Source organism: Neolamprologus multifasciatus, chromosome 3 (genome assembly GCF_963576455.1).
Source record: "Neolamprologus multifasciatus chromosome 3, fNeoMul1.2, whole genome shotgun sequence".
Taxonomy (NCBI): Eukaryota; Metazoa; Chordata; class Actinopteri; order Cichliformes; family Cichlidae; genus Neolamprologus; species Neolamprologus multifasciatus.
Genome location: NC_140441.1, coordinates 15,721,808 through 15,782,755, shown reverse-complemented (window position 1 = coordinate 15,782,755; position 60,948 = coordinate 15,721,808). Strand labels below are relative to the sequence as shown.

General features: G+C 42.5%; 2 protein-coding genes and 1 long non-coding RNA gene across 3 annotated transcripts; 2 read left to right on the top strand and 1 right to left on the bottom strand.

Moving 5' to 3' along the window:
• The first annotated feature begins 5,797 nt into the window (after positions 1-5,797).
• Positions 5,798-8,233, top strand: LOC146521790 (uncharacterized). Its single transcript, XR_014870366.1, has 2 exons — positions 5,798-6,316; positions 7,031-8,233. It is a non-coding gene; the product is annotated as an uncharacterized LOC146521790 (long non-coding RNA).
• A 1,929-nt stretch (positions 8,234-10,162) lies between these two features.
• On the bottom strand, positions 10,163-39,458 carry adgra3 (adhesion G protein-coupled receptor A3). Its single transcript, XM_085138581.1, has 19 exons — positions 38,428-39,458; positions 30,602-30,673; positions 23,992-24,063; positions 17,904-17,975; positions 17,744-17,815; positions 17,472-17,632; positions 16,758-16,971; positions 16,494-16,658; positions 16,029-16,230; positions 15,780-15,929; positions 15,507-15,665; positions 15,250-15,417; positions 14,870-15,077; positions 14,551-14,759; positions 14,303-14,427; positions 14,087-14,210; positions 13,439-13,584; positions 12,639-12,734; positions 10,163-11,977 (listed from the first exon to the last, which is right to left on the bottom strand). The coding sequence occupies exons 1-19, from the start codon at positions 38,871-38,873 to the stop codon at positions 10,498-10,500; spliced, it is 4,341 nt and encodes a 1,446-aa protein (XP_084994707.1). The 5' UTR covers positions 38,874-39,458; the 3' UTR covers positions 10,163-10,497.
• An 894-nt stretch (positions 39,459-40,352) lies between these two features.
• On the top strand, positions 40,353-49,410 carry gba3 (glucosidase, beta, acid 3). The gene is made up of 5 exons (XM_085138626.1): positions 40,353-40,963; positions 42,076-42,300; positions 42,409-43,211; positions 43,903-44,026; positions 44,719-49,410. The coding sequence occupies exons 1-5, from the start codon at positions 40,909-40,911 to the stop codon at positions 44,919-44,921; spliced, it is 1,410 nt and encodes a 469-aa protein (XP_084994752.1). The 5' UTR covers positions 40,353-40,908; the 3' UTR covers positions 44,922-49,410.
• The last annotated feature ends 11,538 nt before the right edge of the window (positions 49,411-60,948 follow it).

The following is a 60,948-nucleotide window of genomic DNA, read 5'->3' as shown; positions in this document are numbered from 1 at the left end:
CACAACGAGGTGACTGTTGTTTTGATGTGGTATTATATAAATAAATTGAATTAAATTCGAAAAGGTGAACTTAAAACAAGGATGCATGTACCATTTTTAGAATACCCCCCCGCCTTCCTTGGTACCACATTTAAAAACAGATCTGAAAATTCCCTTGGGTCTGGGTAACACTTTGAACAAATACAGTCTGAGGCTGCTTATTTGCTGTTACGTCATAACATTGTCCTCTTTCACAGAGCCAGGTCCATAAATAAAGGGATTTCCAGTTTTGGATAGAGGGACTTGGCTGACCTCAGTTTCATCTAACATATTTTGAATCTTCTGGAATGCTGTCTGCAAGCCAGGCCTTATCACCCAACACATCCCTGACCTCTTCTGGATTAACAAGCGCGAGTCCCTGCAGCCAACAAGTTTAACAAATCCTACCCCAGAAGAGTGGCTGAGGCATCAACGCCTGTGGTTTTGCAGTGGTATTCAGTCCCATTTGGGTATATTATTGTGGTGTCCACATACCATTTCTTTGAGACAGCTCTTTAGGAATGCACTTTGCCATAATCCACAGTTGTATTCTGAATTTATGGCGCCTCTTCTACAGTGTGGTTTGTTTGGCACGCCATAGGCTACATTAAACTTTTACATTGTGGTCCAGTGACCACGAGGGGTCTTTAACAGTGTTTTAATCATAAATCTCTTCACTTTCCCAACTTGCCACAAACAGTTTAGACAGTTATAACTCTGCTGAAGCCAAAACACTTTGGGATGCTGCCTGATTAAAAAAAACAACAACAAAAAAAACAAACAGGGTCTGTAGATAAATGCGCCCACCCGCACGCGCACACCGAGCACTTGACGGGAATCACATACACTCACACACAGTCACAAACAAAACCACAGTGCAGACAACATATCAGTTTTTAGACAGACGACTATGTCCAGAAAGAAATAAAGTGGAGATTTTCCACACGTACTGTAACCACACAATGAAACGGCCCCACTACAGCTGACAGTAAAGCCCACAGTGAAAGATAAGCCAGGCTGCTTCTTAGCAAGTCAAGTCAGCTGTCAGCTTTTTTGAAGATTAGAACATTTTTAACAACGCTGCGCATCTGTTTCATGGCAGCTAAAACTGAGCAATTCCAAGTGAGTTTTTGTTTTGTTTTGCTAAACACACTCTCAGTTCAGTTAAACACAACTGACAGCGTCAGACAAATCACCAAACAGGAGGCCATTTGCTCAGCAGGTATCATGGGAAATTGCTGACATTTCTCACAACAAGAGCTTCATCCTTAAATGACTTTGATGCCTCTGTTGGATAATGTAACTTTAAACCTTGGCATATCAGATATTTTTAGACATATTTATTTCAGGCATATACATGAAACACATTCAGATGATGCGTATGCACCTGGTGCTCAGTTGGTCCACATACTTGATGTGAATTTCAGCAGATTTATTCTTCTTAAACTTCCAGCTTCCTGAGTGATTCATCCAGGCATAGCCTATTGTTCATCAAGGTGAAAGGTGCACACTCGACTGCAGTTTTCTTTTTTATGCCCTGTGAGCATTTTTCTATCCAAAACATTTAATCATGACTCTCAAAAACACTTTGACATACAGCCCAGCCTGCCTCACTTCAACAAATACTTTTAATAAAAGCTGAAACACAGTGTGACAACAACATGTGCATAGAGTAATTATGACAGAAAATTGACTAATAACACAGCCTTGTTAGACAGCTCAGTAGTGTTTCATAGCATTAACAGTGTGATGGCTGCACTTACAGCCACACAGTGGTAATACCCACCATGTTAGTGTAGAGGCTTACAAGTAACATCGCATTCACATTTGTCTTTCTTTAAATATAGGAATTAGTTTACAGGACAATAAATAACTGGTTTTTGTTTAGAGTTAATTCACATATCCACATAACACTGTATTCTAAAATAAGTGCGCACATTTTAGTTTACACTGTTATATATGATTAATCTTTTGTTTTCTGAGTTACCTTAGTTGCAGCTGTTCCAGTCCCTTGATTAAGGAGCCAAGAGGTGGAAAAGGGGCGGAGCAAGTTTTAAAGGAACACTACAAATTGGTTCATGCCATAACTCGGGACCATGGGGGGAATTGGAGTTCATTATGTTAGGTTTAGTTAGGTTTTGTGTGTTTTACCCCTCTCCTGTTTTTGTGGGCTGATCAGCCACTATTTAAGTTTCCCCTTTGTCTCGTTAAGTTAGGTCAGTTTGTTTGAGTTATCAGTACTGTTGTCAAATTTGAGTAGAGTTTGGTTATTTTGACCTCTTTTATGGGCCCAAGATTTTGATTCTTTTTTGCATGATTTAACCAATTATGTTTTTTGGGTTAAATAAAAAATCATTTTTTTGGACTTTAACCTGTGCCTAAGTTTCCTTCACTGCTCGGTCCATCACAAACAGTTTGGCTTATAAATGTAACTTTTTATTTGAAACATTGATTTTTCAAATGTTACACAGGCTCACTTTGGCCAGTGTGTCCTGAAAAGTTAAGATGATTGCAGGACCTCTGCAAAAGTCTGATTTCTTTGTGTTTTGCAAGGAAAATGGGAAATGTGTGCAGCTATTTATTAAAACACGTGAAAACATCAATGGTAATACAGCGTATAAGACAAAAACAGGCGTTGTACTGTTCTAACCAGCTTTAGTGTTCATCATAGTTTAGCTGTCTTGCTCCAGGCCTCTTAAAGGATATTCCAAAGCTCTTCTTTGGATGTTGATGTTATTTTTTTGTTCTGATAATTTGAACAAAAAATGTCAAATTTGCAGTCAACACTACATCAGACATGTTGCCACTGATTTTCAGTCCAGTTCTTGTGCAATTTAACCACCTTTTTTCTATGTTTCACTTCTTTAGTTAAAGCTTGTCAGCCAATTATACTATCTTTGATGAGGCTTCACTAAAGAGGAGATGGATCAGCTGAAGATCCACATGTATCTCTTAGGTCCTTTGTCAGCTCTTTTTTTCTATTTCTTAAAGACATGACTGTCAGATATGGTCCATCTGCTTTAGTTAGTCATTTTTAGACCTGTCACTTCTTTTGCACTCCACTTTTCCAGTTTCCTCAAACTTTTTAAGAACACACTGCACACCGTACCATCATATGCAGTGTTTTAAAATTGGCTCTTTGCTAAGTTTTCCATTATATGTAAACACAACAGTGATTCATCCAAAGAGTTAGATGCCTGTTTTATGCTTGAGTGATTCATAGGCTAGTTTTAAGTCGCTTAACAAACAAACAAACGAAAAACATTCATCTGAAAATGATCAGCAACAAGGACTGGACTCCTTGCACAGCCTACACAAAACTAAGTTAGAAGCCTTTGTCTTGTCTATGGTAGATAGATTTGCTAGCTTAGCTTGCCCTAGCATCAATGAAAATGGGATCAGATGGCTGCCCTGCCTCTTTTTTTATCATTTAAATTTTTATAAAATTTTCAATTTATAAAGGTACCTGAAAAAAAACAAAAACACAAAATACAGAATCTGTCCTGCCTCTTTTTAAATGTTCAAAAATGTTGGTGCTTGAAACTCTAAAAAGTTAAAAAAAAAAAAATGTTTCAAAGGAAAACTAATTGCAATAATGGCTTTGACTTACTTTTAAATACATTCTTTTCTTTTAAGCTGACTAAGATGTAGCTACTTACTGCTTCAAAAATTGTTTCCAAAAACATATATAGAGATGACACATGTATACCAATAGCTAACCTTTTGATTCCTCAAATGCACACAACAGGGAGGGTTACTCTCTCCAACTGTCACCATGAACAATGACTGAAACTTTTTTTTTTTAGGTGGCTATAAATAACAGAGCACCTGGACAGAAAGAGGAAGCCAAATCTGTATAGACAGACCGGCACATATAGATGGATGGCAATATGAGGGCATTAATGAGAGCACAGGTCTGCCAACACATGGGATGTGAGCTCTGCAGATGGCTTGATGTCATTATTATATGGCAGTGTAAGAGGTTACGTTGCTGTGACTTTGGTGGATGGTGGGGCACAGGGTAGAGTGAATGAGAGCTTTAAAATTATAGCAAGAACAAGATCAACTGAAAACTTTGATTTTACTTACTTGTGGGCGATCAATATCTCAGCAATCGAAATACAAAGAAGGAATGACCATTTACACTGTCTTGGAGTTCTCTCTCTCTCACACACACACACAGAGACACACACACACAGGTATAACTGATTTAATGATCAAGCGAGCAGCACAGCCTTCCTCTTCTCATGCCGCCCCCTGTGAGATGAAAAAAAAAGTGAGCATCTATTTCTGTCCTCATCTCTAATGGTGCTCAAAGTTTAATCAAGATATATTTGGGTTTCCACAAGGCCTCTGCGCTGTATTTAATGAGACTGTGCCGATATTAGAATTCCAGCACTTCAATTCATCAAAGCATTTACAAAGTTTACATCGCATTTTTCATCGCAGCCGTTCCAATGCTATGAAAACAACCTTTGGTTAAGGCTGAAATTTATGGCGGCTCTACAACAAAAGGGCGGAGAAGTTTATCATGAAAACTGAAGCTGATTGTAGGGTGATTTTACAAATGAGACACGGAGCCGCAATTTCTAAACCCATAACGGGCAGATTGTGTTATTTAACCAGGGCTTCTGCCAATAAGACCTATGGAAGGCTCAATGAGTTTGAATGAATTAAGGCAGAAAGGTGAAGCATTAATCTTACGCTGACCCATGACTGAATGTCACGGAGGCAATAGCAGAACCCATTATGCTACCAAAAACGATATGACAGGAAGTAATAAGATTCCACCTTTTTTGCTGGGATTTTTTCCCCTCTGAGAAGTTATGGACTGTCAAATATGAGCTACAACTTGAAGGGCATGGTTTGATCAGAGGCTAAAAAAAGAAAAAGAAAAATCTCCTAGAATGAAAACTTTTCAAACAGGAAGTCTGGTTTGTGTCCCAGCAGCTGAGCAACAAATGAATACAAGCTAAGCTGCCTTTGACATTAAAGCATCAGCACTACAACCATTAAATGGAAAGGTCAAAGTGCACGTTAACCCACAGTCCATCGAGTGTTTACCTCCTGAACTTACTAACTAAAGACAAACATACTAAACACCATCCAGGCTTCCCATCGTCTTTAATACTTTGCATTTGCCTTCAATTGTAATTCTTTTAAAACAGTTACATAATGTGGATCGGCAAGTTTTTCCTATTTTGGATTCAGTTTCCATAAAAAAAACTATTTAACTTTATCAGCATGAAAATCAAGTTTGAAAAATGCAAATTTGGTACAGGGGAAGATGTGGGTAAGCCATTCTGAAGAAAATGAGGCGGAAAATACATCATTTTCTCATTGAATAAGATATCAATTAAAATAATGCAAAAGTATGAAAAGCATGAAGGACGGCTGTCGTTTTCAGCCTGAACTTGCATTTATCTTAAAACTGTGCTAGAATGTTGGGAAACATGTTTGTAAGAGCCCTGACATACAGTAGGGCTTCAACAGGGTTCATAATGCTTTTGCTAATGATCTGTTACATAGACAGTGGAGAAAATTAGGTCAGAGCGTGTAATAGTAATTTCAGGCTGTTCTTAACACTCACTGGGTTTTAGGCAGCCTTTTAGACTTGTGCTAAACTAATGTCAGCTCAACATGGACTTCCTTACACAAGGTTGACTCACTTCCTTATGGAAGTAGGCAAGCCTAACAAGCACCAAGTATTGTTTTTGAATTACCCTCTTCTTCCTCTTACATCCACTTCTTCATTCTGTCACTCTGTTTGCTATTTGGTCCTTTAACTAAGTAAAAAGTAGAGGTGGCAAGTTATGAAGTAGTTGTACTTAGTTACTGTACTAGAATTTTCATGTATCTGTACGTTACTTGAGTAGTTATTTTTTTTGGACAACTTGTTACTTTTACTCCCTACATTTTAACACAAATATCTGTACTTTCTACTCCTCACGTTTTCAAAACGAGCCAATTACTTGAGGTTTAAAAGTATCTTTATAGTGTTTATACTCAGCCATAAGTTGTAGTTGACCGTCTAGCAGCTAGACTAGCAGCTGCTAGCAGTAGCTCTAGCTAGCTAGACTCTAGCTAGAGCTACTGAAGAGGAGCGAGCATTTTTGAGTGGCAGGTAATATAAAATGCAACATTTGTATTAGCTCAACAGTCGGTCGCACAGTGTGTCTGCTAGCTAAAGGTACAGCAACTGTATTTCTCAGGGACAGAAAACAGTGCAGAGTAATTTCAGAGATAGACAAAGATGTAAAAAGACAGACAGGACAGGAGAAGAGAGGTACATTTAAAGGTAAGGACTGCTCAGGGGCATTTGATAACTTTAGATTTTAACATTGTATTTAATGTTGTCATTTTTAATTACTAACTGGATCTGTGTATGATTTGTTTTGATAAATTGTGTATTTGCATATTGGGAAATGCCCTTAAGATTTTTGGACAGCCACACATTAAATCAGACATCTTTCTACGTAGTATTTAACTAACAAATAAAAACAAATATCTATGTCAATATATGTTTTGTTTGAGGAAGCCAGGCGAGGGGGAGCCAACTGGAAAAAAATGAGAGGGGTTCTTAAAGAGACAGGAGGGCTTGTTTCAGAGAGAGGTTCACCTCAGGTTACCTGGGGCGTTACAAAGCGGACTCCTGTGATAAAAACATGGAGCTGGATATTAGCATAATAGGTCCCCTTTAAACATAACCTTAACATTGATGCGTGTTTACCTCATTTGCAAATATTTAAAGTGTCTCCTTTAGCTCGCCAGAATATACAAACCGCCAATTATCGGTGCAGACAGATGCTTAAAGGTGACAGCGATCGTGACAAACTCTGGATGCTAATTAATTCTTTAATCTATATGTCAGGTTTCTATTGGGTAACGAGAATATTGCAGGTTAAGAAGAAAAAAAGCAGAAAGCGGATCCTCTGGCCAGCCAGATCCACGTAATTACAATCAGCACAGTCAGATGGCTTCATGTACTAGAAAGTATCAATCTTCATTGCAGTGGCAAGCTTCCACAACAGAGCCAGATGCTTCCTCCAGGCACCATGAGCAGCAACTGGAAAATGTAAACAACACATCACTTGTCTGATGTTGGTCGTTCCTGGGCCTCCCGGTAAGGAATTGTGCTCGGATACGCTCTACAGAGCACGCTAAGTGGAAACGGGGTGGAGAGATCCTGCCATGTCTGAAAATAAAGCGTTCAGCTGTAATTGATGCTTTTGGTGTCTGAATGTAATTCTCTCATCGCTGATTTATTATTTTGGAGATGGGTGATCTAACCCCAAGACTCCCGAATGAGATTAAGAAAAGGCCTAAATGACTTAATTTGTTTTATCTTAATTTATTATCGATTTCTGCCCAAGGTGTCCCAGTGATCTTAAAGCCAAGATACTATCAGTTTATTTGCCTTGATGAGCTTTTCCCCCCCACGCAGCACCAACACCCTCCGATTGTCATTCCCCGCCACGCCGACTGCCTCAAATGAACTTTATAACAGATGGCAGCGCTGAAGAACCTTTGCGATTATTTGAAGATCAGTCTTTCATGCCTCCGGGGAATCAGCGAGCCTGCCACTAATCAGGGCCTAACTGCTCTCTACATAATTCAAAAGTCTTATTATAATTTGTCACATCCAAGATGGCCAGGCAATATATCTTTGCCCGAGTGAAATATGTGTTTTATTAATATGCCATTAATGAAAAATTGGAGTTATTGAAGCTGCAGTCTCTCTCGGTGTCTCCTGTGAATGGGGTGATCTGTAGACGGCGATTACTGATCGGTTCCTACATGTGAAAAATTGCTGGCATAGTTTTACGTCTGACCTTCCAACATTTTATGTTGGTTAGTTAATGGCAGGCTGTGAAGATGTGAATATATCACGTGGAACAAGTTATTGTGTCATTTAGTCTGATATCTTAAACTCTAAGAGTTTTCCCCAAGGGAAACAAGACAGGCTGAAGTCTGTGAAGGTTCTCAGTCATCCAGGTCATCGTAGTCAAAGGAGCTTGCAAAGAAAAGCGTCTGGACTTCTTTAAGTTACTTGAAGACGTTTCACCTCTCATCCGAGAGGCTTCTTCAGTTCTAAGGTCAAATGGTGGAGAGTCCCAGATATAAACCTGGTGGGAGTGTCCCCCCACAGAGGGACAAAAGGACCCCCTGATGATCCTCTAATCGCCTGAGCCAAGGTGTGGAACTGGGTGTGGGTCCCAATCAGCCAGAGTTTCGGGTGAGTTCATTGTGAAACCTGGCCCCACCTTATCATGCGAATTCCTGAGGTCAGATGGCCCAGGGTGTGAGTGGGCGTTAAGGCGTCTGGGAAGGGATCTCAAAACTGGATTATAGATGGCAGAGAGTTGGTGTCGTAAACCACCGCCTCTGTTCAAAGATGGTCGCTCACAGTGGACATAGATGGCTTCTTTCACTCCTCTTTCAAACCATCTGTCCTCTCTGTCCAAAATGTGAACATTGGCATCCTCGAAAGAGTGTCCTTTATCCTTAAGATGCAGATGGACAGCTGAGTCTTGTCCTGTGGAGGTGGCTCTTCTGTGTTGTGCCATGCGCTTGTGAAGTGGCTGTTTGGTCTCTCCAATGTAGAGGTCTGGGCATTCCTCGCTGCACTGTACGGCATACACCACATTGTTAAGTCTGTGTTTTGGCGTTTTGTCTTTCAGGTGAACCAGTTTTTGTCTGAGTGTGTTGCTGGGTCTGAAATGCACCGGGATGTCATGCTTGGAGAAAACCCTCCTGAGTTTCTCTGATACACCGGCTACATAGGGGATGACAATGTTGTTGCGTCTGTCCTTCTTATCCTCCCTCGCTGGTGTCTGATCTTCTTTTCTGTGCTTTTCTGTGACAGGCTGAAAATCTTAAAAAGCAAAACGGAGTGCAGGAAGAATCATTAACATTATAATTCTCCACAGTTTACAGCATCTCGGTCTGTCCCCAGCTTCTATGCTGTCGCTTGTAGCGTTGCATCATCATTAGCTAGGTTATCGCACTGGATTTCCAACGACTCACTTTGTGCTGTCAGTGCATTTCAACCCTCTTAGTAGTCGACCAGTTGGGTCTTACATGCATCTAATTTCAGTCCCTACTGTTACAATGACCTGGTGCATTTCTGTCTTAGGAAGGAGACGTGTATTCTGGATCCTTTTAAAATTATATTAAAATGTAAAGTTTTGCATTAGAGCTGTCGCTACATTAAGTAAACTGTGGCTTGCTGGTTGTCTAATTTTACTACATATTCTCCTCCTGTTATTTATCTATTTAACATAAACTTAGAAGCACATTTAGCTCATGTTAACCCGGATTGAAGGTATCAGTGTATTTGATTACTTTAGGTTCCTAAAATTTGCTAAAATCACATCTCCACAAATCATTGGGTGATGTTAAATCGTCTACATCCATTCTGCTATAAACACAACACTGTGCATTCATGTGTTTCAGTGATGATTGAGTTTACCACCAAATATTCACTGGTGGTAAATGAAGTCATTATATACCTATGCTCTTACACAGCTAGGGAACTGAGCCAACATCAAGCTTGTTGCTGTTGACAGAACCACCAAGTCTACATCCTACATGGCATTCACCCAGCAAAAAGTCACAGCAATTCATCTCTGGAGTACTCAAGCAGTCAAATCACACTTTAAGTCTCTTACACGCTCTGCCTCAACAGCGATGTCAAGCAGCGAGTGGAACTCCAGTTCAGCTGTCAGCTGTGGAGGAGATGGAGAATGGAAAGCGCTGCAAGGAGAAGAAGACACTTCTCTCATTATCCTTTCTTCTCATGGCAGCTTCACTTGCCCTGAGAGTCAGCTGTCAATCACAGCCGGGCGCATTAAGACAGCGGGTGCCCCGAAAGTAAGGCGCACTCATCAAATCTGCCAGCAGGCAGCAAGAAAACACCCATAGAGCCCACAGCCACAGCCAGCTGCAATTAAAGTGCTGCACCACTGTAGAGAAAGGAACCCGAGGCCACCTGCAGGTCAGCGAAAAACCCAATTACCAGCATGTCATATATTGTCAGGGAGAGTAATTCCTGGAAACAAAACAGCTCTGACTCACCTTTGCAGTGGCTGCAGAGAGCAAAAGATGAGATCGTAGGTGCAAGTGCAAGAATCAAATCTCTAAATTAGATAAATGGAACTTTTGTTTTAATTATTGTTGGAACAAACTAGAAAACGGGGGGAAAAAGGCTCCAGGTTAACGGTACGCACAGGGCCACACAGCTCAGACCATGCGGTTTCATGTACAAAACTCTCAAAGTGGTGGATTAAAAGTTATAAAAATAGAACATTTACAGAAACATATATACAAAGTCAGTTCATTGGCCATAATTCGGCTACTATTTTCCAATTTTTTTCTTTTTTCAAGGAAAAAAAAAGTACAATCAAACAACTAAACCAGACATTCACAGCTTAAAGTTGTGAGCACATTATTATGCAGTCTTAAGCACAGAAACGGTTGCTACACAGTAGTTTCATGTTTCCACAAGCCGGTCTTTACTGCGGCTGCACTGTCCGTTTTAATTACAGCCGCTGCCTGTCCATTCTCTTTAAGCGTGCCGCCGTTGTGAGTGATAAGGTTCAGCCCATAAGACTTGTGGCTTTCCAGTCCCGTGCTGCCAGGCTGCTTTGCAGAAGCAGAGTCTCTACTTGAGCTCGACCCTGCCGCAGTAACCGACTGCTCAGTCTCTACGGTTACCACAGATCCTTTCCCCAGCGTGCTGCCGCCTCCTTTATCTGAGTAGCGGGAGCGCCGCGGCAGGCTGGCGCTGTCGCTGCTGTCCTGTTGCAGCTGGCTCTGATGCCGCTCCCTGTACGCCATGTAGGCCGCTCGTCTGCTGTTGCGAGCTGCCATGTCGTAGTGATGGTGTCTCCTGTGGGGGGCGCTCTGCACGCTGCCCTCCACGCTGGTAGGCACGTCGTAGGCGTACTCTCGCAGCACGGTGAGCCGACTCGCCCTGTGTGTGCGTGCTCTGTTTTTGTGATGCCTGCTTATGTGGCCGTTGGCGGTGGCGGCAACGGTGGCGGCGACGGTGGAGGCGACGGTGGTGGCTGGGTTGCTCGCGTTGTTCACGGGGTGGAACTGGACCTCGAGCGGTGACACGTGCATTTTGATTTCATTGTCTAGTGAATGCTCGGTCAGGCTGTTGTCCAAAATAGCAGCGCCATTGGCTGCCGCTGATGCTGATGCTGACTTGCACTGTGCAGCCTCCGCGTGGAGATTGGTCAGCTTGCTGCCGTGGGCGGAGTTGCGCATGCTCGGGGCGCTCTTGTTTGTATAGGAAGAGTCCGCGCTGCTGTGGCCGCACTTGGCTGACTCCCCATCTGCCTTGTTGTCAGATCCTGTCGTGGATATCATCGCCACGCCTGACTGAGGCAGAAGGGTCTCCTCCTGTGCGGAGTACGCTCGTCTCCCGGAGCAACAGACCTGGGACCAGTGGCGCCTCATATCTTGCCTATTGACGCAGTGATGAGCAGCCATGAAGGCCCCGAGCGCCAGCGCCGCCACCCCAAACAAGCAGGTGAAAGCTAAATCAAATGGGTGGTCCTGTGATACCGCCATGGCGCCGAACACCCACAGGGCTGCGTACAGCCCCAATGCCCCCGCTGCACCCATCAACTGCCCAGCGAAGGTGTGCTCGTTCTCCAGAGCCGACAGTGGCACAGTGTGGGGGGGAAACACTAATGAAGAGGACGCCTCATGTGGCTGAAGCTGGAGGGTGAGGGGGTGGCAGTGGCTGCCGGGAGCATCGGGCCCAACCTCAGTGTTGGCCGGAGCCAGATGCTGCTGCTCTTCGGTCGGCTCTTTGAGCTCGTACCGGCGCTCAGGGTGCCGGCGCAGCTGCAGCAGGATGCTGAGGAAGTACATGCAGTCCACGAAGATGATAAAAACTACCGGGCCATAAAATGCTCCGATGCTCGGCTCCCACGCCATCCAGCAACTAATGAAGACAGAGATAAGACGATTCAGACATCAGATGTGGCTTTTTTCCCCCAACTCTATATGAGCCTCAACGTTTAGCATTCATTTAAATTTACCGAACATGCTAATGGTAAAGTTTTCCTCATTAAAACAATACCTCATCTCCCCATCTTAATCTGTCACTGTGATTATTAACCCGAGAAACTCAAAATCACTCTGGAAAAAGTTTTGCGTCTCATTCTTACAGTTACTGTCCCATTACATTTAATAACACAGGCTGAATTTGTTTTGCTTGCAAGAAATTAATTAAGCTCCAAAGACTCCAAGACAGATACGGCTCCAGATTTCTCAATTAGTCAGCCACGCTACACAATCTAAACAGCTGCCACCATGGAGAGCGGGGCGGGGGAGCTCGCTGTAAACTGGCAGCAGTTTCTTGTTGCTTGGATGCGCATATCATTAAAAGGCATCTATAATCAGAACTGGAGGGAATAAACCTTCCCTCATAAAAATATTCCGAGCTAATGCAGTGCAGTCTGGCCTGGACAACTACAAAGCCAATTTCTCTTAAAGACAGAAGGTAGAAAAATATGTGAATCTGCTGACCAGATAAAATGGCACGGTGTTTCCATGAAATCAAACCAAGAGAGGGAAACTTTAATGACTAAAGTTCTACTTACTATGGCGCATTGATCTGGCTGCCGTAGTTTTTGATGTTTGCTGCAGCAGTGATCCCACAGACTATGATGGGTATCCCTCCTCCAATTAAGTAGAACCTTTTGGAGAAAGGAAAGAGAGGCAGTTCAGTTTCAGTCTTTGAATGATAAAATAGGCATGAAGGAAATAAAAGAGATCAGGTGATGCTTCGGGCTTCTACAGTGACACCGTGTGGTGGCAGCCTCACTAAAATGTGGCCACATGCAACAACAGAAATGGCATATACACATTTAAGGGAAGGTATGCCGAGTATATATACAGATACGTTTTATGACACAGCGTAGCGTGTCCTGCGCTGCATCTGTAATTTGTGTAAAAAACACACGACAGCTCGAGCTTGGTTCACATTACAAAAGCTGCCTGCTGCTACAGATTTATGCACAGGAAGAATCACACGCACACATCTCAACGGACATAATGCACAGTCTTGTTTATCTGAACAGTTAAAGAGCCTGAGTCTAGTTTATGTGGTATTTACAAGCATACGGATTTTGCTGTACTGCTATTAATTCAACTGTGCCCGTGCGATCCAGACATACTGCAAAGGAAGCAGGCACAAAATAAGTGACGCTCTGGTTCATTTCTTCACTTCCAGGATAATAAAAAGATACGCTAGTAAGCTAGAACTGGGTGAAACAAAAGCTCTGAAGCCCTTAGTAGAATTACTACATGTTCAGACGGTTGCACAAGGCTATCATTTGGAGGGTGTAGTTTAAAAAGGCACCACTTTTGCCACACATCTGCTGCGGTGAAAGAGTCAAACCTCAGCATTGGCCGCGGCGGTGGCGGCGGCTCGTCCAGCTCCTCGTAGCGTTTGGCCTTGCGCGTCACTTGCTTGTAAATGTTCCTTGCAGTCACGCCCACCCAGAGAGTGGTAGCGAGAGTGGAGTAGTGCAGCAAAATGCCCACCTAGGAGAGAATGGACCATTACAGTAGCAGCGAAATCAGTGAATGTCAGTATGACAAAATGTGCCTCTTCAGCTCTATTCTTTAATCGATAAAAGTAAGAGAACGGAGCACACTGTAGATATTTTTGTTTAGTGCATCTTCTGCTTAAGACATCATCATCACATTGAGATATTAACATTAGAAAATATCGTTTTACATCAAAGCACATTCAAAAAATCAACAAGGTCTTGCATCCAGATTGGTGCAATTTAAAAACAAAAAAGAAGAAAAAGTAGTGCGTCCCACTTCAGCACACCTTGAGGAGAGGTGCAGGGTTGCCTCAAGCCATGAAACAAGCTACAGTATCTTTCTATGCCACCCCACCCTCTGAGTTTCACAAGTGCAATGATTTTAGCCAAAGGCAACTTTTTCAACTTCTTATTCCTAGAAAACATTCAAAGTAGAAGCAAACGAGGCGGGGAGGCTGGGAGAGGCTCGGAGTGTGCGGGCGCTGTATACTCACTGCTTGACAGACGCTTGAGAATCGTGTCTGATTGATGCCACCTATAAAAACCCCACAGGTGAGGGAGATGTGGAAGCAGAGGTTGATCAACATGTGCCAAAACTTCCGGCTCACTCGGACAGACCTGCAGTCGCAGAAACAACAGATTGCAGAGCTATGAATGAGAAAAGGGGGCTTATGGGAAAGACGTTCAATACCACTGGCTTATTCTCTTACCTGTGATGGTAGATATAGCTTATAATAATGGTGGCCAGGCACAGGAGGAGTATGACAGTGGTGGCGTAGATAACCGGGTGCAGTGGCTTAATGCTTGGCGAGGAATATTCCATAGCGCTGAGATCCTGAAACAAGAATGAGATCATAAAGACATATACTAGAGGCCAGTGAGGTCATACTGTGCATCCTCACGGGATCTGATCGCCTCACAAACTCCCAAGTGAACATAAAGAGGCAGCCCAACCTACCATAAGCAGGCCATAGTTGCCCAGAGAGTTGCATGATATGGTTGTGAAATTGTCGTGATGGTCTAATATGCGGCAGCCGTCGCTCTGCCATCCTCCCTGACCTCCCGCCTGGCTCAAGTTCCAGCAGGCGGACACAGCATCTGAGCCGCGGGCAAACAGGCGCAGGGTGACATTAACGGGGGTCTTCAGGACGTGTGGAGTCATGCCATCTGATGCCAAGTACACAGTGGGGTAAAGCACAATGTGTCCTTGTTGATTAGAAGAGCTGACCTTTTGTCAGGTTAGGGTTCACCACTATGCCTGCAACATCACGACTCACCTATCTTGGCCATGATAACAGGTGTGGCTACACTTCTCCTCCGCCCTCCATCAGCAAGTTGGGAGGAGTTGCCAGTGGATGGAAAAAACTTGCCATTGTGGAAGCCAAGTAGGTGGAGCTTGTAGACCGTGTCCTCTGGCTGCCCAGGAGGTACAGCCTCAGTGAGGAGAGACTGGGGAAATTGCAGGGAAGCCTCCGCTGCAGTACTCTATAAAGACAAAAAACACAATGAAAGAACAACTTGTCATGTTAAACTACTCAAAAGACGCTGTTACGACTAAAATCTGATGAATTCAATTATAAACTCAGAAGCTGTCCACAGATAAAAGTTCCACCTAATGAAACTGCAAATTAGTTTTTTTTTCCTGGCAGGAGCTGACCTTGTAAAAGATGCTGGAAAACGAGCTGCTTGTGTTACATTTGAAGGTGAGCTGGCGGTCCTGGCCGAGGGGGCGCTCGGGGATGGCCCTCTGCAGTAACACGCAGGACATACCATTCCAGTCACTGACCTTGACAAAGTGGACGTCCAGTGCAATGTTAGGGGAGGTCTGGAAGGACAACAGAAAGAGTCAAATGCAGCTCTGCGTTACACATAATCTGTAGTGCAACATGTCTAAATGCTGTTGGTGCGGCTAACCAGGGGGAAGGCCTGAGGTGTAGCTGGGCGGTAAGCGGCAATCTTCTGGAGGCAGGCAATGATGCGGGAGCAGGCCATGGCTTCACGCTGAGCCATCGACAACACCCTCTCGTCGGCCAGCATCAGGTTACTGGCCATGCTGACCATCACCTGACCCAGCTAGGAGACAAAGAGACACAACAAGATTTCCAACTACATCCAACTCAGCAGTGCATACTCCAAGTTTTTAAAAGAGAAACAATTAAATGTGAACACATAAGCACATCCACTTACGTCTTTAAACTTCTCAACAAACTTCCCAAACTTCTCGATCATCTCAGCCACAAAGATGATATCCATCTTGTCTGAGAAGTTGGCAGCATCCTTCGTGTAGACAAACAGGCGTTGAGCTATAGTCACCACATTGCTCTCATTTAGAGGCATCTAGGAAAAACAAAACTGGGCGTGAATAGAGAGCTGTGGGCCACAGGTGTGAGGAAGCTCAAAACCATCAAATCACAGCCTGAATGACCAGATACAAACCTGGTTGATGACATTGAGGAATCTTGTGACATCCTTCTGAAACTGGCAGCGGGAATAATCCTCTTCTGCCCATTGGCCCTCGCGATCACAGTAACGCCAAGCCCGCTGCTCTTCACTGGAGCTGCCCGAGTACGTGCTTCCGCTCGATGGCAGTCGGTTGCAGGGCAGGTAGGCTCTGATCCCTGCTAAGGTGCGTGGCCACCTGGGAGGATTTAAATAAATTGCTGTTTATTTCCTCTTAGGGCTGTGTCATGTGAGCCAAAACAGGTCCAATCTGGTAACTGAAGGAGTAACGCCGTTTGGCCACAAGGGGGTGCTGCTTGCACAATAACGCAACTGCTCCAACACAGCAAGAATATCTATTACTTCACCTTTGGTATATTCTATCACACTGGATTTTTGAGTTTTAAGTGGTTTTAAGTTTAAAAATAAAAAAAAGAGGAAAAAAAAGGAATAAGTATCCACCTGAACTCTCCCTTGTTGTTGGAGACACGTTCAGGGACGCAGTACTTGGCTGAACTTTGCAGCACCACAATGTGGACCGTCCTGGTGGTGTTTCCCCTGCTTGTCCTGACCCGACACTCCCAGTTGCCCGTAAAACCAGGTTGGATGTTTGAGATGGTCAATGCACTGATGGAAACCATGAGAATATAATATATTTTATTTTAATTGGTCAAGGCTATATAAATTCCTATGAACTGCAGAATACATGAACACATATCTTCATACCTGGCAATCAGCGAGCAGTTCTGCACAATGCGCTTTTCAATGAAGATGCCTTGAGTGGCGTCCGGCTTGACCATGTGGCCCCTGTGGTACCACAGCACCTGCATGTCCTCTGCCACGAGGGAGGCCTGACACTGGAACGGCAGGCTGTCCCCCTGAAAGACGACCTGCCGCTGGGATGGGGTCAGCTGGAAGGAGGGCAGCTCGAGTGGAGCGTCTGAGGAAAACAAGCAGGTACTTCTCAAAATAAAAATGAAGTATCGCTCATTTTTCAGTTCTGTTTACTATACAAGTTAAAACTGCATCTTTAAATTCTCAGTACTTCAGTGCCATTTGTAATTCATGTCAGGCCAGCAGCTTCTGCTAAATCTACGCCATACATTTCATAATCCCTCACTGAGATGAGTGCCAAACCGATAAGACATGAGCAAGTACAAACAAAGGCAGCGCTGGCCTGGGCAGCCCTTGTCTTATCTCCCGTGTCATTGCACAAGCCCCTGTTACCCAAACACTAACCTCACTGATACCAAAACAGAGACGTTAAAGGGACAGCGCAGCATTCTGACTGTACAGTCGTCTGAGCTGCTGCTCAGTTATTTAGACATGTTTAAGACAGGACAAATGGCAGATCCGAGTCAGTGCCAATTAAAATGATACAGTTCTGTTGCAGGATGTTCAAGCAATTATATTTTAACGTGTGCGTGTGTGTCTCCGTACCGCATGTAAAGAGCTCCAGCCTGATGGAGGTAACTGACTGACCCTGTAGAGACTGTGGGTAGGAGCACTCTGTGTTCTTTACAGAGATTTTCCTGTCTTTGATCCAGCGCAACAGCCAGAGAAGGTTGCAGTCACACAGCAGGTAAGGTGTCTTGAAATCCCTGGAGATGGACAAAAACAACACCTGGGGTCAGTTTAGGTGATCGAGCGCCATCAAACAGACTGACAATGGCCACGTGCATGAAGTTTCTTTTCAAGCTGAGCATACTCACAGCGCCTTGAGAGACACCAAGCTGTCAAAGGTCCCCTGAGCCAATGAAGAGAACATGTTCCCTGTAAGGTTTCTGAGAGAAGAGAAAAAAAATAGGTTTTATTTGGGATGTACTATAAAGTCATGACTAGATTACATTCACAGCAGTGCAAATGACTTACAGTCGGATCAGACTGGATAGACCTTTAAAGATGTCGCTGTTAAGACAGCTGATGCTGTTGTTGGCCAGGTCTCTGCAGTGCACACAGAAGAAGAATGACATTTTATTTGTTTGACAGCTGAAAAAATAAACAAATCTAAGAGCCTTGTTGTTCTACCACGGTGACTCTTAACCAGGGGTACTCAGAGATTAGCTGTACTACTACGTTTAATGAAGTGAGACAGAAAAGTTAATTGGCACAAAACAGCAGACAAATTGACTACTTGAATCTCCTCCTCTGTCGTCTTTCAACATCAATGGTAACAATAACTGAGAAGCGGTAAGCTGAAAGTTGTCCGCATCCAGTTTAAATGAGTTTTACTAAAGTTACTTGAAAAGTATGCTAGGAAAAAAAAAAGGTTGGGGACCACTGGGCCAAAAGATCATCGAGTTGTCTTCATCTGAGCTGCAAATGTATTGGCACATAAATGAACACCTCGAGAAACGCTGCTGAGTTGCTGAGATAAAAACAGTAGGTTTAAAAGAAAAAAGCCAAGTTCAACAGAGGCAGGTTGAGACAGAGACCTCCAAATTCAGCCGACAGGCTTACAACTTCCAAGGTGATTTTAGATAATGTCTGTGTGGGCCCGCGGGGGGAACCTACACATCAAAGGCACAGCAACACTGTGGTAGGTGATTAATCACCCGTGATTAATGTCAAATGCAGGAAAAGTGTGTGTTTCACCCCTTGATGTGACCTGACATGATGTCTCTTGCAAACATCAGATGGAAGTGTCAGAGACTCTTTCAAAAAGGAAACTCGGAGACGGTTCGGGGGCTTAACGGGGAAAAGATGGAGGCTGCCTCTGTGAATTACACCGACTCTACCAACATTCAGAAATATTCACCGAAGGAAGGTCCAGGTCAGCTGGAGCCCGCCGCCTTCAGCAGATATAATCATCATCAAGGGATAATCCAAGAGTCATAAACATAAAGATGTTTATACAACCTCAATACTACTACAGCTAATAATAACAATAATAAAGATGCATTTTATTGCGTAAGTACTGAATATTTTCTGATGTCCACAGACCTCAATAAACTAAAATAATAAAAAGTAAATATGTCTGTGAAGGTTCTCAGTCATCCAGGTCATCGTAGTCTAAGGAGCTTGCAAAGAAAAGCGTCTGGACTTCTTTAAGTTACTTGAAGACGTTTCACCTCTCATCCGAGAAGCTTCTTCAGTTCTAAGGTCAAATGGTGGAGAGTCCCAGATATAAACCTAGTGGGAGTTTCCCCCCCCAGAGGGACAAAAGGACCCCCTGATGATCCTCTAATCGCCTGAGCCAAGGTGTGGAACTGGGTGTGGGTAAAAAGTAAAACGTTTCAGTGGATTAACTACTTCTTTCGTTAATACAGAAATCTAGTAACAGTAGTGCAACTAAGCACTGTTAGCATTCTGATTAAGCTGTGCTTCTGGCATCCTGTCAGAGGGAAACTGACTTAGTTGCCACATTGTGGCGTCTAACAAGATTTGTATTTACAAATACAGTTGTGTCTGGGACCAAGGCTAATGATGGAGGTGAGACCAAAACCTCTGAATTAATGCTGCAACCCAGAAACCCAAAACAATGAGGTAAAAGGCACTAAAATATAATACTGAGAAGAGGGGAATGGTATATCCTTATAATCTACTAGATGTAGACTGTAGGTCTTTGGTTCACTAATAACATTAATTTAAGCTTTTACCATTATCCAAAAACCTACTTCAAAACAAGAAAGCTAGGTGGCAATTTTTCAGTTTCCAGGGACACAGCATTGAATCAAACCCTTGTTATAGCTGTAACATATAAACCTCTGTGCGAGGAAACCAATTGTTGCAAGGTGGTAAGAAATGAAACAAGAGCCAGTGAGAAAAGGCAGATCGTTACCTCAGCTTGCCGCCAGCAAAACTATATGTTCGGGTGCTTGAGGAAGGTGATACTAACGCAAAAATGATACCTGAAAAACAGCTGGCAGGTATATCCTAGCATCCCGGAATTTATGTAATTATTGGTGTTGCGCCTTAAGGTGCCGGCTGTGGACTTTTACGGTGTGAGGTTATTAGCTTCACTTGGAAGTGAAGAAAAAGCCTCCTTTTGCGGGCCTGCCAAATTCCCGTGTCATGGGAAGGATATAGAAGTGATGCGGGCGTGCTTTCATCTCCGGTTATCGCCTGGATTCAACTGCTAAAGTTACAGCTACGCCAAGAGACTCGAGAATATTTGTTAAAATAGCTAAAAACCAAAAAAAAAAGTGTCACTTTGTTACTGCTTGAAGTCACATGCATGTCTTTTGGCCACAGGCATGCAGTAAATTAACAGCACAGAGGAGCGCTCCAGAGCAGCACATTCGAGGAGCTGAAGCAAAAATAGCCCGATGTGATAAGGTTCGAGTGGGAATCGTTCAGCTGTTGGGAGGAATGCCGAGTAAGGAGCGCTGAGCCTAAAGGAATCCATAGGGTCTGAGAATGCTGTAGTGTTGGGAGAAGTCTGCTTAAATGTTTTAGTGCGGGGAAATTGAGTGTGTGAACTGTGTAAAGTCAGGTAAGGGATATACTTATCTTGGCCCACGGGGTTGTAACCAGCAGCGCGGCCTAGACCCAAGCTCTCAGCGTGAATAAAGAAACCCAGCTGGGAGCAGCTGTCTACGTCTAGATCAGATGTTAGCTCTCTTGTAAGAGAGATCATTATTATACCCGTCTTAACATCTTTTTAAACTTGTCACTGGTGTGGGCTGAACACAAATTCAGTGGAGACTTGCGCCAGTTTTTACACATTCCGTCTTCTCATCGACACGAGCGCCGCATCGCCTGTCAAAACAGTTATATAACGTCTCTCTTTGATTTGGAGCGAACGTTCCTAAGCCCGAAAAACACACACACAACCGTAATGATGTTGTAATGATGCTGGAAGTCGTCTCAGTGTGCACTGAAGCTACGGTGAAGAGCTGTGGGCTTTGAAACAAGTGTTTCTGGAGCCTAATAAATGCTGAGTAATGAATGCTTTGGACCATTTTTAATGCAGGGTTTTGGAGCCCTGAAGTTGATCTGCGTGTGGTGTAAAACAGTGTAAATATTCTGGCACGAGTGAAAAGTGGGGACACTCTCAAGGAGTTAGGAAACTTGTTTCTCTTCTCTGCAGCACAATTTTTCCTTTAAGATGTGCAAATGTGAGCTTTTTATTGTGGCCTTCAACCTGCAGCCTTTGCTTTAAATGCTCCTGTCGCTGCTTTGTGACATGGCACGCAAGAGAAATGTGGCGTCCAAATGGCACATCTTGAAGTGAGGATGGGAAAACTCTAATTAGGCGATTGGGGAGGGGGCTAGAGTAAAGTCAAAGATAAGGGCTAAAGCATTACGTGCCAAGTTTCTGAGGCGTTTCATGACATTACAAACCCTGGCAAAACTTATGACATATGAATGAGACATAAAAACTGGCAAAGTCTGCAAATTAACTCCACTCCTATTTTCCACAAAAAATAAATAAATAAAAAATGTATATTAAAAAAGCCGAGTGAATGTGTCGCTTGTAATGCCAAGCCTTGATGTAGTGTTTACATTCCCAGAGTCCAGTACTACCTCATCGTCTCCTTTGCTCTTCTGTGCTCCCTCCCTTTCACAGCAGAGTGACTATTACCCTTTGAAATGAACTGAGACAGGCGGTGGGGCCAATTAAACTTTGCTACAAAGCCAAACTGTAAACTGGAGCACGTGTTTCCATGATGATCTCTGTGGCGATAAGAAAGGCCTTTAACAATATCTGTGTGTGTGTTAGATTTTAATATGCAGAGGACATATAGACAGGCACGTATCCATCAGAGAGTATGCATCGAGGAGGAGGGGAAACGGGGCCAATTCTGATCCGAGGAGCTGACTGCCTTCCTGTCTCGTTCTTATTGCTCTACAGCAGCAGCCAAGCTCAAGTTTGTGTTGGCAGGGACTGGGTGCTGTCGGATGATTCCAATTCATGCTGTGTTCTTGCTCTCGCTCTCATGCGCACACATCCACAAAAGGGAAACACACGGCGACGCGCTTACATTCGACGCCCTAAACAAGCACGCGGCACCCAGATGGATTTGAGAGCTACGTTTTCTGCATATCAGAGTTATCCTCCGTAGATATTCATCGACATCACACACCCATACGTGCTAAAAGACGTCTGAGTCTGCACGGTGTGTGCAGTGATCTCTGGCCAGACAAAACAACCCAGTAGCAATAAGCCCGATTTAGACGAGAACTTTTTTTTCCGTTAATTTGTTGTGAAGGCAGCCTAACAGGGTCATTCCCGGTAACATTTACATAACATTTCCAACACGGCACAAGTCTGAACTGCGTGCAGTGGCATTAACAACAAGGCAGGCACGAGATGATGACACACGTCTCCCGTGTTTGTGAATTCATCAGTTCACATCAAAACACTTTATTTTAAAGAACAAAAAGCTCAATCTGAGGACAGCAGCAGCTGACCACGTGTGGCAGCTCACCCCTCTGAGGTGAGGGAAGTACAAAATGTCATCTGCAGTTAGATCATAACTGATCTTCAAGAAGAAAAGAAAAGATAACCTGAAACTTCCTGCTGACTTTACCCAAAAATCAGGTTTTCAAAAAGCTTTTTTCACATGAAGTTACACATCTTTGCTGTTAAGTAACTCCCACATAGGCCGAAATTCAAAGTTCTTTGAAATACTATGTTTTACTGTTTAAGAAACTCAGAAAGACTTGTGCCAGTAGCTTCTTAACCATTATAGGTGCTAGAACAACTGCTCTTGAGAGAACAAATGCAGAGAGAAAGCACCAGAATTGGACTCTGACCAACTCCTAGTAAAAAATCTGTGGATTTCAAGCGATAACATTGTTTTTCAAATCACTAGGAGAAAATAGTTTAACCCTTTAAGACCTACCATAGAACCAAGTCCACCAGAGCTTATCTTTATATTTTTACATGTTGTAGTGCCATTTTTGGGAGCATTTCAAGTTGCTATACATCAATACAACCATTATAGCCCAAATTCTAATAATATGTCTGCATTAAGTGCATAGTAATTACATAAATTGCAAAAAAGTGCCATAAACTACAAAAAAAAAAATTGAAAATTGTTTTGTTTTTTTTAACATATATTTCTAGTTAGAGAAATTTAAGAGGCTTATCCCTCAAAACTGTAAATACAAAAAAGTTGCACAAAATAGTTTCCCACCACAGGAAATTTATTTTGAGTGTCTTCACGGTTTTATTTCTGAAATTCAGCAATTTTTATATACTGCAGGAAAAACGAAAATAAGTATTATAATGCAAATTTGAAAAAAAAAATAGCATATGCATCAAAATAAACTATTTCCAGCAGTGCAATTTGACTTCTAAGCATCCCAGAAACGACACAGAAAGTCATAAAGTCAAACATAACTTTTAAAAACACCAGTATAGGCTTACAAGGCCCTGATGGTAAAAAAAAAAAAAAAAGACATTTCCACGAAAATGACACCACTTCCGGTTTCGGGCAGGACATGGCGGATATGCGATAGTTTGCGCTGATGGACGTAGGAAGTGTTACGAACAGCTGATCGGATCGGCAAAGCGTGTTTCTGGAATATTATGTTTTTGTTGCTGCAAGTGCTTTTTATGCAATTTTTGCAAAGCTATATGTGGAAGGAAACTGTGACCTAGGACAAGCTGATGGCATAAGATGTAAGTACAACTCCTCCGGTTTCATATGCAAAAAAAATATTGCGCTAGCTTACGTGGTTGCAGAGCTACCGGGATTTAAAAATAGTTACGCAAAACGGCGCTTGCCCGCTCCGACCGGCTTTAAAGGGTTAAAATAACATGTGACCAACAAAACACAATTTCAATTAGTAGTTTAAGAGAAGACAAGCTGAACAAAATCTGTCTCCTAACAAGATTCTGTTCTCAACTGAAATATAACTAAGGCAATCCCTTTTACAAGAACACCTCGGCAATCCCTGAGGGCCTGAATGTGGGAATATGGAGTACACACACACACACACACACACACACACACACACACATAGAGAAACCACATTAAAGAGACAGCAGAGCTACAGCAATACTCACAGTCGCTTTAGTGCTGGCAAGCCAAGAAAAGCTCCTGGTTCAATATGACTGATCATGTTACTCCGCAGGTCCCTGTGGAAAAATGAAAAGATTTGAGCAGTGCAAACAGCAACAAGACAGCACAACTGCAACGGTGTTGCTAATCAATCATCCAAGTCTCCTTAATAAAACCGTTATAAGGTTACTGTTCTTTAGTTAAAGCGAGGAACACTGCTGATCAGAAAGAACATCTGCGAACACTCTCGGCTTGAAATAAAACATCGTTCTGTAAAATTTGTTGCTGCAAATTTTCTTGAAATAGCTTTGAGGCCGACTCCAACTGGTTACCTTAGTTACCGAAAAGGATTTGCATTTGGGCTTGTGAGATACCTCCAGATTTGTGCTCAGTAGTTTAAAATCTTTCCAGTTTTCTACTTTGAGAACAGTCAGTGCAACCACTAGACTCTGTTGCCATCATCTGAAATTAACATTTCATTGTGCAACATTCAGCACTCATAATAACATGGTTCCTGCTAGGAAAACTTTTTATGCATGCATTTTTGTTTAACCCACTGACAAGATCCCTTCTTCAAACTCAACACCCTTTGTCACCACATAGCTGTTGTCAAGGACAACCTGAGCCTCAAAGCTGCTCTCTTTCTCTTCACACACAAGCACACAAACCTCCCAAACCTGAGGTTCAAAGGCTCGCGGTCAGAGAATTCCTGCGGTGCTCACCTGTGCTGGCACTGCCAAGTCACTCATTACAGTCGAGGTTCAGGAGGCTTTCTAGTCGCCACCTGAACCCACACAAAAGGCCTCTGGGTAACTCTGCCTGTTTGATGTCAATGAACTGTCATCTGAAGGCGGGTATGTGGCCACAGATAAGTCAGAGACAGAAAAAAAAACAACAACACATACACACACAAAAAACTACTGCTTGTTAAAAACTTTTGATGTGCTGGCTTCTCTGTGAAGTTGTGTTGAGAGAAAAATGAGAAGGCAGGACAAAGAAATCAAAAATATCCTTGCAGAGCTGTTGCAGCCAGGAAGAGCCAGATTGGAGAGTGTACTGGGTGCATAAACAGGCGTGTTGAGTCTGGTAATTTGCTTGTTGCTGAAGCTAATTTATTTTTTGTGTAAACTTTGCTTAGATTTTCAGTGTTTACAGTTGGAGGACACAAACACAATCTGGCAACCTCAACTGGGTCCAAACGAAGCCAGAAAAGAACGTTTTCCCTCCATCTGGCTCAATGATCAAAACGCATAGCTGCCAAAAAGACTAATGTCAATCTCGGTGTTGAGTGCTTTTAACCACTCCCTACAGAGAATTACAGAATAATGTCTGCTGGAGGTCTGAGGTCTAGATCTGGTGGTGTAACCACTACTACTCATAGCAAAAAAAGAACACCATAGCTCTCTGTTATTCCAGTATGTGGAGTTAAAGAAAGAACAAGCTCATGATTAGCCAAATATAAATACACTTCTCATTCCACAGACATCCAACCACACATGTCCTGGTACCTTTTAAATCTATTTGCAAGACAAAAAACGCCAGATTTCTTCTTTTGTCGTGCTCAGAAAGAGCTGGCTGAATACTTCTAAGTGTTCTCCAGCACTGGTCTTGAACGGGCAACAAACTGAAGGGTGGATCTGCAGCTGCTGCCGATATTTCAGGGCACGTGTGTGCTGTCTTCCAAAGGTGTTACTCATATGCACGTTAAAACAAATTAAAAATGTGTCATGTAAATATAAGATTAATGAAAGCCTCTTTTCCAAGTTTGTTTTTGGCATGGTGGGTTATATATTGAATATGGAAGGTTTCTGGCATTAGACTCGCATTTCCACTGAAGAGAGAGAAGCTCGCGCTATTCAACCAACCACCAGCATCATTTTTAGAACATGATCGCTTTTGGGGTTCAATACCTGCCAATACTGAGCTGCATACTGCCATGTCGCTCACATTATTTATCACCGCACTCATTTCAGTGGGCTTCTGCACGGATGTGATACTATAAATACAAACTAGAATGATTCCCACTCTTCTCCTTACATTATGGAATATGGTTTAACAGTTTAACAGCAGCACTGGACTGACACTTTGGAGTGGCAGAGACACAAACATGTATGTCATATTTCCTGTTGTCAAAATGTTACAGAGGCATATTTGAAAGTGAGACTAGAGCAAAAATATCTATCACGATATACATTTGAAAATTTGCGATAACGATATAACTGACAATATAATTGACACTAGACAAAATACTTTACAACTCCTCAACTTTATTAGTGCAAAAAAAACCCCCATCAATTATTTTGCACTTACACAAGCAGGTTTTTAAGTGCATTAAATTTGTGTGCAGTGCAAATGCAAATCCTTGCTGACAGTTTAACCAAAAGGCATTTCCAGTGGAAACTGGCCGACATATCCTCAGCATAATCATGTATAATATCCACAAAACTTATAAAGAGGTTAAACACACGCAATATGGTAATATTATGTTGAAGCGCAGTACGTATCACTCGCCTCCGATAGCTGTAATGCTCCGACAATCCATCAAGCGGTGCGGCTTCGTAGCTTAGCAAAGTCGTACTAAAACATTTGACAGATTTTCGAGCGCCGTGTACATAAAATCGTTTCGAGGTCAGTAAACACAACCAGAATTCATACATAAGGCACACGGGATTATAAGGGGCACTGTCGATTTTCACAAAAATCAAAGGATTGATTTTAAGTGTGCCGTATCTCCCAAACAACACGGTAATAACGACGGCCCGCTAGCATGCTCTACCAAAAATAGTGCTTTGTTGTGTATCTGATGGACGAAAGCCAAACCAGTTCCACACCACTGAAGTTGTAGCATTTTTACAAACCAATTCTGGTTAATCCGTTTTATTCAACGATCCACTTTCGCTCTTCTCGTTCTGCGTAGCAGCCACGTGCGTATGTAAACAAAGGCACTGCGCATGCACGTTTTACCCATATTCTATCGCGATGTTTCATTTTCTTATCATTGCACAACATTACAGTGGTATTACCGTGAACGGTATGATATAGGGGAAGAAAGGTGATTTAGGGGACTCTGAATGTGGTGTGGCATTTTAGAAACTAATCTACTGGGATTTTTCCACACAGCCATCTGTAAGGTTTAGAATGGTCTGAAAAAGAAGGAAAATCTAGAAATTGGCAATTCTATTGATGGCAGAGGTTAGAGGAGAATGGCCCGACTGCTTTGAGCTGACAGAAGGGGTCTGCATAAGGACATCTTTGAACATCTTAAACTGGTTTCTTGATCATGACAGTGAGTTCATTGTACTTAAATGCAGTCACCAGATCTCAGTGCACCTTTGGGATGTGCTGGAATAGGAATTTTGCATTATTTGAACAAATCTGCAGCAACTCTTTGATCATCTATCATGTTGATATGGATCAAAGTCTCTGAGGAATGTTTCGAGAAACTTGTTGAATCTATACCACAGAGAATTAAGGCAGGTCACAAGGCAAATGCAAGGGGAATTATTGCACATCACATGGGTAACTTACAGTTCTATGAAGGCACCATTAATATACGACTTATGTTTTGAATCAAAACATGCTGCCATCCAATAATGTTAAACAGACTATATTTATATGTCTATCTACTTCTGTTGCCATCCAAAGATGCATTGACTATTCCAGCAAGACAGTGCCAAAATACACTGTGTATATTAGTGTGTTTGCATGCAACTGAAAAATATCAGCCATCAAAAACATGTACCATGTTATTAAGAAAGTACAAGGGAGAGTCTGAACTCAACCACAAATTGGAATTAGGCTTTTAAAACTACACAACCTGCATCTTCAGATCTTTATACTACTATTAAATGCCCAATTTGTAAAAATATTTGCAACTTTTTAGGATTTAGACACATGCTGAACTCAGCAATGCGTCATTTAAAATCTTATAACTTAACCTTTCATTTGTGTAATAATTTTTTCAATATTTTAAAATGTTACATAGTCTATGTATCCTACAGGTTAAGCAAATTAGAGCCGTATGAGCAGAATCCTCTTTTCTGAAGTCTATTAAGTAAAGGCTGTGTTCCAATACCCATTTATATCTACCTTTATATGAATGTGATGCTTGCTTGCAGAATACCATTGATGAATTCACAAACAGTTTTTCAGGAAACGCCACATACTAGCTCCATTTTCCCACAATAAGCATTCCCCCACAGCACTGGATTTAGAAAGGAATTAGCATGTGACGGTCGCCTAAGTTGGCTCCTATTTCTATGAGGGGAGATAATGGGGATTCTGTGTGGCTTATTTCCATGCAGAGACACCTTTGGCCCCAACAAAACACAGCGGTCTCCACAGTTACTTTGCAATCTCACGCAGAGTGCCTGAGAGGCATAATGGATTCTCTACCCCTCTCTGGCACTCACAGCCAGCTGCTGTCTCAGTCGTCACCACTGCATTAAGGCCGTCCAAATGAGGGAGAGTCCCTTTGTAAAGTGAAAAAAGAAGGGAAAAGAAAAGCCGTGAAGGCAGGAGGAAGGAGGGGTGCATGGCAAGATGGAGAGCCTCGGTGCATTCAGACAGATTTGTGCTGCATTTTTTTCCTGCTTTGAGAGTTTGAGGAAAAATGACTGCAACTTAAGGTAAGAGGTAAAGTATAGGACTATTTCAGAGCGGTGTAGCGTGTAGGAATGACACTGCTAACACCTTTGGCCTTGGCTTGCCCTTTTATAATGACAAAAGCAAGTAAGCCTTTTAGTGATCTCACCTTGCTGGCTGAGAGTGGACTGGAGGGGGTGGGGTCTGTGAGGAGCAATGAAAGCTCAGTTTTCAGGTAAACCCGCCTGTAGTTTCACAGCGCGACAGTCAGGCAGTACAGAGTTTACAACCAAGGCAACTGCAAGCTCACAGACAAAATACACAAGAGCCTTTAAGGCTTTCTTGGTAGAGAAAGATCAAAGATTTTTTAAAGCATTAAACATGCAGCCTCCCGTTTATCCTCGAGGCCTGAGCACTAAAACTAACAAGTGACCCAATTCAATAGTCCATAGAGACTTCGCCTGTGAATCTATAAAGAATCCAGATATATGAAAGTCCTATTAATATACTAGTCAACTCAAGAAACGTCATGCAGGACTGTTTTAAATAACAAATTAAAACTTCTTTTCCAAAAATCTGGTATCCTCTCCAAAAGAAAAAACAGAGTGCAGTGAATTTCCAGTTAGTCAAATCTCATATATAATTATAAATAATTACCTGAAACTAAATTCTGAAAGAAAAAAAAAAATGTTTTGATGCCAGCAATACATACTTAAAATGCACGTGCACAGGCAGCAGTCAGTATATAAAGTCATATTCAGAATTCTGTACACTAGTGTCAAGGTTGAAAATCTATTCTGAATTTGGCAGTTTAATATGTTTTGTACATGGGTAATTTTTTGGGGGGACAAATAAAGCATAAACAGATTTTCGTAACATTTATTTTGTGTAAGTATTTACTTGCTTTCACTTGACTCTGCTCTGATTAGCTGCTTGATGCGTTTGTGGCGTTCCAAATACATGTTTCAACAGGAGAGGACGGCTGGATGAAGGGCGTTGCTTTTCGTCTCTACTTTACTTTTAAAATTTTCATTCGTCGGCTGTCACAACTGCCAATGCTGATGCAGACAGATCAGCTGATAGCCAACATTGGCTGGTAACATCAGGTACCAGCCGACTGCTGTTCACAAACGCTGTCCATCTAATCTGACTGAGCTGAATGGGCAAGGATTTCAGTCTCTAGATGTGCAAAGCTGGTAGAGACATACCCTAAAAGACTGGCAGCTGTAATTGCAGCAAAAGGTGGTTCTACAAAGTATTGACTCAGGGTGCTGAATAATTACGCACACCCCACTTTGCAGTTATTTATTTGTAAAAAATGTTTGGAATCATGTATGACTTTCGTTCCACTTCTCACTTGTACACCACTTTGTGTTGGTCTTTCACGTGGAATTCCAATAAACTTGATTCATGTTTGTGGCTGTAATGTGACAAAATGTGGAAAAGTTCAAGGGGGCCGAATACTTTTGCAAGCCACTGTACCTTGAAATGCCTTAACACATCTATAAAACTTTCCTCTTTACAGATTTCAACGACCATCAATACTTCATTGCCGCGGTGTCTCTTTAACCATCCCAGAATACTCCAGCAGCTGTATGCAGAGTATATTGCCAGGCAGATAACAACCAACCCTAGAGGCTATGCCTATAATTAGGCCTCTCTATTACCATCTTTAGTCTTTCACTTTAGACAGATTTCCTGTTTTGAAGTTAGGTGTGCAAAACGTCACATTTTAGGCGACCCGGATGTTTTGCCGACACGATGCCAGTGTGTGTTTAGAGCCAAAACTTCACTTGGGAAGTGATGAATGGCTCCTGCTAATGCACTGTCGGATATAACATGAAATACTATCAGGGTTTTTTTTTAGCTTGAGACTAACATATGTGAAGAGCATTAGTGACGATTTATGTTTCTGCACAACCTAAGTATAAGGAAAAAAAATGCTTTCTTTCAATGTGCTATAAACAGAGCATTAATATTGACACATTAATGCTCTCCTAAATCACGGGCTGAGGAAGTAACGATACTCACAATTTTTCCAAAGCAAATAATCCAAAGAAGGATCCATTTCTGAGTTCTTGAATCTTGTTGTTGCTTAAAATTCTGCAGAGAGAGAAAAAAAATATGTGTGAACGCAAAGCAACAGATATTGACTCACACAAAAGACTGCATAATGATTTCCAGGCTGTTGAAATAAAAACATTTTACTGTGCAATGTCAGTAAAGCAGCCGCGCTGCCAAAACATCAGCGAGGAATGTGTGCTAATGAAATGCAAAGGTGGAATCAAAAGGATCGAGTGTCTTTTTCAAAAGCAAATGGATTCACCATGACAGAGTGCTACTTGTTGACAGATAACAATATTAACTCAACTTCTTTTTGCTCTAGACACGCTTAGCATCCAGTCACACCAGGTTGCTTTTTGCCAGGAAGAGAGCTGAAGAAAAGCAACTCCAACTTTAGCTGAGTGTTTCTTTCATGTCAAATTGGCAGTGTCTGGTAGCCAAAGTGGGATTAGGAGTAAGCTGACTTGACTTTATAGGTAAATGTATCGCAATCTGATCAGCAGCCACGATGACTCATTGGTGGCATTCTCGCCTCAAAGCTGTCACACAATTAGACAGTGCGGGGAGACGTCCTTATGAGAAAAAATCCCTGTTTATAGAAGGAACACCCAAATATTCATCTCATATTTACAGCTAACACTGTATTAAAAGCAATGCGGTTAGAGTTAACAGTGGTCCAATTTAAATGCAACTATGCCAATTAGTTGTTTACCAAAACAAAACTGGAAAAAAAAAAGGAAGAGAGAGCCTGAGAAAGTCTAAAACCTAAATCGAACCTAAGTGTGAATTCTTGATAGCTTCCTCTCGGGGTAATAAACAGCATTTTATTATCTAGTTTATTTTCGCAGCAGAGCTAACTCACAGCAAGGAAAGCTCCAAACTAATTGCCCGCTTTCTGCTCCCGTGTGTCCCTCCCAGTTATGGTCCTTCTTTAAAAGTACTCCCAAAGAGTGCGGGAGCAGGGACGTGTGGTTAGCATGGAGGGGAAACGGTGGGTGACATACATGCTTAGTGGCACCCACAACCCGGGGCCAAATTGGAGTCATTACGGGGCGTTGAGGGGCTGTTTTATTACAGGGTTGGACAGAGGAGACTCTCTGGAGATTTGCTGTTTGGCTCCCTGCCGTTCAGAGAAAGTACGCACATAAAGAGTTCCTGTTTTCCAGGCTTCTGAATGCTGAAATGGCAAATGTTAAGACTCGATGATGTACAAGACTGCAAACTCTGTTCACTGCCTGTGTGCACATGGTCCGATGATACAGCCGCAGATGTTGAGTCTCTCGTCACAAAAGTCTAATTCATACGTGAAATGCATGGAATACCAAATGGATGAAATCCAGCTTTAGCAATGTGGGGCTTAATCAGCAGAATACAGGGGATGGACAAAAACACCTTTCAGTACACTAGCACTCCAATAAATGTAAGGCTGGGGAAATTTATTATGTTTGGCTACTTCTTTGTAGCATTTCTCATGTTGGCTGGATCGTCACACTACAAAAAGAGGATACGCAAGATTTGATTCCTTTAATACATTTTTTAAAGGAATAATAATAAAACTGAAAAGAGCTGAAGTTGAAGATTCATTTTACAACTTGGGGAAGGATTATTTTTGACTCACACAATTTTAGAGTAAAATGAAAGAAGCACAATATAAAAGTTCAAGTGCCTCAAGAGACCTTGGCACCCAAATTTTTTCCCCAAGTCAGTCTTCAGAAGAGCCTTATGAGCAAGATTAAGCATGGTTGCACATGGTTGTAAACTTCATCAAAGAAATAAACAAATAAACAAACAAATCTGCAATGCAATAATCAAAGTCATAACCTTCCAAGTATACACTAACCCACCTCAACCTCAACCAGTCGCTAGGGTGGATCAGCGATGCTTTTAGTTAGAGCCTTTCAGGTTTGTAGAAAAGCCTTTGAAAAAAACACTATATTTAAAGTCTCCCATTGGTATTCACTAACAGCAAGAAGGTCCTGGCTTCAAATCTACCAGTCGGCTGCCCTTTCTTTGGGGAGTGTGCATGTAATGCACATACATATCTTTCACTGTACTCCAGCTTCCTTCCAAAGTCCAAAGATATGCATGGGTTAGATAATTGGCTAATCTACATTGGCTGAAAGAATGGTTGTTTGTCTTTCTGTGTTAGCCCTATGACAAATTGGCAACCTGCTCAGGGCTGGGATAGACTCCAGCCAGCCAGTGACCCTGAACTGGATAAATGGAAGGAAATGGGTGGATGGAGAATTCCCTGATGAGAATCTTGACAAAAGGGTTGGGGGTAAAACCTAAACCTCCTGAGTTGGGCATTTGAGAAAAGTAGGATTTTAGGCATGAAATTCTAAATACGTGATAAATAAATACATTTAAAGGGTAAACATGTGTGTGCATGACTACTCAAACAATGCCCAAACCTGAAACCCAATACTGTCCCCAAGTCCATGTGTGAAAACAGCTTCAGTGCAGGCAAAAGAAAACCTTCACCATCACCAACATCTTCAGAGGTTATGTAAAGCATCAAGAATTAGGTTTGGCTACAAAACTGCACATTTAAAGCCCTGTAAGTCTCAAGTCATCCAAATAAACCTATAAAAGAGAGTTCTCCTGAGAGTCATGCATACTTTTCTTGGCCTCTCTTCATTCCTCCCTTCTTTGCCTCTTTTGCTAGCTTTGTCCCACCCTCTTCCTCATGACAGGAGTGTGACCTCGCCACATTAGAAACCGCTTGGGCTGCAAAGTCCTCTCTGCACTCTTGCATTCATGTGAAAGCCTTACCACCGCAGACTGGGTAAATAATATGTATAGAGCAAAGCCTCGAGTCTCCATAGAGATCACGGCCATTTAAATACTAGTCTTCACGGGCCTCAGGACATGTGTAGTTAGATCGTCTGCTTCCCTGCTGTCTGTCTCATGAAATCAGCCTGAGGTCGCCAGACAAAGGACCAGTCTGTGGAATTTCTTCAGTCTGTGCTTCTAACAACACATGAGGGGAGTCTTGCTTATCTTGATGCATAGATAAGACCTGCTTGAGCTCAAGCCAGGAACAAGCTGCTAGGGGAGTCTACGAAATCTCACATCCTGTCTACTGATACAGATGGTATAAATCTCAATGACATTTATGGAAAAACCTTCTCTAAAAACAGAATTTCCACTCTTAGTCACAAGTAGTATAAAATGCACTTGTCTAGATTAAATCTCATTCGCCATGTGAGTAAAAACTACACTAGTGAAAGGCATTTTTTACATTGTGCAGCGAGGGAGTGAAACACACAAAATGGTGTGCAAGGTTTTCAAATAAGATTCAGGCTGCAGATGGGTTCATAAAAACCCTTATAGAGTGACTTCCTCTGAATATAGTGCATGGAAAAGTAGGTCTGAGTTCAGGTGGGAAAAGGACCTGGTCCAGTGGCTGAGGTGCTCTCATGTGCCAATGTAACGATTTTCAGCTCTTTATTATTCTACAAAAAAAAAATCAAAGTATGAAGACTTTTTTCTGGAATATTGTGTGAGAAAAATGGACGACAAAAGAGTGAAAAAAAAAATGTAGAAAACATAAAAGGTGCAGTGATTCATCCAAACTGGCAAGCCCAAAAAGGCACATGTCATACACCCTCTTTTTGCAAATTCATCCTTGTAAGTCATTGGTATTAAAATATCTTCTTTCAGCTTTGAACAGGACAAACCATTAGAGTGTGGTATTCACCTTATAGCTCTGCAGCTGAATGGAAAAATGATCTGCCGTTCAAACACCAGGGTAAAGGGAAAAAAGGGGGGCGAGCAGGAAAATGAACACAGACGTGTAGGCACAGCACCGCACCGCACGTAGCTCGTGTTTACACACCGAACTGAATTGCTTGTCTGGATTAAGCGATACTTGAGGCAACCTGACAAAGTCAAAGCTCAACTGGTCTGCGAAATGAAAGCCTGCAGACTGACTTTCTGCGCAGCTGTCAGTGAATGCCTCGCCTTTGGGATTTTACCCTCTTCTGCAAACACTTCAGGACTACTATTTAAAAAAACCAAAACGGGAGCATTCCTTGAGACCAACGGTTTGCTCGGAAAGCACCAAAAACAAATCCTCTTAGGACATGCATGACAGCAAGCACCTGCACTCTCCTCGCACAAGCACTTTAAAATCTCTCAGCATGACATGGAAAAATTGATGCGACGACTGACGTAAGCACAGAGATTGCGCTTTGGACCAGAATTTACAATCACGCTAAAATCTAAAGGGGAAACAACTCCACGGAGCTCGACTTAAAGGAAATGAAATCACCAGATGAGCCTACAGCATCCAGGTCTGCACTACTGCGAAACAAGACAGTTTATTGCACTCAAATGTGTCATCAAATCAAAGTGTGATTTTTTTCTGCCATGAGGGAGGAAATCCCTGCTTTTTTCCCCAGACATTACTCCCACGCTGCTCTGTAGCGGCCAAAACCAGGTGCACGCATTTTTACAGTCTGACCCAGTTGCTCCTGTGAATGGATCCTTTTTTAAAATATATATGCACTAAACAAGGATTGTAAAGAAATATGAGCTTGGTGAATACTTCACGTCTAGTTTCTTCCTGTCTGTGTGGATACAGAGGCTGAAACTTATACAGGTACACAGAAATAAATGCTCACACCCATGCATACTACTCAGACAACCCTTAAAATAAAAGTTAAATTCAACCACTCGTATATTAGCCGAGGGCCCACGCTGACACGGGAGGACAGGCCAGCTGTAAACACATTTGTGTCATTTCCTCTCGGATTACTTAGGCATGTGGTATCACTGGGAGAGCACAAATGTGAGGAATGTATTACTCATTTTTTTTTCTCTACCGAGAGGCATTGAGAGCAGAACTAAACCGAGTAACTACACAAACTCAGTTTGAGGACGAGGCCAATAACACCAAGCATTCAAGTAGGGTAAGACGATAGCTAATTTAGCTGTACAACTGCTCATGTGTAAACAGCGACGATTAAAGTTAGACTTCTGGTTGTTCTACTCTTACGCATGGCAACTTTTCTGGAATGAAGTCAAGCCAATTATCACTGTAGTTCAGCGAGTTCAAAGTCTAAAGAGTTTTTGACAAAGAAATGTGCTTACAGGTCAAAGCTTTTTTTCTTTTTTCTCACGTGAAAAGCTTGGATTACATTTTTAATTTGTTAGAAGACCCCCCAAAGAGGTCAATCAGAAGTACAAAGGGGTGGAATTAGTATGACAGATGGGTTTCTAATTATATCTAGCTTAACATGCTGTTTCCGACAAGAAAGACACCATGCCATCAATCACTTCCTCGACAATATAACTGACGCCCAAAGGGCCAGAGTAGGCGAAGGACATTACTGTGTATTAACCTCAGAGGGGCACTGAAAATGATGAAATTTTAAATATTCCATAAAAATTAATCCAAAGCGAGAGATTTGGCAGGAAAGCCTGCTAAAGGGCCATTTAGATACAGATCTATTAGCCTCGCACACCTCGAGGAATCTCATCTGTGAATTTCCGGACATTATGCCCAGTATTATCGCTGCATGAACAGACAAAGTCAGAGCAGCTGAAAATGTTGGGATTAGCTTTGGCTTAACAAGGAGAAACGGAGGATGATCATTTTCAAGACTGGGAAAGGGTTCTCACACCAGCCGGGACTCCTGCGAGGCCAGCTGCGTCTCCTGAGAGAGGTCGCTGATTTTGCAGGTTATAAATTGCCACCCAAAAACTTTGCAGTCAGCATAACCTGTCATTTCATTGCCACTCATGTCTGCAGGGAACTACAAAGACAGTTCCACAAGTACAGGGTAGTTCTACTGTTTTCCTACAATAGACGACAACTGCTTCCCAGAAAAACAAACGTGGACGACTGAATAAAATCTTTCGCGTTCATGGCTGTTTTTGGTCGAGCTCTCAAATTACACTGCTCTTGTTCTTTGGAGCTCAGCGCTAAATCATGAGCAACCAGGCTCAACCTCCGATCCATCACTGTCAGAGCGTGATGAGAGAGTACAAGCTCACTGTAGACATAAAGACAAAGCAAACAGAAGGGAGGGCCCACTACATTACTTCAGAGCACACCATACCTAGCACTAATTCCATAAATCCTTCCTGAAAATAAAAATAAAAGCTGTGGAATTTATCCTTTTCTTTTTTATTCAAGAGCCATACATGTGTTTTATTCCAGTTTATGACGGATCTTGTCTACTTGTCCATTCTGTTTACCATCCTTTAAGCTAAACTGCAATGAGACATCCCATAGTCTGTGCAGGTAATGGTAAATCTGCCCTAACACTAATAATTCGCACACAGTAAACTCACCCATATGATCAATTCCTGTGTTAGCGAGAAGCTTGAATATGCGGTTTGATTCTACCCTCCAATAACATCACAGCAGGCATGTGCTGGGGTAAATTTGGACTCCTCGTGGCTTCTTGATGCCGTACAGTAAAGATAACAACTGACACACAATATGAATGCTTTGTTTAATGGGACATTTAATCATAAGGACAAGCGTACAGTCTCTGTTTTTGGATCAGTGCTTTTGGTAATAACACTTGGTTGAATGACTGCCAGGTGTGGAGCTCCACCCAGGATACACTATACAGGCCTATTTTGGATGTTTTTTGGGCTTCAGTTACTTGATAAAATTACTCTGGACATAAACCCAAACTCCAAACTTAACAACATCCTTGCAGAAACTATGCTCATGGGCTGGTTTTCAAGTCTCATATGACACAAGAAAGTTTCAAATATCTGCAAATGCAGTCGAGTCCTGTTCTGAAACAAATACAAACTAACATTTTTTTTAAAAACATGCGCCTTTGGAAAGTGCCTCAAATCTAACAAGTGGCTTATGGTAAAGCTCTTAAAAAACATGCACTGCAATCGTCTTACAACTCTTTATTACCAGCCAATCCTCTGCCTTTCTTTCCCTCCTGGGAGTCCATTATTTGCTTTCCACTCCTGCACCCTGCCCTGGTATTCTCATATTTCCTCCATTGCACACCACCACCGCAAAGTACAAGAGCTCTGGGGTGCACGCAGCTTTGACTTACTGTCATGATTATTCAAATTCCTTTTTATTTATTTTTCCCTGTCAAATGTTCAGTGATGGACCAAAACCAGAGTGTCAATTGCTTAAGTCTGCTCTGACTTGACACAACACAAAGGCCTCAATCAATCAGCAGCTTGTGTCTCAGTGTGCGTTTCATCCCTGCAGACTGCCACACAAAGACCAGCAACTTTAATCAATGACACTGATGGAGAGGCAGTGGTTGCACAGCCTCAAAGCCTGCTTCTGATGTAAGGCCATATTACTGTAGTGGCTACCTACCAACAACCTAAACCTAAACTTTTGTGTAATTCTTGAAGAAAAAAAAGGCACCTGGCTAGTGTTAGCCAGGTGTGCTGTCAGGATCTAACCACGCCAGAGTAAAACCAGGTGGAAAAAGAATCACATCCATAACCTATGAGCTCTTACATTTATGGTGGCATGTGTGCAATTTAGCAGCCTCTGCATAAATCACTGCATAACAGGAAGGGGTTACTGTTACACAAGGTTAGTATTTACACTGCTATTTACAGTATATAGCTGTGAAATGATAGTTTGTGGTCGGCTTATCAAGATATATTTATCTTTTCATGTTTGTGCAGTATGAATAAGGGGGATAAGATGGTTATTAAGACGTCGCAAACAGTTCCAGTAACATTAACTTTCAGGAAAGAAACAGTCCTTATTGAGAATAAAGTGAATCTAGTGGCTGATGGGATGTGTTTTCACAGCATGCATCTGTAATGTGTGTACTCACAGTGTCACTGTCCTGTTCGGGAAAGAGAGTGAGTCCGGGGGCAACACCTGATGGAGCTCCATGTTGCTGCAGACCACTTTCTTGTAGGACGGCACGATTTTCCCACTGCTTTTCGAGTTTTCATCAAACGATTTGCACGCGGATGATGCCGCCGAGCCACAGCAGCCGCTCAGCAGCAGCAAAATCCCAAACAACTGCAAACGATCCACCCTCATTTTTAATTCACACGCGGCCAGAAAAGCACTGCAGCACCGGCGAAGGAAACAATGTTTTGATAACAGAAACGGGTAGATGTTGCTAGAACCGGGCAAAGAAGAATGAGACCTTTGCAAGTATGTTGTTTGGCTCAAGCGAGCCTTCCTCCTCCATTTCTCGCAAGGCTTTCCCTTTGCTCGGCGGTGTTCAGTCCGACGGAGGTGTCCTTCTTTGTTTGGAAAACGACTCATTTAGAATTCCCTTTCCATGTTGGCATCGGCTTCCATTTCCTCCCAGCTCTGCAAATCTACCACATTTCAAATGCCGAGTATCCTCCCTGGTAGCTAAATAACTAGCCCAGTTGTTGAGAGGTTCCCTTTGTTGCCCATAGCGTGGGTCCAAGTCAGTATGTTGTCGTATCCAAAGGAGGCGGCTGCAGTCATCCCAGGTTATCCGCTCCCAACTTCAGGAAACGCGGTCGGGCTTTTTTAACGCTCACTTTAAATTTCCCATTACTTCGAAACACGTACGGGACGACAAACAAGCGTGCAAACTCTCGCCCCGGTCATGAACAGGAAATTACTTTCAGGAAAAAAAACAGAGCGCAAAAACAACAACAGTTTTAGCTCAAACTGTGCTACCAATGAGGGAAAAATACACTAAAAACTGTATAATAACGTATCCAGAGTAGTCGGCGTGTCCGTTTTGGTAACCGGTGTCTTTAGAAAAGATTTAAAACTAGCCTTCTTTCCATTGAGAAGTCCTACTAGTCCCATGGTCCTGCTCCGGGAGCCACTAAAGTCAGGGGCGGTCAAGGCCGAGCAGATTCTAAACCACATCCGGTCCGCATTTCATAATAAAAGCACCAGGAGATGACTTCCTTTGAGTTTGGGGGATGATTGTGTCTACGAGGTTCATTGGTTGAACGCAAAGGAACTGTTAAAAGTGTCTTTTCTGGATATGTACCTGTTGCACATCACCAAACAGTGCACAGTTACATGTAAAACTATCAACATAAGTAATATAGCATTTAAAATATAAACCTGCGATATAAAAATGCGATAAGGGGGTATATTCCCACCATAAAAAATATGGTGGACATAAAAAAAATACTGCTGTTGCAGGACTAAAAAAAGTGAGTGTTTATGTTTTTCTTGCTAATTTTATTGTAATACAGGATCTGTACTTCCTTCTCTGGTCGTTTGGTCTAGTTTGCAGTTCACATGAAAGCCATGATAAGGATTTGTTTTTGCCCTGATTCAGACATTTGAATCAATACTCTTGATAATCTGATAGTATTTGTTTGCCCTCTTGTCGCAGTCTATTGTGTTCATTTTGATGAGATCAAATGATTCACTTCATCATATAGAAAACTATAGCATTATTAGAACCCGTGCGAGGCTTAACGATAGACTGTATATGATACGGAGGTGCAGATAAAAAGGCCTAAAGAGTGTTCAAAACTTCATTGCTGTTATTTTAAAAATGCAATTCTGGGTGGTGAAATGTAGGCTACACGTTTGTTTGAACATAATAAAGCTAATATAAGTGGGGCCTTTTATTGAAAAAACATCATATGTGTTATAACTATAGTTCATTTTTGCATTTCTTATACTATCTAGAGAAATACTTCTGCCCAAATTGTTAATAGCATCGTAATATTTGGGTCTTTACAATTTGAATTTATGTTATTTGTTTTATATATTTAAAAAAAAAAAAAAAAAGTAAATACCACAAACTCACAGCAGAAACTCACAGATTTGCTCTGCTTGACTGCAAAATAGACTTTTACTAATTTACCAAGCTGGCAGCCTTTGATTTTATAGCAGCCCTCGACTCATTCTTGCGGTGCTTTCAGGTGCACCTCGGATTTCATTTGCTCATTTCTTAATCCCACATTCCTGCCCTAAGTTTTGAACATGAAAAGACCGAATCCCGTGAACTAATGTGTTTTTGATTTATTATTATTTAATAACCGCATTAAGCTAGTATTACACTAGTGGCATTGTGGAAAAAAGCAAAATCCAGCGAGATAATTATCCTCGGAGTTTCCCGTACTGGATGAAATCTTCTGTACGTGACTTACGAAACGTCACATCTCGCAGTAGTTCCTGGTCTGTGGACGTTAATGGCTGCGATGCCACATGAAACAAAAACAAAACAAAACAAAAAAACGTCCGCTTTGTAGGGAGACAAATCGCTTTGTGTATTAAATTTAAGAGAGATAAAAGCATAACGCGCTAAGATATAGGAACACCTTTGTTTCAGCGTCCTAATGCACAAAACATGTTCCCACGTGACTTTGCATGGGGAGCGGCGACATCTGCGTATCAAATAGAAGGTATGTAAACACAAGTTTTTGAATGGAGCAGTGATAACTGTTATGGAGTGGGAGAGAGAGGGGGTTTTTACATTCCGAGAACCTCTAATGTAATTCGCTTTACCGTGAATACTTTACTTGTAAATATTGGCGCTATTGACGCTGTAACATGCTTTAAATGAGTGATTGGTGAAACTTAAGCATGTGTAAAGAATTAGTAGCCATTGCACTGAATATATTGGAGATACAGATAAATGAAAATTTATTCATCATTTCCTCATTTGTTGTTTTGACATTGGTGTAACAGGGCATTTGGTATAATGGAGATCTGGTGACTAAACGGGCCTTAAGTCTGTGATTCATATGATTTTCTTATTCACCAAACCATTCGGTGACCTGTATGACCCATGCATCTATGCACTGTCGTCATGGAAGCTAACAACCCCCATGACACTTTCATGCCCATGTGCACTGAAGAATATGGTTAAGGCTGGCTCATCTCTCACCACCATATTACTTTTTGTTTTCTGTGACACAGTCTGATCATATCCCATAATGTTATTGTCAGTCACCTGAGGAAGAATGGCTCTTTTTCTGGTTTTCAAAACTCTGCAACAATGCAAATGCAACAAAAAACCCAGCCACCTGTTTCCTTCCCCTAACCCTGGTTCTGTCAGAGGTTTCTTCCTGTTAAAAGGCAGTTTTTCCTTCCTACTGTCACCATGTGCTTGCTCATAGGGGGTTGTCTGATTCTTGGACATTTCTTTTTATATTGTAGGACCTTTACCTAACGATATAAAGCAGCTACATGCGACTGTTGTTGTGATTTGGTGGTATATTCTTCTGAACACTGTTTCCGACCTTTACTTGTATTTCTCTTGTATTTTTTTGAGTTCTTCCTTACATTTGTCACTCATTTGGCACACATAAAAAACATTGGCAGACTAATACAGTCTTTAACACACTTATGTAATTAGATGAATGTAAATAACTGCTAGAGTAGATGACGTCTTAGATGCTGTCACAATAAATTCACGGACACTCTAAAAGTCTCAGAAGGAAATATCAGAGTGATATTTCTATATGTCAACACTTTACCTGATTTTCTGAACAACCTTTACGCGGTCGTTCAGGTGGCTGGCAATCGGACGGCAAGGGACCGAGTATCTGGGACACATTTTGTCATGAGAAAGGCAGAGTGTTTGGGGACCAGAATGGAGACGTGGCCTGCAACAGCTATGAGCTGTGGGAGAAAGACCTGGAGTGTATCCAGCAGCTTGGACTGACACACTATCGCCTGTCTTTCTCCTGGGCCCGCCTCCTGCCTGATGGGACCACGCAACATGTCAATCAGAAAGGTATTTCCATAGACCTTAAACACACATGCTGGAATTAGATCCAGGCCTATTTGATGGCTTTAGGCAATTGTATCTCATTACCCATTTATGGCACTCTCTGTTCAACAGGTGTGCAATACTACAACAAAGTGATTGATGATTTGCTAACCTCAAATGTCTCACCGATGGTTACCCTTTACCACTTTGACCTGCCTCAAGCTCTGCAAGACCAGGGAGGCTGGAAATCACCTGGTATAGCCAGTCTCTTTGACAATTACGCTCAGTTTTGTTTCCAAACATTTGGGGACCGTGTCAAACTTTGGATCACTATCAATGAGCCACAAGTGTGCGCTAAACTGGGACACGAAGACGGCATCCATGCCCCAGGGTTAAAAGAGAAAGGCACTGCTGCCTACCTGGTAGGACACAACATGCTGCGGGCCCACGCCATGGCCTGGCACAGCTACAATTCTCGCTACAGGTCAGAGCAGAAAGGTGCCGTGTCTATTGCCCTCAACAGCGACTGGTATGAGCCATTAAACCAAGGTTGCCCCAAGGACATTGCTGCTACTGAACGTGACCTTGCATTTCAACTGGGATGGTTCGCCTGGCCCGTGTTTGTTACCGGTGATTATCCAGAAATAATGAGATCTGCTATAGACGCTCAAAGTAGGAAGCTAGGATACAATGCAGCCTCAAGGCTCCCCAGTTTCTCCAAGGATGAATCTGCCATTCTGGGAACTGCCGACTTCTTTGCGTTGAACTACTATACGTCTCGCAAAGTCAAACCAGGAGGAGGTTGTGAAAAGATGTTGTGTATAAAGGGTGACCAAGATACAGAGGAAGTTTTGGATTCATCCTGGCCCATCAGTGGACTGTCCTGGCTGGCTGTAGTGCCAGATGGCTTGAGGAAACTCCTAAAGTACATTAAGGTAAAACTTTTTCCTAAAAATCTTTTTTTTTCTTTTGGTTACAGTCTGTGTGGGGCAGCCAATCAGAAGAAAGTTTCCTTAAAAAGTGGGGGGAGGGAGTATAAACCGCTTGTTTCAGATAAATGATTGACTAAGATAATTCACCAGTCCCGGCATAACATAAATAAGGATTATTTAAAACTGTGAGCCATGCACAGCTACTGCAGTAGAGTCCAAAAATGTAAAAATGCACAATTTTACGCTTATATATTACACTAAAAATAACCCAAACCAAGGGCCGACCAAATCTTTTCATTACAGTTTGGATTCACCTTGCGGAAAAGTAAAGTCGGTGCTCAAAATGAATTGACCAGCAACAAGATAGATCACCTTCAACCGTACGAGGAGAACACTGGCATTTGTTTAGTGTCTCACTATTGATTTTGCATGCAGCAATCTCTTTTCGACACCTCCAGAAACACACTGATGCTTCATTAGTGCTGTCACATTGAATGAAACAGTTACTTTGCTGAAAAGTGTTTGCAAACGAGCAATTTCCTGCTGTTGTGACTTGTCACACGCCATTAGTCTGAGCCTGGCACCGTTGAAACGCAGCTGAACGGCACACTGTAGACCAATCTGTCTCCCCCTGGAATGTCTGACAGGCTGTGATGCCTTGTTTGACAATAATATTTTCCCTATGACTTTGCAGGACACTTTTAACAACCCAGCGATCTACATTACAGAGAATGGTTTCTCTCAGGTGGGGCCACTGCAGATCGAAGATGCCCAGCGCTGTGTGTATTACAAGGACACCATCTCAGAAGTGGCAAAAGGTAATGGCTAGTAAATCGGGACTGCATAAATCCTGCGTATTTAAAAAATTAAAAGCATGTAAATCGGGAAAATAATGGTTAAAATATCATTTAATTCTGCAGCTTCTCCAAATTGACAACTTTAGTCTTGTTTAAAACAAAAAAACATTTAATTGGTTTGATGTACCTTTAATCTTCTTGCTATCATTTATCATAAATTTGGTTTCCAAAGACTGTTTGTGTTGTATCAAAAGGTTTTTATTTACCTCACTTTCAAAGAGGGGTACCCCAGTGCGGTGAAGTTAATACATGTTTCATTACCATTTCATTTCAGATGCCTTTGACAGCGACACTATAGATACAAGCGTTACACATACGTCTGTGTGTATCGTACGCATGCGTTGTTTCTGCTGATCAATTTTTAGTGCATTAACACTTTGGGGTCACTGGAATGTGTTGTGATTCAGATCTGTGAGTGTTCATCAAACAGCAACGCCAACTGATTACTTTTATGCAATAAATATGTCGTTTGCAAAGAGAAAGATAAATACACGCGTCTTTATTATCCATCTGCTTGATGTTTATGAACAGCAGTTTTTGCTGTATATACTTTTTGCTAGTACTTTAGAATGATCCTTTTGTCACATATCATGATACTAGTCATGGTTTAATTAGATGGCTCTATGTAACTCCTTTCTTCTGTCCTTGCATAGCTATACAAGAAGATGGGATCAACGTCCGTGGATATTTTGCATGGTCCCTGATGGATAACTTTGAATGGGCCGATGGATTCAGCGTTCGTTTTGGCTTGTTCCACGTTGACTTCGGTGATTTGAAGCAGAGTCGAACTCTGTACCAATCTGGACGGGAATATGCAAAAATCATCTCAAAATCCCGATGTGGCCGGTCTAAATAAGAGTAGCTGGAAAAATGTGCGTTACTGTGTGAATTATGAACATGCTTTTGTTTTCAAGAACTGGAGTCAAGAATCCAGATTTATTTTTAAAGTATTGCCTATGAATTTTTTTGTAGTTTAAAAAAAAAAACAGCTGGTGAATTGTCTCAGGAGTATCATTTCTCACTCGCCTTTATGATGTGAAGACAGGGACAAAATAAACAACTCATTGCAGATAAGGAAGGTTTATACAGAACCAGCGAGCTGTAAGGCCCTGCAATCGCTTCATGGGACTGGAGAAGAACTTATGAAGATCCCAACAATAATAACGGCATTATCACTGTGAATAACTTTATTGTGGGTACATGTATTATGTGAAAGCTGACCTGTTCTGGAGGTCTGTTTACATATTTAAGATCTTATCTTTAGCTTAAATCTACCAGCAAGAGTTACGTGACTGGAATCTGCAAGATATCTTGCATTGATGTCTTGAATTGTTCTCTGAATAGTTGTGATTCACTAAAAGGTTGAAGGTCTGTAGCTGTAGTGACACAGGTATGAAAAAACATGCTCTGCAGTTTCACTTTGTGATGTGCAAGGCTGTTTCCTGTTTACAGACGTAACGCACACAGTGCACATGCCCACATGACGATAACAGTACCCGAGGAATGACTTGGCGTCCTAGAGAAACCACAGTCTCCACAGTTGCATTCCTTAAAATTGCAGGCAATTTTAAAGCGCTATAAGCAGTGTCAGTATGAGCAATAATGTGATTACATCAATGAAAGCAGTGATTTATGACCGCAAATTGTCTCAGTGAGCTCACTGAAGACGGTGTCGAGACAAAGGAGCGCGCGGAAATAAAGCCTTTTTCAGTGACACATCAAAGCCCATAGCTTACATTTATTTGGAATAAAGACTGATTGAGCAGATGCTTCACTTCTTTGACAAGATTAAACAAATACCCTAGTTTAGCTGCTGTGGGGGAAACGAGTATAATTAGTAACCCCTTTTCTAACCACCTGCCCTATCAATGGAAAGGATGCGACATAAGACAAAAGGCAGTACTCATCTTAGTTATGATAATGTCATCTGGGTGCATAAAGAGCATTTCAACACACTCAGAAGGCATGCCAGCTGAAAGCAACAGATGTCCTGCCACAGGAAGTGAGCATAATACAATTTGTGTTCCCCGGACAGCTGTGCAAATGAACTACTTTTAGAGGGAAAAATCAAACAAGGAAAACACCCTGAGGCAGTCTGCTGATTCATTGTGAATGCCGTGGTTAAGGTTAAGGATTATTTGGATGCTGTATTGAGCAAACTATACTGCTGTGGAGCTTAATGAGGGGCTTAATGAGCGCTGGTGAATTCCAGGTTTTGTACTGCGGGTGTGTACATGCATCTGATCCAGCTACACACCTGTGAAGGGGAGGACAACCGGAGAAGAAGAGCAGTTTAACAGCGTCTGTTTGTGAGCCTGCAGTGCCACCTCGTGGTGCACAGTTGCAGTACAGCGCACCTCAGCGTGTACGGCTTTTTATGTGCTGCTCTCATTAATAAAGCGCGTGCTGTTGGCTTAACAATAAACATGTGAAGGAGCTTTCTAACTACAATACATCATATATTTAATACAATTAATATTTATGCTCCGACGTGAAGGAAAACGCCATTTATATACTGTGTTGGGAGACTTTGTTTGCATTAATAAGCATTGTGTATCGCGACATCCAGTTGGCTGTGCTTACTGTTCTCAACAGATGTGAATAATACCCTCGTGGCCCTCCTCCATCTATGTCAAGACGAGTGAGAATCTCCTTTGTCTTCTGATGAATAACAAGCTATTGTGGAAACATGAATAATGCCACTGCCGCTCGGATTAGAGCGTCTTTGCAGGCTGCTTTTGAGCACAAGCTTGAAGCACATTTCATAGCGTCTGACAAAGTTCACGCAGTGTCGGCGGCGGTGCCGGTGGTCTTGACGGAGCGGAAAACGTCGAACTCGTCAGGTGCAAACACACAGCTCGATTCCAGGTGAAATTTAAAAAAAAAACAAAATCAAAGTGAAAAGTGAGGGAAGTTTGAATCATATTTCCCATGATTCTTCACTGCAGCCCATGGGCAACATAATTCCCAGCTAAGAGTTGATTAGTAATTCCAGCACCTGTCTCCCAGTATTGATGGATTCCATCTTCCTTTATCACGGCGTCGAGCTAGCTGCACGGCTGAAAGAACCTGCACTGCTGCCGAATTGATTGAATGGAATACTGTATGAGCAAGAGGTTACTCTGCACTTAGTGAATGTTGAAATTAGCCATTTGTGTGTGTGTGTGTGTGTGTGTGTGTGTTGGGGTGGAGGGGAATGAGGAATAATATGTGCCTATTGCTACTTGGAAAGCTTAAAACATTCATTTGCATTTAAATAATTCACACTTCCAGTCTCTTTAATAGCCCAACTACGAATATTCAACTTCAATTCATTACAGCCGGCGGAATTTATTCTGATTAGGCCGTGATGTAGAAAGTCACCGAATAAACCATTTCTAAATGTGCCTTCCAATTAGGCGCCAAATATATCATGTGTGTAGATAAGTTGCTTTTGACAATGAATTAGCACGTTTAATTGTAACATTCAATCACATTCACTTGCAGAGATTTACCCCGAGGAACATTCTGGCAAATTACCAAGTGGGACCCATTTGTATTTGACCAAACTTAACTCATTATGTTTTGACAGACACTAAGAAATATTCAATAACTGGGAAATTCATTTACTTATTATAAATTAGCTAAATAATTTAGCCCCCTAATAAACTATCTTCATCGTGAATTATAGGAGAGGCACAATCTTGGATCGGCGCAGTGCTTACAGGTGCAAAGGCTATGACTTCTGGCAAATAATTACCTTTTTCTATTTACTGATTACCCTCATATGCATATTCCCCCTGGAGAAATGGTATAATTAGATTGTTGCTTCAATATCAAGATGAAGAGACGCGAGCCACTCCCTTTCTCTGGAGCGCAGATACAAATCTCTTCCCTCTTTTTCTTTGTCTGGGTCTCTCACACTCAGCTGGTGAGGGACCCGCGAGAGCCCCAAACCACCACTCAGCCTGTCTTCATGTCTCCTCCATCCACCCACCTACCCACCCCTTTCTTTCACTTGCTCTCTCCAGCTCATCATCTTCCCCTCTCCTAATCGCATTGCTCATTTTTCCATTGACGAGTGAGTATGAGAAAGGGGGGGGGGAGAGAAAAAAAAAAAGCATCACAAACTTTCTAAATCCCATTGACCTACTTCGCCAGACATTTCACTGGGAATTCATGTTAGCGCAAAAGAGTTAGAAGAAGAAATGTTTTCTCACTCCCCCCCCCTCATCTCTCTTTCAGCTGGAAGCCATTTTCCTTGCGTCCCGTATTTGATCCTGCGTGAGCACTAGCATCACATTATACAAGTGGATAAACGCCTTACTGTGGCATAACCGGCGGTTTGGAGCCCTGTCACCACTTTTGACAGTGGCGTAAGTAGCGTGACATCGAAGTTATGAAAAAGCGCCTTTTGGAAGGCCTCGTCTGCAATTGATGAATTTGGCGGCGGAGACGAGATTGAGGGGGATGAATGCTGCTAGGCCTGGAAGACAGGAAGTGGAATTATGACAGACCCATACAGAGAACTGAAGCAGGGAGATGAAGAGAGAATAGAAAGAGAGAGAGAGAAAAGGCAATTCAACTCATTTCTTTTAAGCCCCTCCCTGAGGGACTGGAGATGACCCTGCTAACGTCTGTCAAAATTCTGACTCCCTTGAGTGCGATGGCGCTGCATGATGGGAGGGGGTTCGCAGACCTGCCTGAAAAATTGAAAGCTCTTAGAATATTCAGCTAACCCTGTGCGCTCAGCTGGGGGTGGGGATGGGTGTATATGTGTGTGTGTGTGTGTGTGGTGGGTAAACCCAGCGGTGGTGGCAAGAGAGACCCCCCCCCCCCACCATTTGCGTGGTGGCCAATGAGCCGAGTACCTTGTCTCATGGGAACAGTTGTGGGAGTAAGAAGAGAATATAAGCGAGAAAGAAAAAGAGACAATTTATAGAACCTTTAGAACCAAACTGAATATAGTTCTCAGGCATGGATCCAAGCCGGGAGACTAACGATGTGGATGTAACCTCGTGCTCCCAATATGCAAACATGATGTCATCAACAAAGAAAGAGTCAAAAACTCCTCCGCCCGAAATCTCTTTGAAACTTAATGGACAAAAAAATGAAATAAAGTAAGAACCAGCAGGTCTTACCTGTCAGAAACTATTGAAATGAGTATAAGGGGAAACATATTAAGCTTCATTCAACATTTAATTTGCCATTTCGTGTCCTATGTTACTCAACGATCCGAAGAACTATTTTGGGATTATACAACCTGGAGCTTATTTTCATAGTTTGGTTGTGTTATCATTCACTTTATTACTGATTACCTTTACCGAGTGTGTTGCTTAGATCTGGAAACACATTGACATATGAAACCCCCCCCCCCCCCCCCCCCCAAAAAAAAACCAAAAAACCAAAAAACAATCCATCCTGATCTCACAGACCCAGCCATAATTTTCTGATTACCCCAGCTTGCACTATGTAATGGTTCTGGTTCTTGATCTTTGACACCTCTCAAATCGGTCTCAAAACACCATGCAAAACATCACCAATCACAAAGCTTTGAACTGACTGACAAAAACAGGACATTACAAGTGAGGAGTAAATATAAGTGAGAACCCGAGAGACACTGCACTCTCATACCGTACAAGAAGTTGACATTTTCTTTGTGGGATTTAAAGAATATGATGGGCAAATGCAGCTATAACAATATCCAAACTTTGGTTTAGATGATCCCTTGTTTACCCCTGGCTAAGCTGCTGGCTTGTTTGCGGTCTGACAGTTTGGTGACTAGCAGCCGTGAGAACTTGAAAAGAAATCCCTTTATTCCCTGAAACAACAAGTGGTTCTTTGAACAAAAAAAAAAAAAGGCGAGAAGATGAGGAGAGAGCATAGGCGCGGGGTGCTGAGCAACAGTGTGCATGGACTAATTAACTCTAAGTGTTGTACGACATGCTCCCTTCTCACCCGTGTTGTCACTCAGGGTTTGAGTGGCACTAATGAGAGAATTATCTAGCCTCGGACCCTGGTAATGCATTCAAATGAACACCAGCTGACCTGACCTATGAGATGGCTTTTTAATCTCACCACTTAATACCAATCAGACCTGCTTTCTCATGTGCCCACACTGGGAGGGCCCTCTGCTCCAAAACGCTGCCATCCACTTTTTTTTTCTCCCCCCACTGTTGATCTAAGGGAAAGCGTTAATTGTCTTGGATGACTCGAGGGCCTCTGTTGATATTATGCAGAGAACCTCAGGTGTGCAGGATAAAACAGGTGGATAGGGCTTCTAAGTGTTTGCCGGGCATCGGAATGAAAGTGGCGACGTGCACGCATGCAAGTGTGTGCGTGTAAGCCCCTTATCACGAGAACCCAGTTGAGGATTAAGAAGGTTAATAAGGTCATGAGTTTGCAACAGAAGTCTGCGACTTACAATAGAGCCTTGGCATTGTTGGATTACCATAATCATCATCCATTGGTGCCCAAACCTGTGACTCAATTGTTGTGCTCAGTGTGTTTCCAGATGCAATACAGATGTTCTGCAGGGGTGGGGGGGAGTGGGGGGTCTGGGGGAATTTAATAATTACCTGCTGGTATTACCAATTTAAGCATTTATACTTGAGCAAATAAGCCTGTGTTTCTAATTGGATCAAAGTATTTTCAGTTTGTTGTCTAGCGAGCTTAACGGCGACGGTGTGTTTCAGCCAGACAGCTCTGAACTTGTGGGCAACATGAGCAATAAGCCCTTTCAAGTGTTTGGGCTGTAGCCGTTTTTGTTTTGCCAAGTGCTCGAGGTAACAAATAGCAGATCAGCCAGAGTTCAAGGCTGCTTGTGAAATGGTTGGTGCGTTTCAATGCCTTTTGGGGAGACTTTTATTGTTATAAATCTTGTGGCGTGCTCGGAACGTGTACGTTTGAGTGAGTCTGCTGGTGTGTGTGTGTGTGTGTGTGCCGGGGAGTCTTAACTCAAGCATGGGTGAGACGTATATGCTCGCGTAAACCTTGCAAACTTTCAAACAGAAGAGCACGCTATCGGTCCGCACCCGCCCCACCCGCAACCCGCCAGGAGCAGCATAAGTGTGTTGAGACAGGAAAGAAAAAAAAATATCGATGAGACTTATATACAAAGCTTTTCCACCTCCCTCTTGTCATGAGAATCTATATTTTTTTGTACTGTTCAAAAGCATTCAGGATTTGCCTGAATGAGGGGCAATTAAAAGGGATTTAATAGGATTTTCTTATTGCCGATTCAAGGAGGCGATCTCTTTTATTTTAAGCAACTCGCCTCGGCTATGTTTATTTCTAAGTTGTACTATTAACTGGGGACTAAGCCCTTTGGAGAGTGCTGCTATCTTGAAAGAAGACCACAGTAATGAGTAGATTGGAAGCCTATAATCATTAAACTCATTCATTTTCCTTATTGTATATGAATATTACATTACCCTGATTTCAGCTAGTTTGAATCAGTTCCCTCTGTGTGTGTGTGTGTGTGTGTATGTGTGCGTGTGATAGCACTCATTGTCAGAATATTGTGGGTGAAAAACAGTAATTTACGCAGGCCCGCTTATAGTACACGCGGCGTTCAATTACATGTTACCAGGTTGGGAGCATTGTGCGGCATGTCTTTACATCATCAGTTGTCACCTAATTGTACAGCAGAGAATAAAGATCTGCCGGTGTAATGTGTCATGCATGTGTGTGGCAGAGTTCCAGCTTTTTGTCTCTCTATCTCAGCCCACAGGCCCATTGTCATGCAGGCGCCCAGGTAACAGGTCCAGTCGTCACTCATCCGCCTGACGGCCGCCGCTATCTGCCCTGACGCTGACTGATGATGGGAGTGTGGGATGGGAGAGTGTGTATGTGTTACACAGTGTGTTACACCAAAGGGGGTGGCAGGCAGGCAGTGAAGGAGGCGCGCTAGATACCACCCTGGCTGAGGGCGGTGTTCGAAGCAAGCGAGCGCCGCTGCATTCACTGACCTTGCCCATGAGTGATACTGGAGCTAGTGGGCACGAGGAAAGCGGCGTCGGTGAGATGGATCAGTTGTCACATGGGTAGTGTGACACTGGAAGAAAAAAGTCGCAATTGGGTGGACGGCGCGGTTTAGCTGCGTGTCATGGCGGGCTAATAAAAAAAAGATGCGAGCAGAGAATTGGAAGAATTACTCTCAAACAGAGGTTGTCAAGCTGTGGTGAGGATTTTCACTGGGGGCGAGTTGAGGGATAGCGAGAGGCTGGAAGCTGAATTAATCTGTTTTATCTTGGAAGTATAAAAAAGCAGGAGCGCTTCCACACTAGCGAGGCTGACAAAACCCAAAATCAAATTAAATGTTAAGCAGAATGGACCAATTTTTGTAAAAGTAATATGAGGCAAAACAAGCGATTCAAACTAAGATAATGAAAAAGTCTATTTTTGCTCTAGGATTCACTGTCAGAGTAAGAACACTTCACTCTTGTGTGTCCACTACACCTGAGCTTACATCACTTACACTGTACCGATATTTGTACATGTCGATACCACTGGCATTAAACTTTGGCACACACATTTTTTTTTCCTGCTCTTAAAGGGCAACATGACAAAAACGTTGGAGACCAGGGCTCTAAAACAAACGACATTCTTCTTCTAGGTCAATTATGTAGTACTTCAAAAGTACAAAACTAGTTTTGAGTGATGTGACTGTTCTATGGTAACCCAAATGAGCGCTGTTACTTTTTCAAGTCAATGATTAAAGGCTATAGGTCATACACTATGCATGTATACACACAGAGAACAATCTCACCAGAGTGGAAAAACAGAGTAAAAACAAACCAGCGAAATACAGGAATCCCTTGAGTTTAAATTTTTTTTTTGTCAGATACTGACTTGAAGTAGATTTACGCAGTCTTGAATTCTGAGCGTCATCTTGTGTGTTCCACTTATGAATTTATGCATACTGTACATGCACATTCATGCGCAAGTGGACTATAAATATGCGCGCGGGTGTGTGTTTTCATGCGTCTGGCGTCCGGGAAGATCAATTTGTCCCCATCGATGTTGTCTTGCCCTCTACACGTGAAGCGAATGGAGGGGGGAGGGGGAGGAAGAGGAGGGTGCGACGAGAGTGGGACGAGTGGCGCGCGCTAAATGGATGCGATGCAAATGGCACCAGAGGACATAGGAATCAATTTACCTTATTGAAACAAATGAGAGCAGCTCAGCCCTTGCCATAGCGTGCCTTCTTTTTTTTTTTTGGCTGCCCCCATTGTTATTGTAATTAACTCGCCCAACCCAAATCTCAGACCCTCCCTTTCGCAAACATATCCAACCCCCCCTAAACAACCCTGCTTGGGTTCCCTTTTACCATAATGAAAAAGCCTTTGAGGTGCGCAGGTAAAAATGTAGGCGCTGTAATGGTGATTCATAGCCCCGGGTGACATGCTAAAAGGCATGGGAGATCTGCCGAGGAAAGCATTTAGGAAAAGGGTATTCCACGTACTAGTGCCAACACCCCCACTTCAGCACAACCGTACAATAACTTACAGTCATTGTAGGTTTATGAACTCCCCTCTCTCTCTACATTCACACAATCCCAATAACCAAAATGGACTTTGTGAACCATTGGAATGACCTTGGAGGTAAGTGGGGCCAATGTGCTGCCTATTTCATAAAGTGAAGTGTGATATCCAGTTGAAAATTTTCCATTCTTTCATTTAACGTTAGGCCACATTGATGACTGAGCTGTAATTCAGCGGTGTGGCATGGGCATTGTGCAGGGGTCTTCGGTGTTGGATCGATAGTTAGAAAGAGCGATGGGGTCATGGTGGAATCAATTCCCCTGGACAAACGACCTCCAGCTGCCACCTGCACCTTCCGAGCCACCTGACACCTGAGGCGATCTTTACTGGAATGTCCTCTGCTGAAATGCCACAGGACCACGGGTTGCTGAGCAGTCACTCATGCAGCGCTCCCAAATCAAGTGGTGTATGCAAACTGGGTTTGCTTGTCATCCGCGGTGAAAGGCCCTGGCTCAGCGTTACTACATAAACAAAACTCATGCACCTGAGAATGTCAATTACCTCCCGCCTGCCCCTCTGGACGGCCCGCGTTTGATGGCCAAATTGGGATTAATTTGGGGAAGATGGGGGCCAGTGTAGAGGTGACACTGTCATTACACTTCAAAAAGGGAGAGAGAAAGGTGCCTGTGGCATGGAGAACAGGAGCAGTGGGCCGGCTTGATTGTTCCCCCATTGCCCCGCACGCCATTTTGCATAAGCTGCAAAAGGCGCTGATGAAAACAAGTGGCGGTTTCAGGTCGGAAGCAGACACCCAGAAAATGAGCTTTTCCCCCCCTTTCTCTCCTTACCCTTCTGCTGGGCCGCATAATTCAGAAGAGCCATCTTGTGGAAATGTCATCGTGTGGTGGCGATGGAGCAAGCAGTGTGACAGGATGCTGTAACGCCTCCTGGGCTGGGGCCCTGGCCACGCTTGCTACGCCCGAGTCAGCCTGACCTTGCAGGTGCTGATATATGCAGCCATGTTGGCGTCAACAAACGGACAATGGGCGCCTTGTCTTTGCGGAAGGTTCTAGCCGTGGCCAGCGCAACTTTTCCTTCTGCTTTGGGTTCATCGTGAGGTGGTGCATATTTCAAAGAGAGGCTGTATATGTTTATTCGCTTGAGGATATAGATTTCTTTCCCTTTTTTCCCTCCTCCTTTTCTTTTTTGAATAGAGGTCAATTCCCCACTGTGCATTCTCTTTTATGCACCCACTCCCTATTCTTCATTCATCTTACCTGCTGACACATCTGACAACACGCTGCTGTATTATCATCTACCAACCCCCAGCTCTATACCCTCCACAACAACGCGGGGCCGCCTCGACTCCTCCACCCCTTCTCTTTCTCCTTTAGAAAACTGATTATAAATGGTCAATTTGAAAATAGACTGGAAAGTCCCCAAGGCTGCTTGCCTTGTCAAATTGAAAAGGGACAAGGACAAGTCAGTCGACTTTCTCACTGTCCGCTGTCCTGATGTTTCCGAGGTGGGTGTACGGGAGGGAACATAACAAATTCCCCCCATGCGGCGAGCAAGGCGATGGCGAAGGATGACGCGAGGGAGGGTGGGGCGGCAGCGAGCTGAGGATCTTTAACATCTAGCCCTCAGCATTTATATCACAAGTCTCCACAAAGACTCTATGGATCACTCCAGTGGGCTGGTGTTGGCAGTATCAGGTAAAGCCATAGGCTGTCAGGGAGTATGCGCTTTTCATATTTCACCGCAGACAGCCTCCCCTTCTCCCGGCCTCACTCACAGCAGCCTTTTGAGGATAATATCTTCAAATCTCTCCTTGCCATGCTGAGAGGCTATTTTTAAATAGATATTTATTTCATTTTCTCAATTTTTCTTCCCTCCCTCCCGTCTGTCCTACAGGTATAGCTTTGGTGCCTTGTGACCAGTAGAGAAATCGACCCAGACGGAGAAATGCTGGTGGCGTGAAGGTAGTTCTGTCAACACCTATCTACTTTGTCTTTCTCCATTTTCCTCTTCCATATAAACAGAGCATAAAAAAAGAAGAAGAAAAAAGAAATAAGAAAGAAAAAAGAAATAGGAACATTAACTTTAAAAAAAAAAAAATGGCCTTGGTGCATCATCCCACTATGCTGAGGTCTCATCTCATCAACAGACAGAGTGAATAAATGCTTGATTTTATGAGTCTTTCTGTGATCTGCAGTGACTTTTTATGTTAACAATAAAGTCCCTTTTTGATTAATCGCACCGAGATGGAAAGCACCCTTTGATATAGCCGAGATGTCCATTGCAGCACGATTCATCAGAGGAGACCTTGCAATCAGATGGGACGTGTGCCTTTTTTCCCCCACCACGTATCCCCTCTCTCCTCAGAATACATTAGAGGAGTGTGAGCGACGGAATCATCAGATACCAGGAGGTGAATTGAAGTGGTCATGAACCTAGTGTCAAACTCAAATAGCTGAATGGCAATAGATAAAACAAACAAGGAACGTGAACTGCTTGCAGAGGGAGGCGGGGAGCCGTGCGTCGCACTGTTGAGAACTTTTACAGATAAGGCCCGCTAGCCCTGCATCGCAATTGGGCTTTTATCGAGCATGACCCATGCTGAAAATGTAACATATGATCCCAAATTTATGTATTCCATGAACTTTCTCCCCACGTAGCATGGCAGTTATATTTCATGTTCAGCTGGGAACCGCTATGCTTTCCCCCAGGGAGCACAGTCCTCTTGATCCACTGCAGAAAAAAAAGGTAACTGGAAATTTGCGTGCTGTGACTTTCCCTTTCGAATAAATGCTACTATGTGACCACGCTTCGTGTTGAATATTGCTCGGGCAGAATACTCAGTAAAGCATGTCCAGTCAAAAGCATTTTGCTCACTTCCTTTTATATCGTTCAAGATGGGCTTCATAAATTGACAGCCTCTCTGTCTGTAGCAATATTACTTTCATGTTTACCATTCCAGTAAAAGAATGTTAGATAACAAGACACTACGACCCAAAGCTTTAGTATACTCTCTCCTCGGACGTATTCCCCAACGATTGTCTCTTGCGCAGTAAGCACATTTAAAGTTGTTGTCTTTTAGTCTTTATCTTATTTCGTCCTTCTAACCGTGGCTAATAGCAGTTTTTCCTATCTTCCTCTATTTCTGTGCTAAGCTGGGTCTTAGAGCTGGCCCTCCGTTTTACAGAGAGCCAGAAACTGCTTGGGTAAGCACAGGAAGGATTCCTCGGTTGCTACTTCAGGTAGTCCCCTCCCTCCCTTTAGCTGAGATATCTATCCCAGGCCCTTATTATCACCAAACAAGCACTTTTTGATGATGATAAGTAATAGCCACATCTCTATGTGTAGGACTCACTTCTCAGGGGAGTAAGGAGAGCACGCTGGTCATTTTTCTTGCCTGTTTGGCGTCCAGCAATCCCAGGGAATATAGAGGCTGCGTAGAGGGGGGTGATTCTGTGTTTGTGCAGCACTATTCACAGCTGAAGGAATAGCAAAATACTGGATGAGAGAAATGCTTTTTACTATTATTTGTGATTTAACAGCTTTGGGGGGAAAGAACAAAACAAAAACATCCTTATATCATATCTTCCTCCAAAAATCCAAAATGTCAAAAATCCATAAATATAAAGTTAAACATTAATAAGTAGGAAGTGCCCAAAGCTCCACATTAAATAGTTAATAATAGATAACACTACAATTATCATTACAGATCTCCAACAACATTGTTTATCTGGAGCAAAACTGATAGAAAAGAAACACATCACAAGTGAGGTGACTTGATTTTCACCCCTTCTTGATTTTACTGTATTTTCCATGAGGGCAAGTAAGAAGGCAATGCTTGCCCAATATAAATCCAAAATAAAGATTAATTAAAACCAGAGTGAAAGTAATTAAGCTTCTTTCAGTTTTAAGAAGTAAAGTTTCTTGCCCATTTGCACCCATCTTTTAAATGACTGCCCTCTTGTGGCCACAGTTGGCGATTGTCTCTGGAAATGAGGTGTGGTTTCTTCTTTACTTGCCTGTTTTTGTAAAAGCCACCATAGGATACAGATGTAGCTGCTAGAAAGTGACTCACTGGTTTGCCTACTAGTATTTTAAAGCCTTGAGTTGTTTTGGCCATTTTGGAGGCAGAAGGGACAATACTTGGACAAGAGTGTAGAATGCCAAGTTAAGCTAGCCTGGCTAATTACTTATGGGAGCATTGTACAGACACAGATATCTTCTAATTAGTGCTAATAATGTAGCTCGAGAGGTAGAGCAGGTCTTCTCCTGTTTAAAAGGTTGGTCGTTCAATCCCTGGCTCCCCCAGAGTGCATGCCAAATATCCTTGGGAAAGATACTAACCCCAAGTTGCTCTCCGATGTGTCCATTGGAGTATAAGTGTGTGAATGTAGAAAGCACTCACAAGCATGTTGTATGAGGTGTGTAACAGGAGATTAGAAAAGCACTGTATAAGAATGAGTCTGTTCCATTTAATAAATAACGCTTAGATTTTGCTCACTGGAAAAAGGGGAGTTAAGACTAGTACACAGGAAATCATATTATTAGTAGGTTCAATAAAACACTCTTAAAAGTACTAATCCAACAAACACAGTTGGTCTGGTGTAGTGACTCAGTACAGCTGTTTGTAATCATGTATCATTAAAAATGCCACAACCTTAATCATACATAAATTTAAGCATTAGTACAATTTAAACAGGTGAATTATATAAAAAATCCCATTAATGTAGTTGCCATGAAGTGAGCTATCCGGTCCTTAAGTCTGACGTCACTAGCCGTGTCTGGGCCTAAACTCCGCTGCAGGTCCATATATCAAACGATCACTATGGCATTACTGAGAGTTGAAAAACTGTCTAAAGTCTTTCATCTTTAATAAAATGATCAGCGTTCTGCTCTACCAGGTGTAACAATTGAGTTTAACATCCAGGCATCCATGAAAACGGAATTTATGACATTTAACGGAGTTAGAAGTTAGCAGGAAGTTAGCTCGCTAGCTTCTATCTAAATACAATATAGCATGTCCTGACTGCGGGGTTTTGGAAACAAATTAAAACGTACAGCTCTGTTATCACTTCCAACATAAATGAAGACAGAAAACTAAACAGCAGTGACGTTTGTAGGGTTACTGAAGTTTGGCTAGCTGGTATATAATGATGTGCTAGGTGACCGCTAGCGACCAGCTATGTTAGCATAATATAAACAAGCTAACTTTTTTCCCACTCGATAAAAGTTAACGTGAGTGTTCTCGGTGGTCAGGAACAAATGTAATCGCATGGCAGGATGCTGTAAAAGGACCAAACTTCAGCCAGGAGATCAACTGAGATAATCCATCCACAATACGAGGTTAGTCATTCATATACTGCTGCATGGGCTGGGCTGTAGTTACATCCTAAGGTTTTAAAAACCGAGCTTAAATAAATGATTAGCGGTAATAAAAGCTGAGGGAGGTCAACAGTGATCACTAGTGTTGGGACTAACGCGTTATTAAGTAACGCGTTACAGTAACTACGTTATTATTGTGGTAACGAGCACGGTAACTAGTTATTATGCCAAAATCAGGAACGTGTTAGTCGTTACTGGGATTTAGATAGGGTTGTTACTCGTTATTTCGTGTGGTGGCTATCGCGGAGCTTCCACAGATTCAGTAACATTAGCAAGTGGTGGAGGCCAGTAGGTAGATGAGGGAAAGGGGAGGCAGAAGGAAGAGAGACCTGAGGTGGCCGCCGGTCCAAGTGTGAACTGAACTTCAGGGAAGAAGTTATGACCTGCAGTCTATCTGGGTCAGATATAAACCAAGTTTAGGTGGAGTTTATTTTCGTTATTCTGACTTTTTCGTACTAGCTAGCATGACAGAGTTTCTATACAGCTGGGTGGGTGCTATGATGTTAACGATGTTAAACTTTATTTTGTTCATAAGTTATTAGAGTTGCCAACCGTCCTGTCTGGTATTCAGAGAAAATATTACGCGTTTCTTATTGAGGTGAAAAGGAACAGTTTGTCCCGTAATTCAGCTACAATGAAAAAGGCACAAAGTTGGAGTTATTCTGTGTCTTTGCTGCACAGCTGCCTCTTCTTATCTCATTCTCTCCTCCCTCTCCTGTTTCTACTTCAATCATGAAAACTGATCAATGATCAGCTGATCGGCTTTTCTGACGCAAGTCCCGTCTCTCTTGTTTGTTTATCGCCCACTTTGCGCCAGAAAGAGGTAACCAGCGGATGTCGCGTTAAACAACAGCAGCACGTTTAAGCTTGATCAGCTGTTGTTAGAATTTATTTAATATTACTTTCTAGTATCAGCTGATGTTTGCTGGAGCCACAGCTGTAGAGCTGTTGGTCATGATGTCGGTTTGGTTATCTGGTGAGAGGGAAACATGAAGATGAAACCAGGAGATGTCCTTACTGAATCATCAGAGCTGTGATGGAGAAACAGGTTTACCTTTTAGGTGACATGAATGAGTTGAAGTTATGAACTGTTTCTGAGAGACAAATAACACCAGGATCTTTTTTTTACATAGCTGTCAGCTGGTAACTGTGCAGGGGCGGATCTAGCAAAGTGTTGCCAGGGGGCCAGGTAGGGCATTAACAGGGAGAGGTGGGCACAAGGAAATACTTTTCTTTCTTATTCTCATTTAAAATGTCTAGCTTTTAAAAAATAATTATCTGAATCTTACAACAAACGATTGATAGACTGATGCATATATACCATCAGAACAGTGTACATCACTGTGACAACAGCGTTTGTTTTCATTCAAAGGCTTTATGATTTTTCCTATAATGGTGGGCCAGTCTCTAGTCAAAACGCCCGGGCCAATTTTTTGTCCCAGTCCAGCCCTGTATGCAGCTCATCTGCAGTCTGGTGTTACCTACATCTTCCTACTCAGAAGGCAGAATTTCCGAGTTCTGAGTACAATCGAAAGCACCACGACTGCAGTTTTTGTGTTGGATGTAAAAGGCGCACATGATGCTGTGACGTAGGCTAGAATCATGGCAGCGGTCAACGACGGCCCAGGCGTGGGATTTCTCTCGTGGAAATATGCACATTATCTTTTCCTTTCTATTGGTAGGTGGCACAGTGCACATGTGGCAAGTAAGCAAGCTAGAAGACTGGCAAAGTTATGGAAGCAACACATTAACAAGAGAATTCTGAGTAAAACCAAAGTTACTTTCCCTAGTAACTAGTTACTTTGAGAGTAACGAGTAACTTGAAGTAACTGAGTTACTTTTGATAGAAGTAACTAGTAATGTAACTAAGTTACTAATTTAAAGTAACTTACCCAACACTGGTGATCACTGACTGTTTTAGGAGCTTTTTGAGATTAAATAGAAGAAAATACAAAACATTAAACATATTAACAACACAAAAGCCATATTAAACGCAGACTACCTTAGGCCCGGAAGTAG

Coding starts and splice junctions, on each gene's coding strand:
- adgra3 (XM_085138581.1), bottom strand. CDS start 38,873: ATGAGTCGTTTTCCAAACAAAGAAGGACACCTCCGTCGGACTGAACAC. Junction 17,633..17,743: donor TTGGTGTCTCTCAAGGCGCT/GTGAGTATGCTC, acceptor GTCCATCTCCAG/GGATTTCAAGACACCTTACC. Junction 15,418..15,506: donor CACCTCAGGCCTTCCCCCTG/GTTAGCCGCACC, acceptor TTGTCCTTCCAG/ACCTCCCCTAACATTGCACT.
- gba3 (XM_085138626.1), top strand. CDS start 40,909: ATGTTCCCACGTGACTTTGCATGGGGAGCGGCGACATCTGCGTATCAA. Junction 42,301..42,408: donor GCAACATGTCAATCAGAAAG/GTATTTCCATAG, acceptor TCTGTTCAACAG/GTGTGCAATACTACAACAAA. Junction 43,212..43,902: donor AACTCCTAAAGTACATTAAG/GTAAAACTTTTT, acceptor ATGACTTTGCAG/GACACTTTTAACAACCCAGC.